This window comes from Wolffia australiana, chromosome 3 (genome assembly GCF_029677425.1).
Source record: "Wolffia australiana isolate 7733 chromosome 3, ASM2967742v1".
Lineage (NCBI taxonomy): Eukaryota > Viridiplantae > Streptophyta > Magnoliopsida > Alismatales > Araceae > Wolffia > Wolffia australiana.
In genome coordinates, this window is record NC_135837.1 from 15696109 (window position 1) to 15768197 (window position 72089).

The 72089-nt window shown below is 44.9% G+C and overlaps 4 protein-coding genes across 4 annotated transcripts in view; 3 read left to right on the forward strand and 1 right to left on the reverse strand.

Annotated features, from left to right (window-relative positions):
* Nucleotides 1-8859: 8859 nt before the first annotated feature.
* LOC144701416 (uncharacterized) lies at nucleotides 8860-9558 on the reverse strand. The gene has a single exon (XM_078573234.1). It carries the CDS (start codon nucleotides 9556-9558, stop codon nucleotides 8860-8862), a length of 699 nt encoding a protein of 232 aa, XP_078429360.1.
* A 36706-nt stretch (nucleotides 9559-46264) lies between these two features.
* LOC144701048 (Protein kinase superfamily protein) lies at nucleotides 46265-47848 on the forward strand. The gene has a single exon (XM_078572730.1). The coding sequence runs from the start codon at nucleotides 46353-46355 to the stop codon at nucleotides 47661-47663; it is 1311 nt and encodes a 436-aa protein (XP_078428856.1). The 5' UTR covers nucleotides 46265-46352; the 3' UTR covers nucleotides 47664-47848.
* Nucleotides 47849-63833: 15985 nt separating this feature from the next.
* Nucleotides 63834-72089, forward strand: part of LOC144701049 (uncharacterized) — an 8874-nt gene continuing 618 nt past the window's right edge. Inside the window, exons 1-10 of the mRNA XM_078572731.1 lie at nucleotides 63834-64308; nucleotides 64509-64742; nucleotides 64818-64914; nucleotides 65380-65444; nucleotides 65524-71145; nucleotides 71224-71292; nucleotides 71375-71436; nucleotides 71592-71653; nucleotides 71727-71854; nucleotides 71998-72089. The exon at nucleotides 71998-72089 is cut by the window's right edge and continues 4 nt beyond it. Coding sequence (XP_078428857.1) covers nucleotides 68072-69100 — 1029 coding nt within the window. The 5' untranslated portion in view covers nucleotides 63834-64308; nucleotides 64509-64742; nucleotides 64818-64914; nucleotides 65380-65444; nucleotides 65524-68071 and the 3' untranslated portion in view covers nucleotides 69101-71145; nucleotides 71224-71292; nucleotides 71375-71436; ... (1 more) ...; nucleotides 71727-71854; nucleotides 71998-72089. The remainder of the gene's footprint in view (nucleotides 64309-64508; nucleotides 64743-64817; nucleotides 64915-65379; nucleotides 65445-65523; nucleotides 71146-71223; nucleotides 71293-71374; nucleotides 71437-71591; nucleotides 71654-71726; nucleotides 71855-71997) is intronic.
* Nucleotides 69775-72089, forward strand: part of LOC144701417 (uncharacterized) — a 4040-nt gene continuing 1725 nt past the window's right edge. The window contains exons 1-4 of the mRNA XM_078573235.1: nucleotides 69775-70240; nucleotides 70301-70509; nucleotides 71224-71292; nucleotides 71375-71436. Coding sequence (XP_078429361.1) covers nucleotides 69775-70240; nucleotides 70301-70509; nucleotides 71224-71292; nucleotides 71375-71436 — 806 coding nt within the window. The remainder of the gene's footprint in view (nucleotides 70241-70300; nucleotides 70510-71223; nucleotides 71293-71374; nucleotides 71437-72089) is intronic.

Sequence of the window (72089 nt, forward strand, 5' to 3'; positions counted from 1 at the left end):
GACAGTGAAGATTGAGGACCCTAGCCATAGGCTATTGGGACACTTTGCACCCACGACAACAACAGAACTCGGTATGGTCCGCTGGAACGTTTGGTTGAATGACGAACGTGCTTGCCTTCGGTCATACTAGGTGATGGGTGAAACCAACGGGGTGTATCGTGCGAAGGATAACAACAGGCGAAGTCTCGAACGGGGTCTGGGGCGCACATCGAACCCTAGTCGAGGGGGAGTAAACTGTCGCAAATTATAATGTTTAATTGATGAATATTACATTATATTTATGTGTTTTAATGACCATATTTGCATGTTATCATATATAAATGAAGATAAATGACTTACACTTTGATTTTATTATTGTTTCTAATTTTTTTATTATTTTTTACATGGTATTTAACCTCATTTCATTGAAGAAACATTTCGTTGAAGAAATATTTAACCTTAAATACTTGGCTAAAGTTTGGTAAAGGATTTCCTAATTTTTGTGGAATTTGTCCATATTTGTTTATAATTTTCTGACCATTATTTAGTCAAGAAATGAATTTAGAATTAAAAGAATTGATATTTATTAATTTATTTAATATTTAAATACGATTTTGTATTAAATAGGTGGCATCCACGTCATTCCCCCAAAAATTTGGGCGAATGATTGGAAGCGCCAAGATTAGTCAATGATAGGCTCATTATGGCATCGCGCATCGCAGTGAGCGAGAAAAAAAAAGGTATGCTTTTTATTATTATTTTGATTCTTTTCCTGCAATAAATGTATGTGGAGAATTGTTCTTTGTGTGCATTTGTTGAAGTAGAATCCTAGTAGAGTCTATTAGCCGTGTGCACTGATTGCACGCGGCTACCGACAAATGTGCAGTTAATAAAGCCCTTTGTGCATAATCAATGAATGGGAATTGATAGGCGCGTGCATTAATTGCACGCGGAATCGATTTCACATTTTAAAAGTTATTAGATTCCTCAAACGTAGAATCGAGTAGCAATCAATTCCATGTGCATTTAGTAGAACGGTAAGCTTAGTTTTTTTATTTTTTTATTTTAAAGGGACGATGACGAGGGTGACGTGGCTTATTTTTATCCATTCAAAGGGAGCATCAATTATCCAATGATTGCGCGCTGCAGACGAGGACAACGACATGTTAGCACGTGACCAGAGAAGGGGGAAAATGAGAAAAAATGCGCCAACCAATCAGAAAATGCCATTTCCTAACTTCTTGGAGGAAAGATAAATTAATCGAACGGCTAGGATTAATCCTTAGTAAAACGATGATATCTTGAGATCTAGCCGTCCTATTGGGCTAAAAATCTAAGGGCATGTTTGTCTTTTCCCCCTCTACAATCTGAACGGTTGGTTTTCTAAATGGAGGTTTCGAAAAAGGCAAAATTCACTTTTTCAAGCACTACCCAAGGATTTGGCCAGGAAGGACACATGGGTTGCTTTGGAAGTTGACAGATCTTGATTTTGCATTCATAGTTGTAAGTTTCTGATCTGTATTTTGAACTTCTTCTTGAGAGATTCTAAAATGCCTTGGCATGGGCGAAATGTACATGCCCTAGAAATTGTTTTGAATGAAATTAACTTTGCAATTTGAGTCTGATTTGAGATGTGATTTTTAATTTTTAGTTTTAAATATATTTGGAACAATTCCGCATTTTAAGAATTTTAATTTAGGGTTGAATTTCACTATTTTCCCAAATTCTTTTTTTTCTCTCTCTAGGTTAATTCGTCTATTTTCTCTCTCTAAATTTCAAATTTGATTTTTTTGAAATTTAATTTAATATATAAAAAACCTAAATATAACATTTCATCAAAAAATTCATTCATCTTGAAGTCCAATTTCAAAACCCCTTTCTTGATTATTAAATTCCCAATTTTAATTCATAAAAATTGTCTTAAAATTTTATAATAATTGGGAAATTAATAATTCATATTAATCTGATCTTATAATTAAAATCATCTTATCTTGAGCCTTTTGACCAAAAATATTTAAAATTAAAATTAAGTTTTTACTTAATTTTGATTATTTTAAAACATCATTAGGTATAATCAAGGTTTATTAATTGGAAAATTAATTCATTCTTGAATTAATTCATTAGAAATTGGATAAATATTCTTGCTTGCTGCCTCCCTATGGTTCGACCCCTTGCTTGCTCTAACATTGTATTTAGTGATTAAGGGTATTTATAAATTTTGTTTTATGAGTCTAAGCGCCCAATCAACGATGTATTTACACATCATTTTTAGGCTTACCAGCCCGTCGTGTAGTAGAATTCTGTTCGTCTGGGATGAGGCCCACTCAGAATAACGCTGGCGTTGACCGATCGGCGGGTTAAGAACTGCTGCGGCGTTGATAACCGTCATCTCAGATTTGGTAGATGGTTTCCTTGTGCAGGTGCGACAAGGGGAGGGGAAGAAGAATGGCTAGTGGGGTTGTCGTTTACAGTCGCTGTTCAAGAAATCTCCATGCTGTTGGCCCTGTCGGAGTTGTTGGGCATGCCTATGTGTAGTGGGAACAACCGGCCTTCCCGATGGGTGCAGTTGCACACCCTGTCCGTCACGCGTCGGGTAGTCATCTGCCTTCTCCTAGGGCACCACTCTTCCCTTATAAGGGGGAATTAATGGGACCTAGGAGGATGAATAGGAGGGGGGCGATAGTCCACTAGTGGGGGGGGGGGGCTTATATAATGGGTCCCTATTACAACCAAATGAAAAGACACAAAAAAATATAAAAGGGGTAGCGGAGGAGCCCAAAATGACTAGGATGCCTTACAAGACAGAATTAAAAATGTGCACATAAACGACGGACACGATACGAGGAAGGCGACTAAACGGGACCGAGAAAACCAAAATGTGACTAGACGAAGAGGGTGAAAGAAATCAAAACATGATAAATATAAGAGAGATGTTTGCACCCGAGATGCTCGATGCCGGGTGTTTTTGTTGGCGCCTTGGCATGCCGGTCGGGCGGAACACTAACCAGTGTTGTCGATGATGAGAAGGATGGCACTGAAGTCATCTCCGAGGGAGCAAGATGGCTTGCTCCATCACTCATGATGAGTCAGACGCCAGTCCTCTGCTTGCCCAACTTCGAGAATGTCTTTGAGGTTACTTGTAACATTTCTAGTGTCGAGATAGGGGGTGTGCTTAGCCAGGAAGGGCATCGCGTAGAGTTCTTTAGCGAAAAGCCAAACAACACAAGACTTTGGTACTTGACCTACGACAACGAGTTCCACAATGTCGTTCAGGCGTTGATGCACTGGTGGCACTATGTCCTTTTGAAGGAGTTTGTGCCTTTTTCAGATCACGAGGCACTCAAGCACATACACTGCCAGCAGAAATTGAGTGATCACCATGCAAGATGGATCAAGTACCCATAGGACTTCACTTTTGTCATCAAGCAAAAGAAGTACAAGGACAACGTTGTCGTTGATGCGCTCAGTTGACAAGCACACATGCTTAATATGACGAAGGTGAAGACTAACAGTTAGACGGAGGTAGTCAATCGAAGTGTAGGTAGCCTACTACGGTCCCTAGTAGGCGAGCACATCACGACATGTCGACATGGGATTTGATCATTCCCTGACGTAGGACAACTACGGGGTGTACGACTATGGGATAGATGACGAAGGATGGGACGACAGGATAGATGCGCTGACTACGAGAAGGTGGACGCCTAAGGATGGAGCGAATATTTGAGGGATAAAACAGCCACAGAAATCACACAATCGGATTCGGACTTTAAAACCGATGAAAATCTGGCGGTGCAGCTCCGACCTTTATCGAGGGCGGGAGTACTATCATCCCCAACCGCGACGATGCCAAGCACCGAAATCAATATGATGAATTCACGTCGCAAAGAAACACTCGAGAAGAAGAGAGAAGAGGTAGAAAAGCCAAACCAAATCTAAGTCTGACGACGGTGGAAACTTCTCGAGAAAATATTAAACGGGGAACACTTCGACACCTGAGAGTTTAGGCGTACCTCGGCACCGTAGTGGGTGACGAGGATGCAGGAAATTCTGATCATGACGCGGCTGGATGAATCCGGGCATTGTGAGGCCCACTGGACGATGTGATCTGGACGTTCCGGGCGTTGAATGGCCCTGGTTGAGAGTCGGCCTGGTTGCTCAAAGGCCGGAGTGCTTGGGCTTGGGCGTCGTTGGCGGGACCACTGCCGTGCGCTATGACAGGGTGTCGCAGATCCAACTGCACGGTCGGTTGGGGGGGGGGTCAAGGGGGGGAGTAGCCCCCTTGCGGGGTTCGGGGCAGCGCCCCAAAACCTAAATGGTATGCCCCGCTGTATAAAGCTTTGAGGGCGTTCGAAGCGTGGATGACAAGCACGCAGCGTCCGGGGCATGCGGCCAGGGGCGGCCCTGGCGGCCTTGGGCGGCCTTGGCTGGGGTGGCCTGGGCGGCCCTAGTAGGGCTGCCTGGGCGACCTTGGCTGGGGCGGACTGGGCGGCCCTGGCGGGGCTGCTTGGGCGGCCTTGGGCGAGAGAGAGGGTGAGAGGGAGAGATAGAAAGAGAGAGAGAGTAAGAGAGAGAGAGGATGGCGAGAGAGGAAGGAGAGAAGATGGAAGGCTGACGTCACGAGGCGACAGCGGCAGCGGTGGCAGCAGCGGCGACGGCAGCGACGGCGGCGACGGCTAGGGTTAAGAGGGATAGGGGAGGCTGGGCAGTCCTCCAAGAAGAGTTAAACAAAACTCAATTCTTGAAATTATGACTGCCTACTGTTTCTTGAAAACAATGGCCAATATATAGGCCTTGGAGGAAAGAGAAATTGACGAGAAAGTAAAGACGTGTGACGTGTCACGCCAAAGGGCAATTGTGCATCTGCCTTTGGCGTCGTGTCATGACGCGCGTAGGGACGTGCGCAGTTGGAGAGGTGCTAGTTGAAGGTTGCGGTATGTTGACTTTGGTGTTGACTCTGGTTGACCATGGCGGGTTGACTTCAGTTGACTTCATCGTCGGGTCCATAGTAGGCGTGTTGAGTCCGGTTGCTCGTGGTGACGCGTTCGACAGCGATGTGTTGGCGTCCTCGCCATCAATTCCCCTAGGGTGCGGAGAACTCGACTCCGTTGAGAAAGCGTTTGAAAGCTCCAACGGGATCATCAAGTCGGGACGTAGGCGAGCCAGGTCTTCCCCCCTAATCCACGTGTCGTCCGTCGATGCTTTCCCCTTCCAACGAACAAGAAACTTCCGCACCGTTCCACCTTTGGTGAAGGTGATTACTTCGTCCAGTATCTCCTCGATGATTTCATGCCAGTCAAAGGGTAGTGATGGGGGAGTTGGACAAGTCAAACTCGCTCACCGGAAAGTCCGAGGGTAGAACATGGCCATTAGATGAAGGAGGTGGGGCTTTAAACGCGACTAAATCCGAGATATTGAAAGTAGTGCTTATTCCCCACGAAGAGGGTATGTCGACGGCATAGGCATTTTTCCCAACTCGTTTGAGGATCGAAAACGTCCCGGCACTACGAGCATGAAGCTTAGTAGCTCGTTTGGAGGAAAATCTTTTCGGCCTAATCCTCACCATCACCATTTCACCTTCTTTAAATTCGCGAAAACGACGGTGCAAATCTGCGGATTGTTTATATGAGGCGTTACTATTTATGATACGTGTACGGATTACCTCATGCAGACTTCTAATATGATGAGCAAACTCATGACCGTCATCTAAGACTCTAGCATGCGGTAACATAGGTATGAGGTCGGTAGGGGTACGAGGAAGATGACCATGCACAATTTCAAATACACTCATACCGGTAGTGCAGTTGACTGACGCGTTGTAAGAAAATTTGGCACGCGGAATGATAGAATCCCAAGACTTGAGGTTGTCTCCCACCAGTGATCGTAATAGGTTGCCGAGGCTCCTATTAACGACCTCGGTTTGTCCATCAGTGTGGGGGTAAAAAGCCGTGGAAAATTTGAACTTTGTTCCCAACAGATGCCAAAGAGTCTTCCAAAAGTAGCTAGTGAATCGGACATCTCTGTCCGACACTATGCTTTTCGGAAGTCCATGGAGACGTACTACTTCATTGAAAAATAATTGAGCGACATGAGAAGCATCAAAAGTTTTAAAGCAGGGAATGAAATGAGCCATCTTTGAGAAACGATCCACAACCACCATGATGGAATCATGGCGTTTGTTCATCCTCGGAAGCCCTAGCACAAAGTCGATGCTCACATCGTCCCGAGGTTTTTCAGGGACTAGGAGAGGGGTGTATAGGCCGGTGTTTTGTTTAACCTGCTTGGCAAGGGAACATACACGGCATTGGGAGACTATATTAGCTACGTCTCGCTTAAGAGATGGCCAGTAGAACCTGTGCTCGACCATAGCAATTTTTTTATCTCTCCCAAAATGACCACTAAGGCCTCCGGCATGTGTTTCCCATATAAGAAAATCCCTAAGAGATGACCGTGGGATGCATAGGCGACGATCATAAAATAAGAATCCATTCTCTAAGATATAATCTTGGTTATCAAGGTTCGGGTATTTGCCTAAGATCTGTAGAATGGGAGCAAAATCCGGGCAATCAGGATATAGGTCTTTCATCTGATCAAACCCAATAACCTTGACTTTCATAATATTCAACAAATGGACTCTTCTACTCAAAGCATCGGCGACTCGGTTCTCGACTTCCCTCTTATGTTTAAGGACAAAGGTATAAGACTGGATGAATTCGACCCACTTAATGTGCCTAGAGTTTAATTTTTGCAGGGAATGGAGATACTTTAAGGCTTCATGGTCAGAGTAGAGGACGAATTCCTTAGAGAGTAGATGATGGCGAGGACGCCAACACTTCAGCATCGAACGCGTCACCAAGGTCAATCGGAGTCAACACGCCCGCTATGGACCACGGTCAACCGAAGTCAACCGAAGTCAACATGCCACAATCGTCAACAAGCACGTCTCCACCCACGGACGTCCCTATGCGCGTCATGACATGACGCTAGAGGCAGATCCACAACTGCCATTTGGCGTGACACGGCGCACGTCTTCATTTTCTCGTCTTTATTTTCTCGTCATTTTATCTTTCCTCCGAGGCCTATATATAGGCCATTGTTTTCAAGAATCATTAGGCAATCATAATTCAAGAATTGAGTTTTTGTTTAACTCTTCTTGTAGGATTGCCCAGCCTCCCCTATCTTCCACCTTCCAAACCCTAGTCGCTGTCGCCGCCGCCGCTGCCGCCACTACCGCGGCCTTGCGACGTCGGCCTGCCCTCTCCTCTCGCTTTATCTTCTCTCTCTTTCTCTCCATTCTCTCCTCTCTCTTTCTCTCCAAGGGGGCCACCCAGACTGCCTGCGCGCCGCCCGCGCGCCGCCCTCGCCTGCCCCGACAGCCTTCGCCAAGGCCGCCCGAGACCGCACTCCGGTTGCCTCTGTCTGGACGCCGTTGGCGCTTCGCGTGCGCGGGTGTTCGCCCATGCTTGACGTTGCGCCCACGACAACCGCACTTAACCAGGGCCGTTCAACGCCTGGAACGTCCAGCCTCGTCCTCGTCCAGTGGGCTGCTCAACGCCCGGATTCGCCCAGCCTCGTCACCTTCAGAATTGCCCGCAACCTCTTCACGCACTACGCTGCTGAGGTACGCTTGAACTCTTTGGTGTCGACGTGTTCTCCGTCCAGTGTTTTCTTGGGAAGTTTCCACCGCCGTTGGAATATGAATTGGTTTCGATTCTCTGCTTCTTGAACCTACCTCTCGAGTGTTTCCTCGCGACGCGAATTTGACGTATTGATTTCGGTGCTTCGGCATCGTCGCCGTGGGGGAAGACAGTACTCCCGCCCTCAATAAGGGTCGGAGCTGCACCACCAGATTTTCATCGGTTTTAAAGTCCGGATCCGACCGTGAATTTCTGTGGATTGTTTTATCCCTCACGCCTATCCTACCCCTAGTCCTGTTGTCTCGCCCTTCCTCGCCTACCCCGTAGTCGTCCTACGTCAGTAGATAATGACTCCAATGACGTAAGGATTGGACAATAGCATAAAATTCTTTGTCGTAGGTAGAATACTTAAGCTTAGCGTCATTCAACTTTTCACTAAAGAAGGCAATGGGATGATTTTCTTGACTCAGAACTCCTCCTATGACTAACCCTGAAGCATCACAGGCGACCTCGAATAGTTTATCAAAATCAGGTAAACGGAGAATAGGGGCCTGAGTCATTCTAAGTTTGATCTCCTCAAAGGATTTTTGCGCATCTACCGTTCATTCAAAATGATTTCCCTTAAGGCATTCAGTCAAGGGTGCCATGACGGTACTAAAGTTGGATATGAATCGCCGGTAGAAAGTTGCAAGACTGTGAAAACTACGAACATCATGGGTATTTCGAGGCGTTGGCCACTGGGTTATGGCGTCAATTTGGCCGGATCAATGGATACGCCTTGGCTAGATAGGATAAAAACTAAGAACGAAACATGACTGACTAGGAAGGAACATTTTTTTGGGTGAGCATACAACTACTGGGTTTTCAATACTTCGCAAACTAAACGCAAGTGATGGAGGTGATCGGGTGTGGATTTGCTATAGATAAGGATATCATCAAAATATACGACGACGAAATTTCGTATGAACGATCTAAGTATGTGGTTCATCAATCGCTCAAAGGTTCTAGGTGCGTTCGATAAGCCAAAGGGCATAACCTTCCATTCATATAGTCCGTCTTTGATCTTTAAGGCGGTTTTCCATTCGTCTCCTAGTCGGATACAAACTTGGTGATAACTGCTTTTAAGATCAATCTTGGAGAAAATTGTCGAACCTGCCATCATATCAAACATATCGTCGATGCGGGGAATAGGAAACCTATACTTGACCGTAATCTTATTTATAGCTCTACTGTCAATGAACCTGCGTCAACTCCCATCCTTTTTGGGAGCCAGCAGTGCAGGAACGACACACGGGCTAAGGCTCTCTAGGATGAACCCCTTGTCCAAGAGTTCTTGGACTTGGCACTGTAATTCCTTGTACTGCGTAGGATCCATCCGATAATGAGGGAGGTTGGGTAACGACGACCCCAGAATGAGATCGATGGCGTGCTGAATGTCACGCATCAGAGGTAGGTCATCTGGTAAATCATCGGGGAATACGCTTGCAAATTCCTCGAGTAGCTGAGAAACCTCCGGGGGTGGGCCGGTGGCATCCTCAGAGGAGTGATCAGGGAGCATAGCTAAACACATTATCATTTCACTATCTAACTCCTTCTGAAATTGTTGACCGCTAAGGATACAAAAGCCTAAGGATGGAGATTTCGGTGAGGCTCTCTGCGGACTATAAGTGTACGGATGCCATGTGATCTTCTTGCCATGATGGATGAAAGAACAGGTATTGCTCCGACCATAAAGGTGTACATCATTATCATACAACCAAGGGCGGCCGAGGATAATGCTGCCCACCTTCATGGGTAAGACATCACACAGTATCTCCTCTTCGTAGGATTGAACCTTCAAAGCGAGATGGCATTGGTTCTTTACAGGGACTGAGGTTGCATCGATCCAAGACACAAAATAGGGGTGAGGATGTTCAACCAAAGGTAATCCCAAACGTGACGTCATAACATCGAGACGAAATTAATACAACTTCCACTGTCTACGATCGTCTTACACATCTTATCACCAATTTTAAAATATGTGTAAAATATGGATGTCCTCAATGTGGAATTATCAGTGGAAGGCTGAGTAAGGTTGTAGCGGACAATTCCCCTAAAGGACATAGATGGGTCGTGACGAGGAAGAGACATTGGGCATTCCGTGATGCCAATGAAACTCACTAATCCGTCATCATGCACAAATTCATCGATAACATAACTCTCAACTCTATACTCCTCATCAATAGGTTACTCATCTATGGTAGGGCCGCTATCGAGGGGCTCCTGTCCTATGTGTAAGGCTCGTGAAGGACATTGGGAAGCTCTATGACCTCAACCTTGGCATTTAAAACAAGTCAAGCCAGAAGGACTCAGTTGTGTGGAATTGGGTTGAGGAGGGGCTCTAGCGGTGGACTCGAGAGAAGGTGATGTACGAGGATTTGGTGTAGCAGACGACTGAGTCGGAGGGGGTGGACGATGTTCGGTAGGAGTACGAGTGGCGGTAGGAATTGTTGGTGGTGGTGCCGGAAGGGCTAAGGAAGGATTACGCTTGATCGCATGGTTGGAATAAGAAGGATTAGAAAAGTGCGACCGATCGGTGAGAGCAGGGCGATTGTACAGGGGAGTATGATATAAATTCTGATAGAGCTCTAGGTCTTCTACAATCTGATGGAGGACCATCGTGCCGACGACGACCTGATGACGATGACGACATCAGCCGGACGACCGACGACGACTCGCCAGCAGCCACGTCGGACAGCTCGTGCTGACGTCCGCAACCCGGGGTTTAAGTACTCCGGGTAGGTTCGAACAATTTATGTTTTTTCTATGTGTATTTTCTTTGCATTTAGAATTATGGATTGGGCCAGTCTCGTAGGGCACATCCTCGTCTTTATTTTCATTTTAAGATTGTATTTTGATTTTGTAAGGAGAGGTCGAACCACGTCTCATGACGGTTCAACCTCTCCCCACGTCTCCTTGGCACCCCTCCTCCCTATATAAGGGGAGGGCATGCCCAAGGGACTACTTGGAAGTTTTTGCATTGAAATTGTTTCAAGAATCTTCCCCCTATCGTAGTCGTAGCGTAGGGGGTTTGGCTAGCCCCACCTCTTCGTCGAGACCACTCCGAGGAGTAGAGCCCACGTCCTGTCCGTCGAGATCACTCCGGGCGTGACGTGTTCAACCGTACCGTTGAGATCACTCCGGTACGTTGAAGATTTTCAAGAAGCTGTTGAAATCAAGAATCGAGAGAGCACCCATCGAGATCACTCTGGGCGTCCTCGAAGGTTCGCGACGACTACGGCGCCGCGCTGCATTCGGGAAATCATCTCCAACGAGGAGAACCACCCGCGACCCACCAAGAACTCACCACGCCAGGTTCTTGGCTCTACCCATCCACCCCCCCCCTTCTCCTTCATCCAGCCCATCTCGCCCACATTTCCTTGGACGCCACCCCTTCACCCTCGCTTCTTGATCATCTAACCCCATTTCTTGATCTTTCCCGCCGATTCTTGAACGCCACCCATTCTCATCCCCCATTTTCTTGAAATTCTTGATCGCCCAACCGCTTCCCCTACCCTTTCTTGATCGCCTTTCCCTTCCCTGCCCTTCTTGATCGCCCAACCACCTCTTCTTGCCTTTCTTGATTGCCCTCCCCCTACCCTGCCTTTCTTGATCGCCCACCCTCCTTTCCCCTTCGTTTCTTGATTCCCAACCGCCTCCTCTTGCCTCTCTTGATCGCCCACCCTCTTTTCCCCATCGTTTCTTGATTCCCAACCGCCTCCTCTTGCCTTTCTTGATCGCCCACCCTCCTTTCCCCATCGTTTCTTGAATCTTCCTCTTCACCCTCATCGTTCTTGACCATTCCCCACCATCTTCCATCGTTCTTGACCATAACCACCCCATTCTTGCATCACCCTTTGGCTTCCCCCCCCCTTTTCTTGATTCGACCACCACTTCTCCCATTGCCGCCCCGCCCCGAACCCCGATTCCCGACCACCCCGCATCATCGCCCGCGTCGGGGACCCGCTCTATGCCGCGACCCCACGCCGCGCCGTGGACCCATTCCGCGCCGCGACTCCCGCGCCGCACCGCGGCTTCGCCAGCGCCGCGGACTCACGCCCAGCCGTGATCCGACCGTGCGCCGCGAGTTCGCGCCCCGCCGCGGGTCCGCCAATCGCCACGGTTCTGCCGCACTCTGTGGCTCCACGCCGCGCCGAGGCTTCACCCCGCGTCATCAACCCCCCTGCGCCGCCGTTCTGCCCTGTACCGTGGCTCTGCGCCACCGCCACTGCCAGTTGCGACCGGTGCCGCCCCGTCACTTGCGCCAAGCCACGTTGATCCTCCCGCATTCCGCCTACGACAAGACGAATCCGTCCCCGGAACGCTATCTCTACGCCCGTCTTCGATACGCCGTGGACTACATATTTTAAGGTCAGCTCGTCTCCTCTCCCTCCTTAACCAGTATTATTACCTGTTCCAGTGCCGTGCTCCGCTATCGCATCCTTTGCCGCCACTCATCACTCGACGACGGATTAGGAACAAGCCACTGTTGTGGGAGCAGGACTTTCTTGAGGTAAACGGTCTGTCACTTGATCTTTAAATTCCGAACTTATCAGGGCCGTTAGACGCCCCTCTCGTCTAGACGTCTAGTGGTCTTGAGGGTCATTGGGAGTCTGACTTTCGGATCAATCTATTTGGTGATCGTCACCGTCCATCATGTTATCTCCTTGTGTCTTAACTGCTCGATCATAAAATCTCATTGTGTTTGCATCATATCATCATTATTCCTGTGACGCGAAACGCGCCGCTCGATCCCGGCCGTCGGCGTTTCGCATCATATTGGTATTAGAGCCGGTCGTGTTAGCTCTTGCTTAACACGGTCGGTTGGATATCCTTTTAAATTGATATTGCGCGCATCATATTTTAAAAATTCATTCGCATATAATACGTCATCACATTTCATCCATCACGTGCATTCCCTTAGATTATCTTTAGGACGTGAATGGTCGACCATAGAATGGTTCGTACGCGAGCTCAGTGTCGGGACACTGACTATCTTGATAGAGACGAGGATCGTGAATACGATCCCGTCATGGGGGATCCTCGCCACGAGAATCCCTTTAGCGAACAGCCACCAGATGAGCCATTGGATCCGGAGGAGGCATTTGTTCCTCCTCCCCTATCTCGAGGTCCCGCCCCTCGGGACTCGATCGACGGAGCTGAACCGGCACCCGCGGCGCACCGATCTTCCGAAGACCGGCATTCCTCCGCCGCTGTCCCTACCCGTAGGGTCACGGCGACTGAGCATTATGACGAGCCCATGGCTCGTGAGGTGATCCAACGACCGGGTAAAGCTCCCATGAGGGACCCTCCCGTCCAGCAGCAGCCGCCGCGTTATCCCGAGGCGCCACCGACTGCCTACGCCTACCCGGATGGACGAAGGGATCGCCGACGGTCCCCACCTAGGGATCACTACCATGGAGACCGCCGGAGAAGCCCAATCCGGAATTATGATGATCACCACAGCGACCGACGCCGCTCCCCGCTACCGGATGAGAGGCGAAACACCGGACATCATGATGATTACCCCTACCCTCAGGATAGGCGCACTTATCCCGTAGGAGGCCATGGCAGGCAGCAGCACGACCCTCGTGTCGTTGGGGCCGACAACCCCAACCGCATCCCGGTGCGTAATGCACCTCATTACTCATCCCGCCCGGGTAGTCCGCAGGACCCGCCACCCGTCCGACGCCCGGACGCCGTCACTTACGGTGGTAGCTCCGCCTACCCACCGCACCATAGTGCCGCACCCGTCCATGTGCCGGATCGTTACCGGGATATCCCAGCTCCTCCCCGAGCCCTATCGAGGCACGCTTCCGAGTACGACCCACTACCTCGCCGGGACCCGTATCCGGATGATGATCACCGATATCCCCGGTATCCTGATCGCCCGCATCGTCAGGATGAGGGATACCATCCACGATATGCGTCTCCTCCGAGACACCACCACCGTGACGAGTACCCCGATGGGAGGCAGCACCGACAGGTCCCACCCCGACGTGACGACTACCGTTATGAGGAGCACCATGACTATGATCATCCCCGAGGCGCACCACGCCATCCTCCTGCCCGTCGTTACGACGATGAGCACGAACGACGACGTGAGGCGCACCGGGCGATGATACAGAAGAGCGTCCGCTTGGAAGTCCCTATTTTCGACGGTTCCCGGAACCCGAAGGATTACACGGATTGGGAATCCGACATGGAGAGCTATTTCCAGTGGTATAAGATGGACGACGATCTTTGCGTTGAGTACGCCGAGGCACGGCTTGGAGGGCAAGCCAAGATATTCTGGAAAAATGAGAAGGAAGCCGCACGTCAGCGACATGATCCACCTTTCACGTGGGCCGAGATGTCACGTAAGCTTACGGACAAGTACGTCCCTAAGCTGTACATGACACATCTGATGCTATGCTGGATGAACTTGCGTCAAGGAAAACTCAAGGTCTCCGAATACATTGTAGAGTTCGAGGAGTACAGAATGCGATGCAAAGTTGTGGATAGTCCACAAATCCAGATCGCCTTCTTTATTCACAGGTTACGACAGGACTTAGGCACCGAGTCTTGGAGCAAAACCGGCCACGGCCGACTTAGCGTATAGCCTCGTTGAAAGCAACGAAGTTCAGCACGGAGAGCCTCGCCGCCTCCGCCCCTACCTGCTCCTCGACCGCGCCATCCACGATATCAGCAGCCCCGCCACGCACTACTTGGACCCGAGCTCGGGATCTGCGCCCAGGACGACCAGTACCACCCGACCGACCACACCGCCGCGCCAACTACCGCCCCAGTACCGACACGCTACCTCGTCGGCTCTATCGACGGCTCGAGCCCAACGCCTCCAGAGAGCCCATGCAGTGTTTCAAGTGCAAGGGGTTCGACACCGACGCAGTGATTGCCCGTCACTAATGATCATGGACATTCACGGGCAACCCGCCAAGACCAACAGGACGCACGACCTTGAGGTCGACGAGTATCCGGCGAGGAACCCGATAGTGATGAGCTGGATGATCCCCAGGATACATCCAGATCACGCCGATCGCTTCCTACCACTACCTATCCCGCCACCACCGTGGACACCGAGTGGTTGGGGAATCCACTAGCACACCGCGAGTGGGTTCCACTTCCCGCTACCACCGTGGCTACCCGACCAGTCGACGTTGCGCAGCTAACGCCGATCTTTCACACGTATGTCAGGATTGGAGGACGACTACAAGCTGATGGTCGGCAGTGGAGTTGCATCAATGGCATATCGGAGGATACGCGACTGATTAGGGCTACCGCTGATACCTCATCCGACGCCGTACCAGGTCTCATGGATCGACGATCGACCATTCCGCCAAGATGCAGTGCTATGTGCCGTTGAAGATGAGTACCTACGACGAGAAGGTCCTATCGACGTCCTACCAATGAAAATTGGTAGCATCATCTTAGGCAGACCGTGGTTATTTGACCACGACGTGCAGCTATCTGGACGAGCCAACACTTGCTTGTTCATCTACGGTGGACGCCGACTCGTTTGGTACCCCTCGGTGCGGATACCCTCGTTGTCCACGCGATCAGCGCCGGCGGCCCCGCGCCCCACGCCTACAGCCATTGTCACCAATGGCTTGATCTTCCGACGGGAGCTGGAGGACGGCGACGACCCGCCCCCGGTCTGTTATGCAGTCACTTTAGCAGACGGACCCACCATGGCAGCCCAGGACGTTCCGCCCTCGAAAGTCGTCCAACTCCTTGAGGAGTATGATGATGTGTTTCCGGCCGAGCTCCCTAGCGAGCTCCCGCCTCTTCGGCATATCCAGCACGCGATTGCCTTAGTTCCCGGAGCTACCCTCCCAAACCTGCCACACTACCGGATGGACCCGGTTAAGTACGAGGAGTTATATTCGCAGGTGAAGGAGCTCCTAGCGAAGGGCCTGATCAGGGAAAGCCTCAGCCCTTACACCGTTCCGGCACTGCTTGCCCCCAAGAAGGACGGCACTTGGAGGATGTGTTGTGACTCAAGGGCCATCAACAAAATCACGGTAAAGTACCATTTTCCGACGAGATGGTCGGCGCGTCTATCTTCTCTAAGATAGACTTACGCAGCGGCTACCACCAAGTCCGTATTAGACCGGGAGACGAGTGGAAGACGGCCTTCAAGATCAAGGATGGACTATTTGAGTGGAACGTAATGCCCTTTGGATTGTCCAATGCACCGAGCACCTTCCAGAGATTGATGAATGAGGTGCTTAGGCCATTCATCGGACGATTTGTCGTCGTCTATTTTGACGACATCCTAGTCTATAGTAAGACTAGGACGGAGCACGCACAGCACCTACGGCGCGTCTGCGACTCACTGCTACGGGAGAAGCTCTACGCGCATCCGAAGAAATGTTCCTTCTTCACAGCCGAGGTCTCTTTTCTAGGTTTTATCTTATCAGCACGCGGAGTGGCCGTCGATCCATCTAAGGTCGAGGCTATAGTGTCCTGGCCAAAGCTGAAGAGTATACACGATGTACGGAGCTTCATCGGATTGGCGACCTTTTATCGACGTTTCATACCGGGCTTTAGTGGCATCACCGCCCCTATTATGGACATCCTCAAGAGCGACAAATTCGAGTGGACCGGTCCGGCTGACCAAGCCTTTGAGCTTCTCAAGAAGCTCATGACCGAGGCCCGGTCCTGAAGTTACCAGATTTTAGTGACGCTTTCGAGGTCGCCCGCGACGCATCCGAGTCGGCATTGGCGCGATTTAGCCAGCGAGGACACCCGACGAGTTCTTCAGCGAGAAGCTGAACGACACTCGCAAGCGTACGACAACCATGATCGAGAGTTTTACGCCTCGCCCAGTCCTCCGCCACTGGCGACACTATCTGCTACCGAAAGAGTTCGCCCTCTTCTCGGATCACGGAGCCCTCCGTCATTTGCACGAATTAAAGAAGGTCAGCGATCGCCACGCGAGGTGGATCGCTTATCTAAAAGACTTCACATTCGCCATCCGCCACAAGAAGGGCAAGGACAACGAGTTGCTGATGCCCTTAGTAGGCGCCCTACCGCCTCAGCATCATGACCACCCAAGTCTTGGGTTTCAAAAGATAAAGGAAAACTATACAGATTGCCCAGATTTCTCCGACGCCTATGCATCACTCACGAGCTCATCCCGACTCGGTCCAGGGATTACTTATTGGACGCACGGATATCTGTTTTACGAGCGACGACTGTGCATACCAAGAACGCCCATCCGGGACTTCTTGATCCATGAAGTCCACGCGCGACTAAGTGGTCACTTTGGAGTTGCGAAGACCATCCAAGCCCTTGAAGAAAACTTCTACTGGCCATCTCTCGCCGAGACGCCGAGATTCGTATCACGGTGCCTTACCTGTTCTCGTGCCAAACTCACGAAGCAGAATACTGGGTTATACACCCTCCCGGTTCCCGATCAACCTTGGGACGATGTCGCTTAGATTTCGCCTTAGGGGTACCTAAGACAATCCGCGCCACGACTCCATCATGGTCGTGGTCGATCGCTTTTCAAGATGGCCCATTTCATTCCGTGCTCGAAAACCTTCGATGCATCGAGGATCGCCCGACTCTTCTTCGACCACGCCGTCAAGCTACATGGCGCACCAAAGACTATCGCCTCTGACCGAGACGTTAAATTCACTAGTTACTTTTGGAAGACGCTAGGGTCCTCATGGGAACACAACTGAAATTTTCATCAGCTTATCATCCCCAGACGGATGGTCAGACCGAGGTTGTGAACCGCAGCCTCGGTAACTTATTGAGATCCATTGTGGCGACCATGTTGTTGCATGGGATCAGGTTCTGCCTCGCGCAGAATTTGCTTACAATTACTCGGTGAACCGCACCACGGGCAAGGCGCCATTCGAGATCATCTATGGTCAACTCATCACAGAGGCCCTTGACCTCATACCATTGCATGACAAACATAGAATTTCAGATAATGCATTAGAATTTGCCGAGTACATTAAGAACATGCATCATGACATTCATTCACGCATTTCATCTATGAACGAGCAGTATAAGGCTAAGGCAGATAAGAGTCGTAGGTCTGTGATGTTCTCTGAGGGAGAACTGGTCCTGGTCAGATTGAGGCCTGAGAGATACTCTCCTGGGGTCGCTACGAAACTCCACGCAGAGCGCCGGCCTTTCCCGATAGCCCAACGGATCAACGACAACGCCTATGTCGTGAGCATCCCGCCGACTTGGGGGATTAGTTCGACGTTTAACGTCAGTGACTTATCCCGCTACCAACCCTCGCCACCTATCATCGAGCCTCACAGCCAGTCGATCCTTAGTAGCAAAGAGAGTGAGAGCTCACCCACCACCTCCCCGTTTCCAACCCTTGTACGGCACGACGCGATAGAAACGGTACTGCAGGAGGTAATTAACGCTGAGGGGGAGCGAGTTGGCCGCACTTTTCTAGTCCATTGGCAGGGGCGCCGTTCTTCCCACGACACGTGGATCTCCGAGGAGGACTTGCGACGACTTCGGCCGGACCTGATGCTGCCACTAGGGGACCTTGCGAAGCTTCGCTCGTCGGAGTCGAGCTCCTCCCACCCCGGGAGGATGATGGAGGACCATCGTGCCGACGACGACCTGATGACGATGACGACATCAGCCGGAGGACCGACAACGACTCGCCAGCAGCCACGTCGGACAGCTCGTGCCGACGTCCGCAACCCGGGGTTTAAGTACTCCGGGTAGGTTCGAACAATTTATGTTTTTTCTATGTGTATTTTCTTTGCATTTCGAATTATGGATTGGGCCAGTATCGTAGGGCCCATCCTCGTCTTTATTTTCATTTTAAGATTGTATTTTGATTTTGTAAGGAGAGGTCGAACCACGCCTCATGACGGTTCAACCTCTCCCCACGCCTCCTTGGCACCCTCCTCCCTAAGTAAGGGGAGGGCATGCCCAAGGGACTACTTGGAAGTTTTTGAATTGAAATTGTTTCAAGAATCTTCCCCCTATCGTAGTCGTAGCGTAGGGGGTTTGGCTAGCCCCACCTCTTCGTCGAGACCACTCCGAGGAGTAGAGCCCACGTCCTGTCCGTCGAGATCACTCCGGCGTGACGTGTTCAACCGCACTGCTGAGATCACTCCGGTACGTTGAAGATTTTCAAGAAGCTGTTGAAATCAAGAATCGAGAGCACCCATCGAGATCACTCGGGGCGTCCTCGAAGGTTCGCGACGACTACGGCGCCGCGCTGCATTCGGGAAATCATCTCCAACGAGGAGAACCACCCGCGACCCACCAAGAACTCACCACGCCAGGTTCTTGGCTCTACCCATCCCCCCCCCCCCCCTTCTCCTTCATCCAGCCCATCTCGCCCACATTTCCTTGGACGCCACCCCTTCACCCTCGCTTCTTGATCATCTAACCCCATTTCTTGATCTTTCCCGCCGATTCTTGAACGCCACCCATTCTCATCCCCCATTTTCTTGAAATTCTTGATCGCCCAACCGCTTCCCCTACCCTTTCTTGATCGCCCTTTCCCCTTCCCCTGCCCTTCTTGATCGCCCAACCACCTCTTCTTGCCTTTCTTGATTGCCCTCCCCCTACCCTGCCTTTCTTGATCGCCCACCCTCCTTTCCCCTTCGTTTCTTGATTCCTAACCGCCTCATCTTGCCTCTCTTGATCGCCCACCCTCTTTTCCTCATCGTTTCTTGATTCCCAACCGCCTCCTCTTGCCTTTCTTGATCGCCCACCCTCCTTTCCCCATCGCTTGAATCTTCCTCTTCACCCTCATCGTTCTTGACCATTCCCCACCATCTTCCATCGTTTCTTGACCATAACCACCCCATTCTTGCATCACCCTTTGGCTTCCCTTTTCTTGATTCGACCACCACTTCTCCCATTGCCGCCCGCCCAACCCCGATTCCCGACCACCCGCATCATCGCCGCCGCTGGGACCCGCTCTATGCCGCGACCCCACGCCGCGTGTGGACCCATTCCGCCGCGACTCCCGCGCAAGGCCGCGCCGCCAGCGCCAGCGGACTCGCGCCAGCCGTGATCCGACCGCGCGCCGCGAGTTCGCGCCCCGCCGCGGGTCCGCCAATCGCCACGGTTCTGCCGCACTCTGTGGCTCCACGCCGCGCCGAGGCCGCCGCGCCATCAACCCCCTGCGCCGCCGTTCTGCCCTGTACCGTGGCTCGCGCCACCGCCACTGCCAGTTGCGACCAGTGCCGCCCGTCACTTGCGCCAAGCCACGCGATCCCTCCCGCATTCCGCCTCGACAAGACGAATCCGTCCCGAACGCTATCTCTACGCCCGTCTTCGATACGCCGTGGACTACATATTTTAAGGTCAGCTCGCTCTCTCCTCCTTAACCAGTATTATTACCTGGTCCAGTGCCGTCCGCTATCGCATCCTTTGCCGCCACTCATCACTCGACGACGGATTAGGAACAAGCCACTATTGTGGGAGCAGGACTTTCTTGAGGTAAACGGTCTGTCACTTGATCTTTAAATTCCGAACTTATCAGGGCCGTTAGACGCCCCTCTCCTCTAGACGTCTAGTGGTCTTGAGGGTCATTGGGAGTCTGACTTTCGGATCAATCTATTTGGTGATCGTCACCGTCCATCGCGTTATCTCCTTGTGTCTTAACTGCTCGATCATAAAATCTCATTGTGTTTGCATCATATCATCATTATTCCTGTGACGCGAAACGCGCCGCTCGATCCCGGCCGTCGGCGTTTCGCATCACAATTTGATAGTCCTGCTCTAGGGTGGCGGCTTTGCGAAGTAGCAGTTCCGTCTCAAGATAAGGGTTAAGACCGGTCCTAAATCGAGAAATAACGACTTGGGAACTCTCCTCGACGCGACACCTCATGTAAAATTCCTCGAATTGGGTAATGTACTCGGAAACCAAACGTCTACCTTGTTGCAGTTTATGCCATTGATCTAGGAGATTATCTAAGTAAGCTAGTGGAACATATTTCTCACGCAGTTTGTCCTTCATTTGGGGCCAAGTATCGATGGGTGTCTCACGATGGTTATAAATTGAAAATTCAAGGTTTTCCCAAAAGATCTTGGCTTGTCCTCCTAATCTCATCTCGGTGTACTGGACTGTCTGCCACTCTAACATATTGTACCACTTAAAATAATTGTTTAATTTAGATTCCCAATCAAGATACTCCTTAGGGTCCCTAGATCCCTTGCAGTATGGAACATCGACTTTGACGCTACGCTGAATTTGCTGCCATTGGTTGTCATGATCCGCACGGCGGTGATCGCGAGGGGGAACCACATCCTCGGGTTGAAAAGGATCGTTCCTGTCCGGACGATTCCCGGTCCATTCGCGATATCTATCATCAGGTGGATAAGGATCATTCCGAGGGGGATGATTCCTATCGCGCTCTGGAATCCTCTCCTCCGGTGGATGGTAATCGTCCCGTAGTGGGCGATTTCCCTCAAGTCCCGGGGCTCTATCCATCGGTGGATAGGGATCGTTCCGTGGGGGACGATTCCTATCCTGGCCCGGGGTCCTAGGCTCAAGCGGATAGTAATCGTCTCGACTATTTCTATCATGAACCGGAGTGCGAGTATCCGGAGGAATCGGATCTTCTCGCTCGGGATGATTCTGATTTCGGCTTCCGGATCTATCCTCGGGTCGTATAGGCTCATCAATGTCGCGATGATTCCTATCACGATCTCGGGATCTAGGATCTGGGGGATAGTGGTTCTCGCGATCACCGCGATGTCGATCCAGACCTCTATTTTTGAGATGGTAAGTCTGTTCGCTCACCGCATCTATCGAACAAGTTAGACAGTTGTCCATATTAGTAATTCATGTATTGACATCATGAAAACCATTCTAGACAGCGTCTAATACACGATCGATGTCCCCTCGAGAGGAGGTCGGTAGGGCGGACAAAGACAACTCATTGACAGGGATGGACACCTCACGACCGTCTTGGGGTTGGTCTGTCATCGGAGCGGAGACTCGTTTGCCTGAACGCAAATGGATGCAATGGTCAGTGGGCGTGTGCTTGGGCGTGGGCGTCGTTGGCGGGACCACTGCCGTGCGCTACGTCAGGGTGTCGCGGATCCAACTGCACGGTCAGTTAGCGGGAGGTCAAGGGGGGGAGTCGCCCCCTTACGGGGTTCGGGGCAGCGACCCGAAACCAAAACGGTATGCCCCGCTGTATGAAGCTTCGAGGGTGTCCAAAGCGTGGATGACAGGCACACAGCGTTCGGGGCAGGCGGCCATGTGCGGCTCTGGTCGGCCTTGGATGGGTGGCTTGGGCGGCCCTAGTAGACTTGGGCGGCCTTGGCTAGGGCGGCCTGGGCGGCCGTGGGGGCGCTGCCTGGGCAGCCTTGGGCGACCTTGGCTGGGGTGGCTTGGGCGGCCCTGGTAGGGCTGCCTGGGCGGCCTTGGGCGGCCTTGGCTGGGGCGGCCTAGGTGGCCCTAGCAGGGCTGCCTGGGCGACCTTGGCTGGGGCGGCCTGGGCGGCCCTGGAGGGCTGCCTGGGCTGCCTTGGGTGAGAGAGAGGGTGAGAGGGAGAGATAGAAAGAGAGAGAGTAAGAGAGAGAGAGGATGGCGAGAGAGGAAGGAGAGAAGATGGAAGGCCGACGTCGCGAATCGGCAGCGGCAGCGACGGCGACGGCTGCGACGGCTAGGGTTAAGAGGGATAGGGGAGGCTGGGCAGTTCTCCAAGAAGAGTTAAACAAAACTCAATTCTTGAAATTATGACTGCCTACTGTTTCTTGAAAACAATGGCCAATATATATAGGCCTTGGAGGAAAGAGAAATTGACGAGAAAGTAAAGACGTGTGTCGTGTCACGCCAAAGGGCAGTTGTGGATCTGCCTTTGGCATCGTGTCATGACGCGCGTAGGGACGTGCGCGGGTGGAGATGTGCTAGTCGACGGTTGCACTGTGTTGACTTTGGTGGTGACTCCAGTTGACCATGGCGGGTTGACTTCAGTTGACTATGTCGTCGGGTCCATAGTAGGCGTGTTGACTCCGGTTGCTCGTGGTGACGCGTTCTACGGCGATGTGTTGGCGTCCTCGCCATCATTCCCCCTAGCGAGTTTTCATAGAACTCCTCGATGAACTACACTAGCAGGTTGAGTCCCTTTGAGATCACATATGGCCAGACTCCTCATCGTCCCCTCAACTAAGCACCCATTGGCCCTCATGTTCGAATCTTAGAGGATGGTATTGCATTTGCCCATCATGTTTCTTTTCTACATCAACATATTCATGATAGAATCACAAGTCAAAGTGCATTGTACAAGCAGGCTGCCGACTTGCATCACCAACCCCAAGTTTTTGAAGGGGGAGATCATGTGATGGTGAAACTTTGACCAGAGAGATATTCTCCCAAGATGACTACGAAGCTGCATGCTTATAGCGTGGGCCCGTTCTCGATCCTCCAAAGAGTGGGTGACGAGGCCTACATCATCAAAATCCCTCCTTTGTGGGGGATCAGCTCCACATTAAACGTGATGGACCTGTCTCTGTATCGACGACTTGTCCCTCCCCGACCCGGCCCTTCTAGACCCCTTTAGTGTGAATGAGTTTGCGGCGACCACTACCACATTACTTTCACCCGATTGGCACGAGTCACTCGAAAGTATACTATAGGAGATAATTAATTATGCAGGGGATTAGGTATCATGAAGGTTCTTGGTGCGTTGGCAAGGACGTACATGTGTAGAGGATACATGGATCTCGGAGGATGATTTAAGATGCTTGCAGCCGTATCTCCTTCAGTCACTACCGTTTGCTACCCCCAACTCATCGGAACCAAGTTTTTACGACTTGGGGATGATTGATGGAGAAAGCAAGCCTAGTCGATCCGAGACATCTTTGGAACAATCATCATCATCTTTGATGGCCCTGCCATTTCGTGTCCAACTCAATCGAGAAGCCAAGGCAAAGGTGAAGACATCTGGGTTCAAATACCCTGGGTAAACCACATCCATGTATTCAACTATTTTGATTTTCCTCGACATGGGCTTGTTATGTTCGTCGCATTTACCGGGTTGGTCGTGTTCCTATTTGTGTGTCAGTCATGGGTCGTGTCCTTTTCTTGTCATTTTTGTGTGTTGTTTTGTTCTAAAGGGGGGTCCCTATGTATAGCCCCCCCCCCACCACATTGGTCCCTTTGTAAGGTCTATTGGACCCTTTGTAAGGGCCCATCATGACCCCTATATAAAGGCATGATGAGCATCCTAACTAGTTAGAGACGGTTTTGTTTTGAAAGAGAATTAGGTCAAAACATGCTTATCATGAGAAAGATGGAGAGGAAGAAGAAGAAGAGGGAAGCCAACCCCGACACCGCCACGCCGCCGCTGAGCGATCTCGCCTCTCACGCTTGCTCGTTCGAACGTGCACTTTCCAAGTTGCCGATCCGCGCTGCCTGGCCACCACTAAGCCAGCCCCACTCACACCCGTTAGTTTCACATGTGTACTTCCCAGGCCGCCGATCTGCGCGGCTTGGTCACTGTTGAGCCGTCTTGCCACTCTCGCCCACTTGTTCAGATGTGCAACATTCTGAACTGTCCACTCGCGTTTGTTGGCCGCCGTTGAGCCAACTGCTGCTCCTCGGTAGCCGCTGAGCTTCCCTACTACGCATACCCACTTGTTCGCACGTGGAACATCCCAAACCGCCTACCCACTCCGTTTGGACACCGCTGATAGAGTTCGCTAGCTTGCTCCATTGGAGATGTCAACGGAGCTACCATCACTATCATCGACTGCCTGCTAGTTCGCATCGAGCCGACTGACACGCCAAGGCGTCAATGAAGACACCTGAATTTGAGTACTCTGGGTAAAATCATGTCTGTATCTTTATTGCATTTTTTATTTCTTTTTGCCGTCTTCGTTTAGTCGTGTTTGTGTTTTCGTTCTCATCTAGTGGGTATTTGTCTTGTCCCGTATGTGTTCGTATCATCACTTATTGTGCCATTCTGTGCCCTCAATGTAAGCGCCAAACACATTTCATTTTATTTTGCTAAAAGGGGGTCCTATGTATAAGAACCCCCCTCCTTAGTAAGGGCACTTGTACCCTTACTAGGGGCATCCCTGCCCTTAGAAAGGACCATTGTGCCCCTATAAAAGGGGGCACGATGGCGCCCTAAAATTTCAGACCAGATTTATTTTTTGGAAGGATTTATTGCTCAGTTTGGTGTCACGAAGGAGAAGAAAGCAAGGAGGAGACAAGAGTGAGGACATAGAAGGATCCTGCCTACTGACAGATCCCTACCACCGACGGACAACCAAGCACCGTCTAACATGATTGCCTGTGCGACTGGTGAATGCCGGTGATGAGTGCCATCATCAACTAACGATTCTGGCCTCATTAACCATGTGTGCAACACACCGTGATCTTGCCAATCTGAGTGAGAAACTGACGTTACTGCTCTCACAACGCGATTACAACCTGATTGTTGACTGGACATGGCGTGCGAGTTGGGACTATTGCAACCAGAGCATGATCGCTACATTGGACCACTACCTAGGACACTCCAGCCTGTGACAAATAATGCCTACTTTGGTCGATCTACGATCTCGCTGGTAGGCCGATCGAAGATTCATGCTTTGCTCCTTGGGCTAATAATTGGGTCCAATCCCTTTGATCATAGTCGCTGAAGCGCCGTCCCCATCGTTTAGGTTGCTTACTTCCCCAGATGAGGCTTGGTGTCGTTGCCCCTTGGGTGTAACAGGACCATGGGTCACTTTCGATGCCATTGGTACCGCGCGCTACCCGACGTCGCAGATTTGTTCCATCCTTTCCAGCCATTCCGCTACATGTGCGTTGATGACTCTCAATAAGTCATCAAATATTTAGACTTTTAAGCATTAAAGCATCAAGAATATCTAGGTAATTCATGTGAGTTGTCATGCATATGCATTATTTCATAAAATTACTAACCCCACTTGATTCTTCGAATCAAGTGGATTATATTTGACATTTTTTGGTTAGTAAGTTCAGAAACAGGTTAAGACAACCAAGGAGGACGTCAAGGATCAACAGGAGCTGGCGAAATCTCAAAGAAGAAGAAAATTCCGAAAATGCCCCTGGGCATGTGTTAAGAGAAACCTATAAATACTCTCTTGAGAGTTCACTTTGGGTTGTCCAGAATTTTCTCTAAGGAAGCTAGGGCTTGGAGAAGAAAGTTTTCTGCAGACCCTCCAAGGCTGATGAGCATTGGAGCTGGGAGAGAGCAAACTGAGGCATACCTGCTCAAGAAGATCGTCGACTCACCAGACACGGGGTGACACGAAGTCGGTGTGATTGCGTTGGTTCAGTTTGTACTCTTCTCCCTCTTAGACAATCTCAGTTGGGGCTGAAGAATCCTGCAAGGTTCTTCAGCATTTCCCAATCAGAGTTGTTTGGTTTTTAATTCGAAGATTTTCTTGTCGTTTAGAGTTCATTTTCTTTTCCCTCTTAGGTGTTTGATTTCATCCTCATTTCAACCCACAATGCTCAATCGATTCTCTACATAGAATTCTCTTGAGTTTCGTTCAGGCAGGAAGAGCATAGCGGGGGCGGCCAAGGTTTCTGTGCGCAGGATCGACCTGCACATAGCCGCCCGTGCGTGAGAACCCTGCGCGCGAGCAGCACCGTGTGCAGGGATCCCGCGCACAAGCTACGCCCGCGCGCAGGCTGCGCCGGTGCGCAGCAATAGCCGTGGGACAAGCCCGCGCGCAGTCACAGCCGCGCGCAGGCCAATCCCGCGCGCAGCTGCTGCCGCGAGCGAGCACACCCCTGCACACATGGCACCGCCTGTGCGCAGGGTGCTTGTTCTTTTGCCCCAAAGAACAAAAGCAGTACCATCAACAAGAAAATTCTTGCTGACGGTTCTGCCCATTCCAGTCTTTAAGAATGCTATTTATAAACCTAACTAGAAACAATCTAACCAAAGAATTAGTTGAATCAATATTTGGAAAGTATCTCTGTAATTTGACTGAAGAATTCTTTACAGAGATTAATGCTCAGAGTTAGAAAATTAAATAGACTGATTTGGTGGAAAGAAATTCTCTGCTTCCTTTACCGTCTCCCTGTGGATCGACCCTCGCTCGCCCTAAGCTGTGAGGTTATAAATTTGTTGTATAAGCTCAATCCTCACACACGTCAACTGATAAATAACCAGTAAAATCACCTAAAAATCGAGTTTATCATGCGTCTACACCTGCGGTCAACCAACGAGATGCTGAGTTGTTGAGTGCCCACGTACCTCGATCTTCCAATGGGCTGTGCGTCCTGTCTCTCACAGTGACAACGCACGAACGTCACCCCTTGCATGATGCCAGGGCATTGTGCTCTCAGTCCACACCTTATGTCAGCGAACGGTCCGCTCGTGAACTTGTCGTGCCCAGGACCGGCCAAGGCAATTGTGAAGCCCGCCAAGTGTTTGGACGTGCGCTATTGCTAACGCGTCTACTGTGCTGCCTACCGCGCTACCAGTGCCTCCCATGCTGCACTCATTCAGAGCCGCCACTGCCATCGTCAGGTACGTGGCCACACCGTGTGTCCCGAATATCACCTCGTCACGCTTCGACATGCCAACTCACCCCAACGAGTCGTGCAGACCAAGCCCAGGTGAATTGTTTATGCTACCGTGCCGCCACTCCTCTCTACTCTTCACCTCCACTCCGACTACCGCTTATGTGCCACGTCGCGCCGCTAGTCGAGCCAAGGCAGACCTGCTAATGGCACGCCTCGCCTACCTACTCACATTGGCTGTGCCCCGACGAAAACACCAACGACGGATGTTGCCACCGACGAGGTATGTCGTTCCCGCTCATGAGTTAATTTACTTCTTTAGTATATTTTCAGTTGCACTCCATGGCACTCTGGTTAGAAATATGTGACAGATTATCGAGAAAACTATGCATCGAGTGCTTTCCCAGGTATGGGTCAAGCCTGTCCGTTACATGCGAGCACCAACAGAAATACTCCATTCAGCATCATACTCGCCGTTATCACTCCGACGAGGATCAAAAGGTCACCGTCAACAGATGCCCACTTCAGTGCTCAGATTTTGGTGAATCCCGACAAGTCGAGGCCTCCATGTATGGGCGCCTAGGTCACACGACATCACGTAGTTACATTCCCCGTAAGGAATGTATCTTTCGGACGATGTCGTTTACGACGTGCGACTACTTTTAGGTATTCTACCCTTATCTCAGTACCGATTGGGCGACATCCTTGACGACGTCTGACATCTAATTGGTATCAAAGCATCACCTCGATATCTGATCGGATGACGCCTTGATCATGTCTGGCATCATTTTGGTGTCAGAGAAGGCTGTGGTCGGTCACATCTACGTACCCACATCGTCATCATCTGCATTCCATCATTTTTGAAAACCTGCCTAGGAACCCCGAGGAACTAGCCATGGCCATTGAGGTGAGATTGAGCAGAAGGACACAACAGGGAGGTTTGACCTCCCCGTGACAAGTCGATTCATCACCTATCGAGAGAGGCAGCCCTATGCGCCTATCGGAGCACCGTCCTCCGACGTTTGAAGGTGGTGCATCACCACCTCCTTCGGAGCTCGGACAGACTACACCAGCTGATAGGGGTGCCGCTGGATTGTCTGGTCCATGCCAACGCACCTGCGCCCGCCGTGGACGCGCACGATCCTGCCACAGCTCCTCAGAGTCACTAGGTGCCTCATCTCCTATTGAAGACAAGGAGATAGTGACGATGAATTGTCGCCCACACGGGATGAATCTCGTGCATGAGCCCGCACCCCGGGTTCACTTCACACATGGCTGAGGAGCAGGACGGATCTGAGGGAGACCGCACCAGCAGCACTGACCCCGTGAGGACTCACCCAAACAATTAGGCGTGTATCTCCAAACCCTGACCGCATCGCCAAATGTGTGGAGCAGTTACTCACATGCCCCGTAGTACCTCCGGTACCCGACGCCGCTCCTGAACCCGTGGCTTTAGAGCGAGCACATGACCCGCCTCAGACCGTGTGGCACATAGAGCGTCTGAGGAGCCCATACGATGCATATGAGTACTTAGAGGACGACAAATGGCAAGATGAGGAGCGTAGAGAACCACGCCCCAATAGATATCATGTTGTGACTTACAGAACATCCGTATTTGGGACAGGTGATACCCAAGAGTCGATTATGACCGTGGGTACGAGGCCGACTTACTGGCCTGCCAAGACGACTACGTCTGGCCCTATGACCGCTTGTATAATGAACATGGCGAAGTTCCTAGATACCAGCTGTGTGTGATATCTTATATCCATCCCCGTACGATGGTTAACCCCGACGATGGGTTGATCACGAATTCTATCTGACCCCCACTTTGATGATATGCCAGACCACGATATGGAGAATACCCAGTGTCTAAATGGGGCCTAGACGACTACAGGTGTCGATGAGAGGATCATCATGTCTGGATCTAGAAGAGCGTACAAGCTGACATGGGCATCTTTGAAGGGTCAAGGAAGCCGAAGGAGTTCATCAATTGGGAGTTGAACATGAACTCCACTTTCGATGGTATCGCATGGACGATGACTTGTGCATTGAATATGTAGAGATGAAACTTTGTGGACAGGCCAAGATATTCTGGGAGAATGAGCAAGTTGTAGTAGAGCGACGAGGATGGCCCATCACATCTTGGACTGATATGGCATAGAAGTTGAGGAGCAAGTATATGCCACATCAATGCCACATGATGTTATTCCTCACATGGCTCGACCTTCGACAAGGTTGACAGTCCGTAATGGAATACATCAAGGTCTTCAAGGAGTGCCAGATGGGGTGTCGGTTCGCGGAGGACTAGTGGATTGTCATCGGCCTGTTTCCCTACTGCATTTGGCCAACCTTGCGCAGCGAGGTGCTTAAGTACAACCCAACCAAGGTTGACGAAGCCTACAACATAGTGGAGCATATGGAGCATAAGAGCGAGGAGGACATCGCTCACACTATCTCAGCCATCCCTTCAGCTACACACGCTCGAACTAACCCGTCCGTAAATGCATGGACCTCACAAACTGCCCAAGCATAAGGGAACGCAGATGAGCATGAATTTTTCGTTGCATACATGAGTTAAAATGATATTCTTAGATGATAAATTATCACTAAAACATGCATTTATGCGAACCTTAACATCAAGACTGCATTTCTGTGAATGAAGTATTTTAATCCCTGCATGCATCATTTTGTGCATGTTTATGTGTTTATTTTTACAAACTAAATCCGTACATGTGATCCGACGGTCCACCTATAGGCCCGTGTCCCATTCTCGGTGGATCGTTAGATCTAACTATCAACAGTTGACACTAACCCTAAGGAGCAGCTTAAGTATCGATCCTCGTTTTGCTATTGGTGTCTTTTGTTCCATTTGCGGCAGCAAGCAACTAGAAAGTGAAGCAAACAACACATAAATATGCATTGATCGATGTTGGAGAGTGTTGTGGAAGTAGAAACAGCTGAAGGATTCTGATCGTGGCAAACTAAGCATCGCCCTGCCTAGGACTGGCTTCAATCGGGATTTGTGTGAAGGTTTGGATTTGGGTTCTCTTTGTAAACTCTTCCATGGATAATGTAAGTTCTGTTTTACAGTTCAATTAAGTAGGTTGTGTTTCTTTAATGTTTTGCAATTCAATCTCAACGTTATTTAACCCCAATTGTTTTTCTTCTACTTCTTGACCAAATCTCATCCAATTTTAATTTCATATTTACGCTAATAGTTGCCTTTAAAAAATTATTATGCCTTACTATCACCTCTTTCACAAGTTCACCAATTCTCCTCTTCGAACTTAACACCCCTTATTTTATAACCATTAGAATTCAGCTCATTTCCATTTCTTTTTCCCTTAATCATCTCTGCCCAAAACTCCTTGGGGTGGCACTTGATATATCTAGTAACGTATGAAACTTATCTCACAGTCTCCACCCTCTTCTAAATTTCCATAATTCTTCATCTCTCTTACAAAATCACATTCTAATTATTATAATTATGTCTCTCTAGTCGGAATAGCAATCGACTAATCTCACTACCCAAGCTCCAAGTGGATAGATCCTTGCTTATTTACTATACTAACTGAGGTTATAAATTAATTGCTTGACACTCAAATCACATCAACGACATAATTAAATCCATATAATTTCATTGTGAGGATGCAGCCGTCGGATCTACGACGCGCTGGTGCTGCCATGAGGACGCGGCCACCACTAGCAGGCCATAAGCGTTGTAGATCTGTCATTGCCGGACCTCTGAGGGGACATCCATCATGCCCCGTGCCTGAACTGTATGCCACCGCATGTGCGGCCATCGCCCGAGCTGCCGCACTGCGCTGTCGTCGCTGCCGTATCACCTATGCCACTGCTGTGCCGTCTGTGTGATTCCTGTTCATGCTCCACGACACCCACGGTCCGCGCCTCACCTCACACGGCTCATCATGTGCCGAGCGCCGCTGCTGTTCACCATGACAGCCCCGCACGATGGCCATGGTCCATGCCACGTTGCCTTGTTCCTCCTTCCAACTTTGCTCTAGCATCACTGTTCTTGAGCTGCACCACGCCGCCAATCGAGCAACGTCATGCCGCCACTGGCACAGCTCCACCAACCCCGCCAGGTGGTAACTCTGCATCGACAGGCGTACAACTCCGGGATGACCTCCCCAAGATGGACATTGCTCCTCTAGCCCGCCCGTCAGTTATCTTTCCTCGTATGCCCTTTGATTGCACTCCACTGCACTCAAGATAGAGTAGGTGAGAGTATCAATGGACACGAGAGATTGCCTATCAAGCGCCTATCCTAGGTACGGGCCGAGCTCGTCAGTTACGTGAGAGCACCAATAGACTCAATCCGTTCGGCACCATAGACTCCTTTGTCTCTCAAGCGAGGTGTAGGTGGTCACTATCACCCCCATCGGTCACCCCCCCAGGATTATTAGTCTGGAAAACCCCACGAGTCGGGGCCTGCACATACCGTCACCTAGGCTTGCATTACATCATGTAGACGCCTCTCAGTAGGTCCACATTAACGGATGACATCATCGATGATGTTCGTGAGATCCCCTAGTATCCGAGTATCACTTTGGTACTGCTCGGGACGACATAAGCGACGTCGTCCTGCATCAACTTGTTATCAGAGCATCATCTCGATACCCAAACAAACGACGTCATTGATGACGTCATGTATCAATGTCTCTTTGGTCCACCCAGAGGTCAGGGTGGTTATGACCAAAGTGTTTGCAGGAGTGGCCGGCGATAAGGTCGCAAGGGCCGATGATGTGGGCGTGTCCTCGAAAGAGAAGTCAATGCTCTCAACTAGGCTGTAGGCCTGGTCCATTGGCGAAGGATTCTGCTATGATATTCTTGCACCCAAGTCCGATGGAAGGCCGTGCACGAAAAGTGCTTCTTGGATCTACGGGCTGTCGAATAAGCGACAACGCATGAGGAGCTCCTTGAATTCCTCAATATAGTCTCCCACCTTGCGTTTGCCTTGTTTGAGGTCCACCCATTTTAAGAGCCGTCATGTCATGTAAAGTTCCGGGATGTAATTCTCCTTTAGTTCCAATGACATGGCTTCCCAGGTGATGGGTGGATCTCCCCTTCGTCAGGCTGTTTCTTGCTCATTCTTCCATAATAGTTTGGCCTGACAGCCAAGTCGGGCATCGGCATAGGCGACAAATGAGTCGTCGTTCATGCCATACCATTAGAATTAGCTCTACAAGTCAGTCTCTCAGTCCGTATAATGTTTTGGGTTACGTGAACCCTCATTGACGGAAACCTCAATCGGAACGCTCCTCTTTATCATAGCGTAGTGAGCTTCCCTTTGACGATCTCGCTTGTCATCTTCATAGTGACATTGGACGAGTTGGTGCCTACAGGCACCCTGGGCCCATAGTGGTCACGTGGCCTGCATCGCGGGCGATCGATGAAATGGGACATCCTTCGAAGTAGTCTTGGCGGGCGTACTGTCGGCGCGTGCGCTCGTGGGTTGTTGCGCATATGGCGTGGAATGATCATGCAATCGTGCATATGGCACTGGTGGCGCGATCGGCATAGGCCCCGAGAGATAATCATGTTGGGACGCATCCCGAGTGGTGTAATGTTCACGTGGCGCCAGGGCATACTTCGGGTGGCGGCCGGGGGGAGGGTAAGGCTCTCCATAAGAGTAGTGGTCCAGTTGGTCCGGCGGTTTATATGGCGGCCCACATTGTGATGCTTAAACGGCCCTCGCCATGTAGGTCGAATGAGCAAGCTCGTAAGGGCGACCTGGCTCGTTGTATGGATCATCGTCTAGGTAATAACCCGAGGAAACCTCACCACAAGGTAATAACTCATATGGGTGACCCGCCCAACGCCTCACTACGAGGTGGATATCTCGCCTTTGGGCACCGAGGAAGCCTCTCTCCTAAGGATAGCTCGGCTCCTCGTAGTGCCGATAAGGCCGGTTCTTAGTTGGCAGTGGCGCTCACCATTTCGCTTGTCCCTTGGGATGATGTCACTTCTGGGGGTGTCGTATCTGGGCATAGTAATGTTGAGGCTGGGGCAATGGCGATTGCGCTCCCCAAGATTGGACTGGTGAAGCATCATCTTGCATCGAGGCCTTACCTGGTCGGTGAGGCACGTCTTCGTCCATGACAGATGTAGGTCGGTCGGCGGGCACCGGCCTAGGGGACAGTGTCTGCGTAGTCTGTCTTTGATCACCCGATCGGGGTGGGGGAAGTTTGACTTTGGGTGATCTGCGAGGTGGGATGGGATTCTGAGGTGGGTAGCGCCTACCGGACCTAGTAGATGACTTAAATAGTGCTAGTGGACCCTATTGGCGGTTCCAGAGGGGACCCAATTAGCGGGTCCTCCAGTGGTGGATTGAGACCCTCAGGGTCATACGTGGGATCCACGTCATCATAATCGTCACCCATGGCGGTGGATAGTTGACTAGGAGGTCCTATGGCCAGGTAGGTCGTACGTAGAATTTTTCTAACTAGGAGAAAAATTGAAAAAAGATACGATGCCGGTATGATGTATGATCCAAATGAGTTTCAAAGTATGATGCGTACGTTTAAAACCCAGTAGCAGAAATGAGAACTTTACAGATGGTGCCAAGCGCAGAGGTTAGCATGATTGGTTCGAATACCAATATGATATAACACGACCAATCGATCGACGGTCGGATTACACCACTGTGGGGAAGTGGTCAATAAACAATCACAATTGGAGAAACGGGGAGATAATGGACAAAAAAAAGAACCTACTTCACGACAATACCTTGCTGCTGCCGACTAACCCGTAAATATCAAGAGGGACATGGAGGGGGTCTAGGGGCTGGCCAATCGAAAAGGGTCGTACCTGGTATTGGTGTCTTGACTATGAGCCGGGCGAGAGAATGATCAAGGATGATGTCCTGGGTGTAGAGGCAATTACCTGCTCAACACACAGGATTTCAAGGAAAGGGTGGAGTGGGATGAGCGTCGTAGCACCACGATTGATGCCAAACCACGAATGGGCCCAGGAGAGGCGACAAGGCCAGTCGTTAATAGCTGAACGTACCATCAGAGATTGCTGGTTGTGGATCTCCCACGGTCATCGGAAGGAGGTCTAGGGCCGAATTGTCCAATTGGGAGGGGTACCATAATGGAGGTGTCGGATCATAGGGCGAGCAGCATGGACCCGACCAGTCAGTAGAAGATCAAAAAGGTAACACATGAGTGTTAGCGGCAAATGCTAGGTGGGTTCCACCAATGGCAGCGGATTGTGAGGGTCTTGTGGGGAGGGCGCTCGATTGGGTGAACGCGGCGAGCTTCTCTCAACCAGTGCCTAGGTGACAAGGCGACGGCGAATGTTGAGATCGCGGTAGGCATCTGGGCAAGGGGGAGTCGTGGCAAGCAGCGGTGGTGATGTGTCCTCCCGGTGGTGATATCGGATGCACGTCGGAGGAGGGGCGGTGGCAGCGGCATTGAGCAGCGATCTCCCAGAGGCAACGATGGCAGAGGTCGATGCAGATAACCGGTGATCTATTGAAGAGGGCAAAGTTGCTGTGACCGGCGGCAGTGGCTTGGAGCAGTGATCTCCTGGCTACAAGGAAACAAGAACGGGTCGAACACCTCCATGAAGGACAGAAGGATCTGAATGGAGATGGGGGAAGAATCCAGCGATGAACTCTAAAAGAAATTATAATCAAAGAAAATACCCCATCAAATGTGATAGGGCATGCCATCCCTTATATAGGTAAGGGTAGGTGCCCTAACAGGCAACTTAGGGAAAACACTCATGGTGAGACATTCCCCTAAAGGGCAGGATACCTGAAATGAAAGACTTATGAAAAATTAAACACGATCCTAAAACACGCCGGCCCTCGTAAAAGTCCAATAAAAATAAACCATATGGTGACCGTCGAGGATGATCATCAAACCGGGTACATAAAGCTCATGTCTTTGGCGTTGGCTTGGGCTTGGGGTCGTGCGGTGTGCGGTGGCCACGCAGGCAGGCATGACGCGCAGCAGCTGCGCGAACAGGCGCGGTGCGCGGTGGCCGCGCGAATGGGCTCAGAGTGCGGTGGCTGCGCCGACGGCTACGCTGCACGGTGGCCACACGGACACACACAATGCTTGGTGGCCACATAGGCAGGCGCTGCCTACGGTGGTTGCCACGGTGGGTGACAAATGCACTGGCCATGGGTATGGGCAGAAGTCCACCTCCAAGGCCATTGTAAAGGCCTTGGAGGAAAGAGAAATTTTAAAATAGCCGTGAAATTCAACTCTAATTTAAACAATGCTCGGATCCCCGGTTTGAAGTTGGTGCTAGCAACAAGTCATGACGCGGGATGTCTTTTGCATAGTGTCAAGTCTGGTGATGGTGCATGGTCGTGTGCATCGTCATCATACCCTTCACAAACGGCCTCTATGCCCTGGCCACCACGAACAGGAGACCCAGCAGCATGGCGAGGAGAAGAAGCATTGTCTGTGTACAACTCTCTCTCTATATATATATCTATTTCTCTCTCTCTCTCACTTGCTCAATCACTCTTTCGCTCTCTCTTTCTCTTGCTATCTCTCTATCTCACTTGTTCTATCGGTCTCTCACTCTCTCCCCCTCTTTCTTGTGTTATTTTCTGTCTTTTAGGGATAAACTTGAGAACTCTTTCGACAAACATTAGGAAAGCCCAGGCAATGTCATTCACTAATATCTTGGATGGCTTAATGGCACGAAAAATGGCAGAACAAGTTTAGATGTCGATGTATTGATTTTAGTACAATATTATTAGCTTGCAAAGCACCGTGGATGGGTCATATTCAGTTGTCCTTCGGGAAGTACAGAAGTACATGTGTGTTTTTCTTTAGGTTTCTCTGCCTTGATGGGTGGCTGAAACCTTTATATTAAATTGAATTATGGCACAATTACACAATACACCCTTATAGTCTAATACATCTTGCATCGAATCGACTTGTTCAGTCACACCAAAAGTCTGTTTTATATATTTTCAATTCATTCTTCAGCTCTCTTCAAGGAAGGTAATGCAGTGCTACCTTATTTTCCTCCCTCTCTCTCTCGTCCTCAGTTTTCTGTCTTTACGATTGTTTCTAGGGTCCTCATGGAAGCGCCAGGTGGTGGAAATTTTTTATCTCACTATCTCTTTCTCGCCCTATTTCCTAACATTTTCTGTAGAACAGGAAACTTCTGAAGGAAAAGCGTATCAAAGCCATGACTCTTTTTTTTATTATCTCTCACCCTACTTCACATCTATTTGTATTGTTCTTCATGATAACAGACTTCAAAATACACACATGTTCAGATATTTTATAGATGTCAGGGCAAATGATCAAAATATCATCGACACATTAAAATAAAATTTTGGTTCATTTGCAATTTAAAGAATAACAATGTGGCAGTCATGGAAGCGAAAAACCCAAGTGCTGAAAGACATTCAGACAGTTTGGTAAACCATGCTCTAGGAGATTGCTTAAGTCCATGTAATGATTCATGAAGATGCCACGGAGGATTCTAGATGAAGTTTACTCTTGAATTTAAGAGGCTGTTCCATGTAAATTGTTTTATACAGATCACCATGTATAAAAGTGTTAGAAATATCTAATAGGTGGATATTCCCCCGATTACTTATAGGTATTGTTACTAGTAAATGAATAGTGGTGTGTTTAACTAGTGGACTAAAAGTTTCATGAAAATCAAATCCCTCTTGTTTGGTGTATCCATTTGCAACCAATTTGGCACTATACCTACTGATTTCCCCAGAAGTTTATATTTTAACTTTTTTGCCCACATACGTGCAATGACATGGAAATTGGTATTTTGAGGAACCAATGGACAAGTTTTGTTAGCTAGCAAAGCCTGGTATTCTATATTCATGGCTTCCATCCAATTCACGTTCTTTGATGCAGTTGTGAATGAAGTGGGATCATTAATTTCAGCAATATTAGAAAAAATGCATTTTTGAAGAGGACATCTGTTTGAGTAAACAATCAGAGATTGAGGATTCTGGATAGGAAAATTATCTGACTCAGATATTATGAAGTGCCTTAGTATTCATAACAACTCCAGGTTTAGGCTTTTGGTCCGCGGTAGTGATTTTTCAAGGTATGTTTCTAACAACTTATGAGACTTTTTTCAATTAGTTGATGGAGAAGAAAGTGATGTGTGGCTTATGAAATCATCTAAGACATCTGAAGATTTTTAGCTTCGGACTCATCGCCTGTAGATTAATATCCAGAAAAGATTTCATGAGTTTGGGGTTTGAGTCTAGGGGTTACACAGTGATCAGTAATTTGATACGCTCCAAGTATTCCTTGTTTATTATTTTCTAAACTATACCAGGATAGAAATTGATCTACATAAAATATCACATGTCTAGAAATAAAAAACTTACAAGGCTCTAGAGAGAAGTATCTATATCCGACATGCAGGTAGTTGTAGCCCATAAAAATGTATTTCTCTGACTTGGAAGCAAGCTTATTAATGGAATATGGTCGTAAGTAGGGGTAACACAAACATCCTAAAGTCCTCAAGAAATTAATGGAAATAGAATTTCATAAGGAGATTTTTCTGAAGTGTGGGTGTGCTCGTTCTGTTTACAAGAAACCTACTGTAAATACAGCTTCATCCCACAACTTAGAAGGCATATGGGCATTCTGGAGTAAAGAAAAGTGATAACATGACAAATGTAGTATATTTCCATACATTTTTTATGTTTTTGGTATTATTAATTTGGAATCTATCTTGTTATCACTTGAATTACCTAAATATTTATGCACTAACTATAAATTCTAATTCCTGCACATTATGTTTTTTTTTACAAAACTCCTTGACTTATTTGAAGACAAGCAATTGTTGTTTTGATGAGTATTCCAAAGTTTCACATGAGCAGAAATTTACAAAAATGAGAAGATGGCAATTCTTAAAAATTGGAGAATGTTTTGGAGTAAAGTCATTCTCAAAAAGGGATGGAAAGTAGCAAAAGGTGTTGTGGGCCTTCAAAAGACAAGGCATATTTCAGAATCCAAGGTGTTCAACCTGCTGAATGTAAGTTCATGGAAGTTTTCTCTCAATCAGATGTGTGGTTTGCATTGCAAAATGTCTGATCTTGGCAAACTATACGGATCCAGACTTGAGAAGAAGCATTGAGGGCTCAGTAAACTTCAGTTGACGCTTAAGGAACCTAGATTTACATTTTTCCCACCATTATCCATCAATTTACCCATAAAATCCATCATTTTTCTCAGTCTAAACATTCATTTTCCCTAATTTCTCTCTCTATAATCAGTTCATTCTGTCTCTTGATCTTCATCGATATCCATCATTAATCCCCTAAAAAATTCATTAAAAAACTTATTCATTTGCCAATTCAAATGCTATCTCAAAGCCCGTTTTGAGAATCATTTAACACCCAAAAATTCTCCAACCCTTTAAGAATCACCATCTTCTCATTTCTCTAAATTTATGTGCACGTGAAACTTTTGAATACTCATCACTACTACAATTGCTTGAATTCAAAGAAGTCAAGGAGTTTAGTAAAAAATAACCACTGTGAAAAAATTAGAATTTATAGCTAGTGCATAAATATTTAGTTAGTTCAAGTGAGAACATCAAAAATTCTAAATTTATAATGCATTAAAAATATAAAATGTGTGGAAATATAAAATATTTATGATGTTAGCAAGCTGTCTCCTCTTATTCCGAGAGGCTACGATCCCATCTTGACCACTCAATCTTCTTCATACACTTTTCAAGGCATCCGAACTAAGAAGGTTTAGAATCCTACAATTAGGGACTCGTAAGTCATAGTCAAACTACAATTCTCCATCCATAAGACATCTTTCGTGTCTCAGGTCTAAGGACAACTTACACAACTATGCTGTAAATCAACCTGATTGAAAATTTGGAATAATATCATCCAGGCATTTGTATAGACCAATTAAGTGAACTATTTCCACTAAAGAGAACTCACTTTCCATCCTTAGTGTCTTCACACTAATTGCTACAGGATCAGCTATACTCATCATATCAGTGAGGCTAGATAGTGTTATTCTATCTTGATACTTTGATGTCCTTCTCGAGTATCATTTGAATATGAATATTTAGAACACATGCTTGAAGACATAGGATCTTCATAATATGATCTCATCATAATTTACTAAGTCTGATCATGCATTCGTAGACTTCAGTATAAACATCACACATGCGCTATGAAAAATTATATTTTATCAATGAACATGGAACAGAATAAGAAATGTGTGATTGGCTTGTTGGACACATACCATTGTTACTTTCCCATAGTTTTGTACTTCTGTGAAAAGAAAAATGATTAAGCTTGAAATCTTATATATGACCTCATCATGAAACCTCATACACTAACATATCCATCCCAAAAAAATTTGGTTGTACATTTCCACTAACTTAAATATAGAACCAGTTATTTCAGTTTAAATTATCGGAAATGCAAATATTATTTGATGGGTGACCATCCAGCTTCGAAGAGCTTCTCACACCAGTTCATTGAGTGAGGGCTCACGTGCGAGACCTAGCCTTGAGGGTACCTAGCCTAGTCAATGGGCCACAAAGGTTTGACATTTTCTTGTCTTTTAATTTCCTTGTTTCGTAGGCCTTGTACGTCGGCAGCGTATGTGTTTGTTTTTTGTTTGTTCGCACGTGTTTGGGCCACTATACGGACCTACACGTTTGTGTGTGCGTGAGCCCATGTGTGGGCGTGTTAGTGGGCCTCTCTCTCCTATTACGGGGCCTAGGACACTTTACGTGAGTCTTCTCCCCTTAATTCCTAATGGGGAAGGCCTATATTTACCCTTGTACGATGGGGGCATGCGTAGAAAAGAGGAGAAGAAGAACTTTATAAACAAAATGTGATTTTTGGGCTATTGTTTAGTTTTTTTAGGTTTTCCACTTATTTAAAAAATTTCCCCTGCAAAATTTGAGAGTGAAAAAAAAGTCTCAAAACCCTAAGACGGTGCCGCCCGCATCGTCAGTTGGCCGCTGGTCGCAGCTTTCAGCCTACACGTCAAGACTGCTATCCTGCTCATCGCGGTTTCAACCATTGGCATTGGGTGCGCCCGCTAGCAGGGGCCATAGCCGCGGGGTTAGCCACAACCAGCCGCGGGATTAGGCGCGGCCAGCCGCAGCCACCGCCATAGCCCCAGCAGCCCGATGCAGCCTTAGCAATCGTCACAACTGCCACAGGCGTAGCAATCCTAGCACTCGCCGCAGCCCTAGCGGCGACCGCATCCCACATGGCCGCAGCAGCCCTAAAAATCACTATAGCCTACCACGACGGCAACAGGCCTAGAGGGTGCTATAGTTGGCAGCCACCGCAACAACCCTAGTGGCCGTCGCAGCTCATCACGGTCGCAACAACCCTAGCAGCCGTCGTAGCTTGCTATCGGTGCAGCAGCTCTAGAGGCCGGTGCAACCCGCCGCAGCTGCAGCAACCCTGGCAGCCACCGTAGCTTCTAGCCGGGGCCACCGCAACTACTTGCCGCGGCCAATGGCGGTGGCCGCCATTCGGGCCACAGCTTGCCCACCCATCTGGCTCTACACTAATTGTGTACACTATCATCGAACTCCTCACCGCCGCACTTGTCCCCTTTGCGTGTGCCATCGTCGCGGTTGTTCTTGTCACAGCTGTTCCCTCAAAGCCACCGCGTTCATTGCTAGCGTGCCTTGCCACCTTGCCGTGCCACCGCACCACGCTGCCTCACCCACCAACCCTTGTGTCACCACAACCTGCTACTAATGCGCCCTTGCCACATCCATAGCTGCGTCCGTTATCACACCCACCGCCGCATCTACTTGAGTCGACGTGCCTACTCACACCATTGTGTTTATCTACATCATCATTGCACCTACGTGCGACGGCCCACCGTCCACTACTATCAAATCAGACATCGATCCACCTGCTGCTAGTGGTATGCCCATAACTCCCTCTCAGCGTTATACTATTTCTTCTAATGCCTTGGAACATTTTCTCTACCACCCAGGTTAGATTACTAATAGATAGGATTCACGTTCCAAGGATTAGAATTTCAATTGGTACATCCTTGTTTGGGACCGATGAGGGCGTACGCACTTGCACCAGTAACCGTACTCACATCGTCAGCCTTCAACACCGACGTCCGGATCATCACAAGCCTAGTGACATACCCAAGTCTTGCTTAGGGTGACTTAGTGTTCGTCGGTGTCCATCGATGTGGGCTGACGTACTTATTATTGATTTTACTCTCACACTATCACAAACATCACATGAACATTATTCGTCTCCACTGCATGACATGACTGTCCCATCCGTTGATCCCAGCATCCGTCGCGTTACATCAACTATCACGTAGAGGAATAACTCCGAAGGAAATTTTACAAGTAAAAAAGATAAATGAGATGAGAAAAAAATTTCATTTATCATGTATGGGATTCAAGGATTTTTGTATACCATGCCTTTATCATGAATTTAATAAGTTCAAATTTAATGTTAATTTTAAAATGGATAACAAAAATAAATTGTGAATATTTCTTATGGTGGTTGATAAATAAAAAATAGGGGTAAATTATGCAATTTTATAATCCCTTGTGGTTGTTAATTTTAGCTTATACAGTAAAATTTATAAAACCTTAACATAAGATGTATAATGATAAGTAGAGGTATCGTTCAGGGGAAGCTAGTTAGGTAATTTAATTGTGATATGTGTAAAGAATTTGACCATAAATAGGGTTAATTTGATCTTCAATGAAGATCAAACTATCCTAATTAGATGTTGAATTTATAAAGGAGGGTAGAAGAGATGAGAAGCATAGAAGGAGGAGCTGTAGATTGAATTCTTTGATCCAATTAAAGGGATCAAAGGGGTCAATTAGAGAGGATAAGAAGAAAATATGATTTGGATTTAGTTTTTTTTGGAGGATTTGGGTATCAAAATTTATTAACTACTAGATCATAAAGGCAATATAATATCTCCAAGAATTTAAACTTTTTTATAATTTTTTCTTAATGTGCAAATGGAATAGCTAGATTAATTTCATAATTTCTTCTCTCAATCCTAGTGTGGGCTTGTGCATTCTGATGAAGCCAAGCGATTTAGAAATGCAGACCAAGATCAACTTCCGCTGCAGGAAGAGCAATCACAAAATTTACTAACACATAATCTAAATCACACTAAAATTCAAAAACAGTGAAATAGAAAGCACCTAATAAGGTTGATCCAGGATGAAGCTCATCTCTGTCTTGAAGCTATGAAATAACAACCTCTAGAATGACCTCCTCTCAAAATTTTTCTATTTACTTATGTTAAATGGTAAAAATTACTATTTTACCCCAATTAGTCATAAATTTTTATCCATCAATGTAGGATATGAATGATCCAACGGTACAGATAGAAAGAGGACGTCCAGACGAGCAAATTCATAACAAAATCACCTCAATCGGACTTGAGGATCAAAAGTTATTAATAAATTAATTTTGGCCAATCATAGCCATTAAAGCAGTATTCATTTTTTTAATTACTTTTTTCCATACACACAATGACGTGTCAATGGCTGATTGGATGGGGCATTTTGAATTTCAAATGGCAGGTTGATTCTCCGCGCTACGTACCGCTGTCTACCCGGAGAGGGAATTCCCCCGAACTTTGAAGAAAAGTCCCTGATCAAGTGTGCACGTGCAAACAGACACCGCCCAGGAAATATTTCTGTTTATACCCCTCTCGATTTCTCTCTCCTCCATTTTAATCTAAGAACCATTGAAAAATCCATGTTAATTGCAATACATTTTCATAGTATCTGTACGCCTGCACACACGAGTGAGAGCTGTTTTAAGGGCATAATTGCACAAAAAATTTAAGAAAAACCCGATGACTTTAGAAATTCCTTTAAAACTCATATTTTCTTATAAATATGCTTTTCCCATTTAAAATTTGTTTCTTCCTAGAATTGTTCCCAAAAAAATAACTAAAATCCTGGAATATTCTATTAAATTCAGCAATTCATTCCCATATTCATTAAGATTAAAATTAAACTTCAAACCTGCCGTTTTTCATTTAAAAAGAATTATTCCAAGCTTAAGTAAATTCAATAAAAATTTTACATTAACAGAAAATTAGGGAAAAAACAGAATTCACTTGGAAATATAAATTATCATCTAATGTATGATAACAACCTTATTTTAAACTCTTTAAGTGCAAAAAATTGTGCTAGTTGTGTAAAATAAATACCAAATTTGGGTTGTTATCCGTGATTATTTTGTATCTATCACGATTAACAAGCTCTTGATGGTTTTGTGACAATGAAAAATTTTTTAGATCATACACAGGATTAAAACAATGAGAATGTGCTAAATAAGTTGATATTAATTTACATATTCGTCTGACAAATAAGATTTTCTGAATAATAAAATTGAGAAAATATGATACCATCAAGAACTCTCAAGCAACACAATCCAAAGCAAGTTTCTACAAGTCATTGAATGAACATATACAATTTTCATAGGATTAAGAGACATAACCTATTTCTTGGAACTGGTGGATTTATCCCCTGCATTTTCAATGGATAAATTAGAATCCAACTGGTCCTTTGGTCCCAAGAGTGTCAAATTTTCTGCTTAGCTATAAAAACGTTTTACATGAAGAAAAATAAATGGATGAAAATTTAATATATAAATTATCACTTACCTGTTCACTATATCTCTCACTCTTTCCCCTCCATCTAAACTACATTGTAATATGGATGACAACTTAAATTTTATTTATATAGTTAGGATCATTTTTTATTTAATTATCCTGATGTGGATAAAAGTATATCTGCATAATAACCTAAGTTGGATAATAAAAGTGAGAATAACTACCCATCTTCAAAGTAACATCTTAAGAAGAAAAAGAGTTCCTAGAAGTGAATTTGTTTAAACCTTACTAGGTATCAAGTTTGCATTTACTCATCTTGTTTAATTCAAACTTAAAGGTAAAATTTTCACTCATGAGAATTTTGTTCCAACTAAAGAAATACAATATTCTGTAACTTTTATATTAACTGAAAGAGATAATAACCTATCAAAAAAATACATGAGACCTTGATAAAAAATCTAAGTCATTTGTGTGTTTTCTTGTAGTTACAGTAAAAATTATAAATCACAATTTGTTTTTTTATCTACGGATAGAATTATGAAAAAAAATATTTTAGATAAAGTTGAAAGATTGCCCATGTTGACTGCATCCCTTTTCACAAATTTATGTTTTCATAAGTCAACATCCAGATCTTCCCATTAGACTTAGTTAATTACTCGGATAAAAAATTGTACAATTATTTGGATGAAATATTTTTTGCTCAAAAGTATTTAAATTCAGTTTTCTAACTTCTCTATTGATTTGAAAAAAGGAAGCCACAAACTATCCATGACAAGGAACCATAGGGTGATATCGTGGATATGATATTGCTTACAGTCCTCAATATTTAATTAAGTGTAAAAGACTAAAATATTACAATATTAGAATAAAGCGTATGAATAGTTTCAAATTTTCACATTTAAAAATATTTCTATTAAAAACTTAATTTCATTTTTTTTATACCTATCAACCCACCAAATGAGCCAATCTACGCATAAATATAATATGCATCCTCTCATCCATACATATGTCTATATACTAATTAATTTATTAATGCATTTTTACATTTATAGACTTGAATTTGTGTATATATCTTACTCCTATATGAATACATCTGACTATCATTTAATCAATATATCAATGCATTTGACTAATATCTATTGTTTGTAGTGAATATATTTGTGTAGTAATCTTTCTATATCATGTACATATTTATCCATTTACCAAACTGCTAATGGAGATTTAGGTCCACATAACCTACCAACATATGCAAAATTGTCTAGATATTTATGAACCTACTTTACAATCTTTCTTTTGCTTTAATACCGTTATGTAAGTAAAAAACTATGATATACTTATATTTTTTCACATATTTTTGTTTTCTCCTTTATATGTATATGCAAGTCTATCTTTCTACCTATGTGTTTTATTTCTATCTATCAATCTAAATATTGTTACATGGTATATATGTATTTTCTCTCTTTTTGTTCATCAATCTAGGGAGATAATTATGTAAATCCTAGCTATCCATGTATTTTATTTATTTCTATCCAATAATATCTTTAGTTATATTCAATATCTATTTTTAATTAAATTGTCTATGTCCTCCCTGTATTTATGTCCACACATTTATTTGTTTATTTACTTTTGTATATTTTTTCGACACCTAACATCTGTATTAGAAATCAAATTTTGTGTGTTGACATTATAGATTTGGATATATATATTTATCGTCTGAATGTTCCTCCACCTAACAATTAGCTTGGCCATACCGATGTTTTCTATCCATTTAGTTATTTATCTTTTCACATTTGCTTGATTAATTTCTAGAGATTTATAAGCATAAGATATTCAACGGCCCAATATACCTTAAAATGTGATAGCAAAAAATGGCCCAATATACCTAATTTCCAGAGATTCAATGGCCCAATATACCTAAGAATGTAAATAAATACACGCAAAACTGTTATTCGTAAGCGCCTTTTTTTATATACTATAGATTTCAGTGCCCATCATGCTTAACTTGTCAAAATTCAAAGAAATTTTATTGTGTTTAAATGTTTAACGAATCTTGGAGTTATATATTTTTATGAATATACTATTTTATCCAGATTAAGGTCTTATTTCTTCATCCCCGCAGCTAATTATATTTCCCATTTATCTAGTTAGGAATGCTTTTATTTTTATACCAATGGATAGTTTTTACCTGGGGCCAGCCTAGCTCCAATTCCAAAGTAGGTTAATTTATTTACTAACTTTTTTTTAACAAGGATCTCTAAGATCATGGCCAAGTGAGCAAGATAAACATAAAATTCTTACAAAACACAGAAATAAAGGTGTCCAGGAAAAGTCGCATGGGTTCTTTTTCCCCATCAAAAGAGCCGGTCGCCGCTGAAATCCCCCCCAAAGGCGCGGGCCGCGCTTCTCTTCTGACCACGCTATCTCTGCACAGAAAGCAGTCCCTTTCACTGATGACTAACTGGATCCTCATCCACCGTGTTGACCATGGAGAGGAGGATTATTCTGATCCATCAGTCGCCTTTCACAATAACAAGGGATCTAAACACAATCTCCGAAAAGGCCATAGCGAGGAGGAAGACAGCGAGATCAGGCAAAGAAGATGCACCCGCAGAAGGTGAATTGCGAAGAAAGATGAAGGCGGAGTCAGCGAGAGCGCTAGCGGCAGCGGTGACGGGCTCGCTTCTCTTGCTTCTAGTCGTTCTCTGGGTCTGCTTCGGCTTCTCCAGGACCTTCTTCATCTTCCTGGGGATCGACTCAGCGGCGATATTGGGCATCGCCGTCTGGGCCGCGATCAACTACTCGTCATTGGACCGGCGGCTCTCGCTGGCGCGTCGGCGCGCCGTGGACGGCGAGGAGCTCCGCGCCCAGTACAGCCTCCTCCGCAAGGAGGCCGGCCTGCCCACCCCTTTTCCCTACGACCAGCTCGAAGCCGCAACCGACAACTTCCGCACCGTCCTCGGCTCCGGCGCCTCCGCCGCCGTCTTCAAAGGCGTCCTCCCTGACGGCACCGCCGTCGCCGTGAAGCGCCTCCCCGGCGACGCGCGCGGCGACGCCGAGTTCCGCGCCGAGGTCGCCGCCCTCGCGGCGGTGCAACACGTCAACCTGGTCCGCCTCCTCGGCTACTGCCTCATCCCGCGCGGCCCGCGCTTCCTCGTCTACGAGTTCATGGAGAACGGCTCCCTCAGCGCGTGGATCTTCCCCGGCGGCGCGGCGCGGCCGCTTCCCTGGCGTTGCCGCCACGACGTGGCGGTGGAGGTGGCCCGGGCGCTGGCCTATCTCCACCACGACTGCCGGTCCCGCGTGTTGCACCTCGACGTGAAGCCGGAGAACATACTGCTGGACGGGGGGTTCCGGGCCCGGCTCGCCGACCTGGGCCTGTCCCAGCTTCTCCGCGGGAACGCGGCTCGAGTCGTGACCGACACGCGCGGCACGCCGGGATACTTGGCCCCGGAGTGGCTCTCCGGAGCAGGGGTTTCGGACAAGTCGGACGTGTACAGCTTCGGTTTGGTTCTGCTGGAGCTGGTGGCGGGCCGGCGGAACATCAGGAAGGACGGTGCGCGTGGGACCGAGCCTGGAACGACCCGGGATTGGTCTTTCTTTCCCCGAACCGCGGCTGAGATGGTGCGGGAGGGGAGAGAGATGGAGGCTTTGGATGCGCGGTTGAGAGGCGAGGAGATGGACGAGAGACAGGTGAAGGGGATGGTGAGAGCGGCGCTGTGGTGCGTGCAGGACGATCCTGCGCGGCGTCCATGCATGGCGCGCGTCGTGGAGATGCTCTGCGGGGACGAGCCGGTTGAGACGCCGCCGGAGACGGACATGGTCGTGGTCCGTCTCCTCGGCTTGGATGAAGGCGACGAGGCGGCCCCACCGCGGCCGGTCGGAGAGAGAGACCCGTCGGCGTCGGTCTATTTCGCCTCCGTCTCGACCGTGTCCCCGCGATAGACGGTAAGGGAGAAAGTTCGGCTATTCGTTGGATTATTTGCTGTCATGTGTGAAACGGGCGAAAACGACCGGATAGCGGGAGAGAAATCAACCCCCGTTCGTCCTCTTCTCCCCCAGTCGCATCTCTTTTGCTCTTCTTCTTTCATTCATTTGTTTAAAGAAGTGTCGAGACTGTTCAGATGGTAGGGGTATGGATAGTTGCCTTTTTTTTTTTAAGTTCTGGGAAAATTGGCTAGTTAGTAATTCGTCTTGGTCCATACTTAAGAATTTGGATCTTTAGGGTGTTTCTTTCAAGCTCCCTGTTCGTCGGAATGTCAGCATCACCAAACCCCTAGGCGATATCTGGTGCGAATTTGTAAGAAACTTTGCACCACACGTTGCACAACTTTCGCATGAATTATTGCACATTTGTACGGTGTAAATATAATAATATACATTTAGGTTATAGAAAAATATTTAAATGACGTAAAAATGAAATCATTTTTTTGCATCATCAGATATCCCCTCAACATTTTCTTCCGGAATAAATTATTTTCAAGTTTGAAATTAACTTTAAAATTTTTGTCGTCCACCATTATGTAGATACTAATAAATGTTTTATGCAAACTTAACAATATTCAGCTTAATATTTTTTGATGTTGATAGATCTTCCTGGGTCTGAAAACGTTTTAAGAACTCTTTTTAAAATAGGCAGTCCTTAAGCAAGAATAGGATAACTATAAAAGGCTACGAGTAAGAAAATGATGTTGACAAATAGAAAAATAAATCATGAAAAATTAGTAGAGTTTGCGTCAAAACATTTTTAACATATAAAATCACTTAAACGCTGAGGTCTTCTATCAAATGAGGAAAATAACCTTTTTTAAATTGAGAATTTTATTTCAGGGTTTAAGTAGATAGAGAACTTCATGTTGTCTCTTAGGAAAATTAAATTTCATATATCTTTAGTTCAGAGGATAGGGCAGCATAAGAGCTAGACAGAAAGAGAGAGGGATAGATTGAGAGAGAGAGAGAGAGAACGAGAAACTGATAGATAAAGAGAAACAGACAGAGAGATAAACAACAATGGAGAGGAAGAGAGTAAGAGAGAGAAGTTGAGCGACCGAGAGATGTAAGAAAAAAATGCAATGAAAGTGAGAACATAACAAAATGGCATACAAATATTCAATGCCAAAACCAGTATCAAATACACAAAACAATGTCTCAATCGTTCAGCAATTTGAAGAAATAAAAAATTCAACCTAATTGGGCCTTCATCACTATCTGGGTCCTTCAGCTAGGTGTCATTATCGACATTGTCCTTCACCCGCCACCAAGACTTGAGTGTCATGAGTAACTTGATGCTCTCTGTTCTTGAATTTGATGACGGCATGAGTGACAGAGAAGAATATCTCTGAGGGCGCACCAGTTGCCTAGTCCAACAATAAATATTTTGCAACTATCCCTAACCCCAGATACAAGTGTTCATGTGCTAGCTTTCACCAATGCAATGGTTAGTCCCCTTGAGAGGAGGTGAGCTAATGGACACATTTAGCTTGTGTCTGGGACTAATGGTTGGTGTATGCTCACTTTATGTCAGCAACTCATCTAGTGCTGCATTTGAGAAAAATGTAGATGTTCAAAGTGGTCAAAAACATCCAAAAGAAATTGTAGAAACTATGCTCCCATCATTGGTGACTGTGGGAGCATGTAATAAAGTTTGCGCATACGATGATATAGCTTCATCCCATTGGCCACTCTCAACTAACTATAGCTTCATGGATGGATCAATGAGTGCATTAATGCTGAAGGCCTGGTTGCGAGCGAGGATCGATGCATATTTAATTATTTTGGTCTTAGTCGTCGATGTTGACAGAAAACATGGTCCCATCTCTGGTACCATACATGACACTATCCAGATGCTTCATTATTTTTTGCTGTTACTAATGACTTCATTTGCTCTTGGTGTCTTTGACTAGCAAATAAAAGCTGTAGCCATCTTGAATACTTTCAATATACCTCCAAAACCCTTAACCATACCCTATTTCTCATTAACACTAGTTTCTTTAACACAACCAAGGTAGTGATGTCTAGAATATTCCACATCTTGGCATTGGCTATCAGTATAGCATACATGGAATTACACTTTGTTGTCCAGTTCAAGGGAACCTTTATCTAGTTTGGTAGGTCAAACTATTTGCGTAATACTTTATAGCTCTGTTCACATTTTCTTCAACCATGTATTGTAGCAATTATCTCCTAGAGCCGAAGTACGATGTTGCCTAATGCATATGTATCAAAGTCATAAAATGGGTTGTGTTGTTCTCTATCATTCACCCCAATCATATCATCATCATTTAAATTATTTAAATTTTAAGAATTTTGCAGTACGCCAAATGAATTATTTCAATTTCAACCTAGGACAAGGATGAAAAAAATTTGTGATGAAGTTGACGTTGAACCTTTCTTATGCAAAATTCTTTTTACAGATTGGCATGATCCTTTATTTGAATTGAAATGGCAATCTTCTAGTAAGGTTTTCTTTGCATTTGATCTCTTAAATGTTTTACATTTGTGGACCAAAATTACAAGGAAACCTATTCTTAAATATAGGTATGTACACATGGGAATTGAGTTTCTCATACAAAGTCCTTTGAGTTTAGCTTTATGATTGAGACAATCTTTAGTTTGATTTATTCTGCTTTTTCTAATGTGAACTGGGATCCTTTTCCAGTTCTCCTTTATGTTTTTTTCCTATTTCTTTAGCTGCACCAAGTAGGTGGAACCCATAGGAAGGAGGAATCGAGGGATGCAACTTTACCATAAGGGGGAGCAGTTTTGAAGATTTGTCCACAACCTGATCTTTTAGGACCCAAGTCCTCAACTTGATTTTCTCTCTTCAATTTTTATATTTAAAGACTTCAATTTTTTTTTTTTCATGCGCAACCTCTATCAGTTGTGTTGTTGTGTTTTTTATCAGGATGTTGACCAAGTTGGAGCAATCATGATGTACGACGTAGCACAACTTATTCTGGATTTTATATCTATCATCTCAATGGCGAGCCACACGTCCATCCCCACTGTTTGCCATTCTCTCCCTCAATTTTTAGCTTCATTATTTATGCATTGAGGACCATGCATGTTTTAGTAGGGGGGGAGCTAGTTCATTTAAACTGGTCAACTATGACTTATGCATTTGTTTTGAGGAATATTATATGAATTGAACCTGCCTATAACAATAATTAACATGCCTCTACATGAATCAGAAATTTTCATCCAATGGTTTGGGAGCATGTGTAGAGAAGTTAAGCTCCTAGAGCGGATCATGAGCATGTTAGAGGTGGAACACATGTGATTTTTGAGCAATGTGGGTTCAATTTCAAATTGGGGAGAGTGTCTAGTTGGTGATTAGATGATGGAAAGTCAAAGGGTTGAAGCTCTATGCTCCAAAGGTTGAGGGATGAGTGAATTGAGGTCCCGCATTCCATTAGCTCGAAGTAACCAATCCCACGTATGTATTGTGTCTCACCACTAGCCTACTCTTATTTCATAATAGGAGTGAGTCATTCTCCAAGTCCTATGAACAGGATACATCGTCTTCACCTACCTCATTGTTCCGCACATTTCACGTCCTATCCATCACAACTTGATTCCACCACCTCATTTTTCCCGAACATTTCGCACACTACCGATCATCACCTCGATTCCACTACTGAGGATATACCTATCTCCCAAGTATTTCTATCTTCCTTTCCACGGTACCAATCTGATATTGCCTCTTTGCCTCTTTTTCTGTCCATAATTCACTCTGCATTATCTAAATCTTATTCTTCTGACCCTTCTCTCTGGACCAATGTGATTGTTATGACACTCGTGCTAGTGGTGATAAGATGTTTGGAAACCATTTAGATGATGGAAAGTGTTTAATTTTGTCATGCCCCTCTTCGATTAAAAAAAAAGAGAAAGAAAAAATAAGAAGAAGAAGAAGCAGAAACAAAAAAATGTACAAGTGAGCAAAAAAAAAAGAATTTCAGGAAAAAAAAGAAAAAGAAGAAGAAGAAGAAGAAGAGAAAAGGGGGGTTTTGACTTGTGCAAATTTCTTATGTTAATATTCCATTCATGGTCATATTGTTCTCTACCTTTGTATCATCATATTGGTCCCAACTTTTCTATCTCCCCCATTTCTTCTAAAAATCTTGGGAGTAGGTTATCTTAGGTAGCAGCACACCCATTGGACCATAAATCTATCTCATTGTTAACGCTTACCCTAACCCCTTCACAAGGTTTCCATCTTCCCTATCACAATCCTTACAAGTCCGCCATATATTCTTCTTGTTATCTTCCATACTCTGTGCTCAACAAGAGGAAGAAATGGCTTCTTCTATTCTTGGGTAGGAGAAAAGCTAATGGAGAGACAAGTACTAGGTGGCCGCCACCTCGGGAGAGAGTGATCTTGCTTCCGAGAGATGTGAGGCCAGTATCAAATGAGTAAAGGGAGATTACCTTAGGAGTATAGTGTCATACCTAGCGACAAGTACACTCCCTTTTCATCTACGTAGTCATACAAACCAATGAGAGAGGAACCCCACATTCTTGAAAAGGTCTAAGCTCAAAATGACATTTATTGTTTTATCTCAGCTTGTGATTGATTCATTTACCTCTTCCAACATGTGTTTCTTTGAGAAACATGATGAAAAAAATCTAATTTGGCAAAATACCTGGATGTTGCTAAGGGACTAACAACGTCTAAGTAGGGGGGTATATGATAACACCCTAAATTTGGTTTTTATTTCATGCTATTAGCACAATTTTATGCATTTAAAGAGCTTAAAATGGGGTTGTTATCATATATTTAAATAAATTTAATGTTTCCAAGTGATTTCTGATTTTTTGGTAATTTTCTGTCAATTTTATGAATTTCTAAGATTTATTTGAGCTTGAAATAATTATTTTTAAATGAAAAAGGCAGGTTTAAAATTTAATTTCGAGCTTAATTATTATGGGGATGAAATACTGAATTTTCTAGAATTTTATGTAATTTTCTAGATTTTATTTAGGATTTAATTTGATTTTTTGAGATTTATTTAAGTGAGAAATGAATTTTTTAAGAGGAAAAGGATATATTTATAATGAGAAAATGAGTTTTAAAGCAATTTCTACTCTTCTAAGGGCTTTTCGTAAATTTTAGTTGCAATGATGCCCTCAAAAACAGCTCTCGGTCATGGTTGCAGGTGTAAAGATGTTATTTAAACTGTTCCAGGGTTTTATTGTAATTATTTAATATTTATTTTAATGTTTTTAGGAGAAACCAGAGGAGAGAGAGTGTGCAAGGGGCGTATACACAATTACTTTTGGGCAGCGTCCAGCAGCGATTCCGGCCTTTTTAAAAGACTTTTATACAAAAAAGAGAATTCAAAATGCACCTGCCAATGAGAGAGCGACACGTCATGGCGTGTTAAAAAAAGAAATGAATAAATAAATGAATTTAAATCCAATGGATTAAATTGGTTTAAAATTCATTTATTGATAACTTTTGATCCTGAAGTCCGATTGAGATGATTTTTTTATGGATTTGCTCGTATTGATTCCCTCTTTCTATTTGTATTGTTCGATCATTCTGATCTAGCCTGCATTGATAGATAAAAATTAATTACTAAATGGGGGTAAAATGGTAATTTTTACCATGTAACCTAAGTATAAAAGCTAAATTTTGAGAGGGGGAGCTCACTCTTGATGGTGCTCTATCAAAGTTTCAAGACAGAGAGGAGCTCTAGCTTGTATCAACCTATCCGGTACCTTTTTCTTGTTTGTATTTGAACTTTTAGTGTATTTTGGATGATGTTTTAGTGAAATTTATTCTTCATTCTTCTTGGTCTTGGTTTGAACTTCTAAATCGCTAGGCTTGAGCGGAAGGTACAAGCCCTTACTGAGTTTGAGAGGAGAGAATGAGAGATTTACCTAGCTATTCCAAGTGCACATTAAAAAACTATAAAAAAGTTCAATTTCTAGGAGAGTAAATTTCCCTTTGTATTATCTAATTGTGTAGTTATTTCTGAATTATAAGACCTACAAAACCAACCAACTCAAATCAAAATTTCCCTCTAATTTACCCCTTGGACCCTTTTCTTTGGATCAAAGAAGCCAATTTAGAGCTCCCTATTTCTTCTATACATCCCATCTCTTCTACCCCCCTTTCTAAATTTCTCATCTAATTAGGGTGATTTGATCTTCATTTAATATCAAACTAACTCTAATTAGGGTTGAATTACCAACAAAACCTTCAAATTGAATTCCTTACTAGCTTCCCTTGGACGACACTTGTACTTATCATTACACATCTTAAGTAGAGGTTTTATAAATTTTATTGTATAAGCTAAAATTGACAACGACATGGGTTAAAATTTGCATAAAATTTACCCCTTTTTTTGGCTTATCAGAAGGATACGCGAGAAGGACATCAAAGTATCCATATAGAATAGCCCTATCTAGCCTCACACATATGATGAGTATGGCTGGTCCTATAGCCATTAATGTGAAGACACGAAGGATAGATAGTTGGTGCTCTTTAGTGGAAAGAGTTCACTGAATTGATCCATACGAATCCCAGAATGGTATTATACTAAACTTCCAATCAGGTCAATTCATGTCTCGGTTGTGTAAGTGGTCCTTAGACCTGAGACACAAAAGATGTGTTCTGGACGGACGGTTGTACTTTGACTATTGCCAACGAGTCTCTAATCATGGGGTTCTAAACGATCTTAGTTCGAGAACATGAAGAAGTTCATGAAGATGATTGAGCTATCAAGATGGAATCATACACCATCGGTATAAGAGATGACAGCTCAAGGAAGACAATGCGATGAAGTCCTTAGCCAAGACAGTGAAATATCGGAGAAGAGTTCTCCGATGATTTTGGAATGCATCAGTATTAACTTGAATGATCGATTAGGGTTTGACAATTTGCCATACCCTAAGTCATCCAAAGAGCGTCTAGTAGATAAGGGATTATACATACACGATAACCGATGAACAGGTTCCATGTGTGAGTCGATACATACTCCTTTGTATCATCTAGAGCATGAAGTGTAGCTTGGCAACCCACATGTTGGAGACTCGACCTATCGAGTGGGTTAAATCAATCTGACATTAATTATTCTATATATTGATCTAGTTAATTAACTTGGAAGGCAAATAAGGGTTATTGGGCTACTAGAGTCGTTAGGTAGACTGATACATGGTGTAGAGGGTCACACACAAATGATCTTTTACACGCCCGAAGATATACTTTAGTTTTGGGGTTTTTTATAAAAGATACCCACTTTGTATAAATAGGGGAAGGCCCTAAATGAAATTCACACAGGCCAGAGTTATTCAAGGGATTTCCCTTCTTCTCCCCTCTCCCAGCACTCCTCTCCATGCCCGATGCAAACACAATGGCGTAACGACAACGATGGATGTAGAATGGGGCTCATCAACAAGAAAGAGGAGATTCAACATACCGAGGATCGTGTGGATATCTCCACAGGCTTCACATTTGAGTAGCTCGACTCTGCTCGCTCCAAGATCCAAGAAATCACGGATGTGATCTGTGTACATGTACTTCATTACATGGTTTTAATGATGTCGTCAATTTTGCAAAAGTCTTTCGCTATGGAATGTTCTGATTTATGCATCCATGCCAAGGCATCTAGAACCCAACAGGAAACAGTAGTACTGGGGAAGAAAGAGACTAATAGAATTCAAGATTGGTGAATGGAATAGATGGAGTCAGAGAGAGTACGATTTTTAGAACCAAAATAGAGTAAATAATTGAAGATATGATTGGAAGAGATAAAAAAGAGAGAGAATTGAAGAATAACCCTTATAGTTGAAATATATATCAAGTGAAAATAAGAATGTGATAAAGAACAGGGATTTATAGTAAGATTAGGAGAAACAGATTGAGGGAGTAAGAAAAGGTAGATAAGGAAGACAGTAATTGGAAAACTAATAAAAAAATGCCTCATACAGGAAGTAGACTATAAATTTATAGTACTGAGTAAAATAATGCATGATTCAGAGAAATAAATGGGGAGAGTAGTATTGGGTAAGATTGGGAGCAAGAAAGAAATAAGGTAAGTGAGGATAAAAATTGAAATAAGTAGTTTTACATGTGGATTTGATTGTTTGGAACTGATGCTGAAGGGTTCAAGAGAGTGGCAAATGATGGTACCACATATGAAAATGATATCCCTACGAAATATGCATGTATTCATATCAGATTGCTATATCCAGATGTTGGATTCCAATATATGCATCTCATTGTTTTGCTAAATGAACTTTGTCCCACATGGAAAAGGTAAAAAATCCAACTATGAAATTATTTTTTTTAAGAAACCAATAGTGAGTCAAACACTACTGTAGAGAGACCGTCCACTATAGTATTTGTTGATTCAATTTTTCTCTTTAAATGAAATGGATGCTCCAATGATAGCTCCTGACTCAATTATGACAATTGATAAGATTTATCTATAAATAGACTTCCGTGCCTAATTGAGATTGGGATAAGAACCTAACTGGTTTAAGAGGAGGAAACATACAGGGATGGAGGTATGTGCATGCCCCATTTGAAATTCATGTGATAACACATCACTCTACCAACAAGAGGGGTCTATTGTCAAGAAAAGAGATAACACTTCTTACCACAATAAGTCAGACCTTGCTGGTATTGGGAAATATTGTATCCTAGTGAGGAGGTAGATTCAATTGGAAGCTTTTAATGACAACACCAATTCAACCACTTATTTGAACGTGTGTAGTAATAAATAACATTCTAATTTACATGTTCATGTTTATATACATTAATATCCTCCTTCACCCTTGTGAACTCTGTTCATCCTTTGTCTTCATTGCTACACCATCTCGATCCCATCGGGAATAGAGAGGAGGTGTGAGGAGAAGAATTAAGAAGGAGAAGGCCCCTGAATAATTCTGGCCTAGGTGAAATTAGTTTAGGGCCTTCGCCTATTTATACTAAGTGGGTATTTTTCATTAATATCACCAAAGTTTAAGTATATCTTTCGACATCCATAATACCATATGCGTGTGACTCTCGAGGCCCATGTATCACCTCGGCAAAGATCACATCTGTTTCATTCTATCCTCAAATGAGTCACGTGGAGCTGCTCATATGTGCAGCCTCTAGAAGTATCCATGTTGTCTTGGGCACATCAATCCTCTTCCTTCACATCAATTCTCATCTAGATCGTATTGGGAATGGAGAGGAACCATCGAACAATTATGGCTTGGATGAATTGTGCTCAGGGACTTCCCCTATTTATACTAAGTGGACATTTTTTTCATAAAACCACCAAAACATTAAGTTATCTTTTGACATCCAAAAGACATTCGCATGTGACCTTATAGGTTCATGTATTAGTCTAGCTAATTACTCTAGTTTCTCTATAACCTTTATTGGCCTTCCAAATGAATAAACTATATCCTCATATAGATTAATTGAAGTTGCATCGATTTAACCCAATCAATAGGTTTAATCTCCAACACGTGGGGTGCCAAGCTACACCTCACGCTCTACAAGATACAACGGAGTGTGTATCAACTCACTCATGGAATCTGTTCGTCATCAATACCGTATTTGTATAATCCCTCATCCACTTGATGCTCCTAGGATGATTTAACGTATGGTCAACTATCAAATTATATCACTCATCCACATGATTGACAGTTCAGTATAATACCATTCAGGGATTTGTATAAATAAATTGAGTGAACTCTTTTCACTAAAGGACACCAAGTATCTATCCTCAGTGTCGCCGCACCCATGGCTATGGGAACGACCATACGTATCATATGAGCGAGGCTAGATTGTTCTATCCTATCAAGATACTTTGATGTCCTTCTCGAGTATCCTTTGAATAGTAATATCTAGAACACATGCTTAAATACTAGTGATCTCCCTATTATGATCTCGAGATAATTCACTAAGTCCAGTGATGTATTCATGACCTTCAATATAAGCATCACATATGCAATATAATTAATATCGCTTATTCAATAACATGGAACCAGATGTGGAATGGCTGATTGGCTTGACACACATATATTTCCATCTGTTAGATTTCTTGACAATGCCAATAGTATGGTTCCCTTATACTTCAGGTAAATTTAGTGTTGAAATATACAATTCTAGATATTGTGCTGATGATGAGTTAGTCAAGAAACTAACCCAATTGTGAATTTTTAAAACATTTAGCGTAATAAACAAGCATATGAAATAGAAATGATGGCATTTCTATGGGCACTACTCACATGGAAGAATTAATTTTATATTCAACAAACTTTTAGTTTTTATTGACAAGTTTAGTGTGAAGTTCATAAATCATAAAAATGAACTTCCACTTCAATGTTGACAAATAGATTTTCAAATTATTGAGTTTTTATTTTGATATCAATAAAAATGAATAAGAGATAAATAGTGTGGGAGACTTATTATATGGAAGAATAAATCAATGTTGGCCCATATTTTCAAACTACAGACAAGTTAATCACTCATGGTACACAATCAGATTCATTTTAGTCCATGGATCAAGAATTGATATTATAAAAAATCTTAACATTCCAAATAATTGAATTTCTATTCCATTAATAGTATATGAATTTAAGGTTGCAAGGCAGGTTTTCAGGTAGTTTCCATAAAACATGTAAAAGCATATCTCAACAACTCTTGTTATAAGGTATAAAACTTTAGTTCAATTTTTTTTTGTATCTAAGTGAACCTTTTTCAAAAAACATAATGTTTTGATCTCACCCAATCAGGTCTTCAAAAGTCCCTCTCCATTCCAAACAAGAATGGGAAGATGTATTCATGGACCGTTGAACACTACAATGGTGGTAGTAAGCTGAGTAAACAAGTACATGCGGGTTATTTTTCTCAAACACCCACTTTTCACACATGAAATTTTGATAATAATTTTTTTGGAAACTTTGAGGCTTCATAGTATATACGTGGACAATATCTCAAATGGTGGCATTTTTCAATGTTGATTCTATCAGGGGTAGCCCAAAATATAAGGAACACATTCAATAATGACCAATGGTCGTCTTTCCCTCAAGATGCAGCATGTAAAGGTTCAAACAACTTTGTTGGTCAGAGTAAAACAATATTATTTTTCATACCACTTCTCCCTCAAGATGATGCAGATTAATATCCATATGCTATGAGTGATCACTTTCTCCTACTAATTCATTGGACCATCCGAACACAAAAGGATATCATTATGTAGAATCTCAAGTTGCATTTATAAAATTCTTGAAATATGCTGAAGTAGATGGCAGAATTTTATAGAAAGGATAATAATTAAAAATAGGCACACATAATGCAGATAGGCCGACCACATGAAATACTTAGCCTGTAAACCATCTAAAAAGTTATGACCCAGATATTTTGGTCCTTGTGATTTCCGTATAAAACTGGGACTCATATTTCATAATCTCTTCCCTAATACAACCTGTTTTCCATATCTCAAAACTCCATAAGGCTGTAGGAGAAAGCCAAAGCTATTTTTTTGGAACCTGACTTGCCTCATGATTTAAAACTGAATGTATACCTATAATGTATCTGACTTATGAACTTACGATGGAATAATTTTTAAATCAAGTGAAAGAGCTTGCATAACTACAAGGCACTAAAGAAAAGAAAAATCTGTGGAAAGACGCTAACCCTCCTTCCCTGCTGGGGGTAATTTAGTTGTTCCATGTGGCTGTGATGATAGAAACCTACCCAAGACATATCAGACAAGGACCCATGCAAAAAGGGAGACTCACACAGGACCCCATTAAAAATCACATGGGAACTCGTGGCCTATAAATAAGAGGAATCACATTTTAAGGAGAAGGTGGAATTTCCTACAAGAACCAATAGGATCAGGGCTGAAGTTTATATATACTCCAAATTCGATGGGGACATTGATACAAAACATTTGATATGAATTGTCATTCTGGTTCTTTTAGTTATATCCTTATTTGAGCTTGTGGAACATCTCCCGTGATCCTGATTCTCCGATTGGAAAAATGACTTTTATTTGAAAAATTAGTGTTTTTTGACAATTTCAATTCAGGAAATCTTAATTTGATCGCGCATTTCAATGATCTTCATTATATTGGATTCATGGAACCTCTAAGGATATGTTTAAGGTACAAATAAGTCCTTTATAGATAAATAAAAAGTTGTTGTATGATAGAGCTTGACATTGTAATAATATATGGAATGGTTAATTGAAACAAAAGAAACTACGTTTCTAAAAACTTGCTCGATTTATAAGAAATATGGTCTGATGTAGCAAATATGTAGTCACACGAAAAAAATGCATTCTCCCAAAATTGAGCACTGATTTTGAGCCTGTGATGCGACTCTTATAAGGCAAACTAGAATGTTGGATGGTACAAGGGTCATGGGATGATTTCATTTCTACTCCCATTTAAGCCTCCATGTTCAGAAATGTCATGAACGTGACTGTTTTAGTTCCAATGACTTTTCTACAAAGATTATTTGTGAGTAAGAAAATTTGAAGATAATTATTTTCATGACATAATTTTCTACTTAATGATATGTTTTTATGTTCACATGAAATTTTTTAGGTCTCACCGGTATCTCTCATGTGATTTCTTTAGTGATCAAGCCATTCAACCATATCATTAATCATCTATTGGTCCTATATCCATAAAAAAAGTCAAGAGTTTTTTTGTCTAGGCATGAAATGTTACCTGGAGTCTCTTAAGTTTTCTGACATCTTTAGATGTATCCAGGAAGTAATTACCCAAAGGGAGTTTTCTTAGCAAAGCTGATAATAATAATTGTATGTTAACCTTTAAAAGCATTTTATTAAAGTGCCTAACTATGTGTTTTGATGAATGTTCAAAGTAATGCATGCCTTAATAGGGGTTGTGATCAAACAACGTAGGTCATCCTTTAATAGGTTGACTGGCTGGATGTGAAGACCAAGTAGGTTCTTTACTTATATTGAGAGGCTACTTAGTTTAACCATATGCGGAATGAGTCAAATCATAGATTTAAGACTTGAACTGTATATCGTAAAAGGTAAAACGTATTCTCTCAGACTGCTGAAATATCTGAGTGGATTTGACCTCATTTTATTGATTTGACAAATTTGTCAAATTCTTGATAACTACATTTGGGTATTTGAACCTGAATTTATTTATGATGTATAGAAGATTAAATAGAGAAAAATATTACTGCCCAATGGTGTAAGGCCCAAAGTATGTGGCATTCATGCACAGAGGCCTGCGTGCTAACTGTGAGGACATGTCCGCGTTCTGGACTCACAATTTGGAGATTGAGTCCTTCAATGTGATGCGACAACACACAATACAGATAGCAACGTCTGACCCTGATCTTTTAGCCCATCGCCCTTATGATGTGCATGCCCATCGGCATTCAAACACACCAGATCAGGGAAGGCCCGTGCGTGTTGGGTGCACGGGCTGCCAAGTGTGCGCGGGGGCGCCAAACACCATGTGCATGTGTGGGACGTGCAAGCACCATGTGCATATATTTACATAAATCAAAATATATTTATTCATGTTTAAAACAAGCTAATCTTGAAAACAATAGACCGTTACATTCTTCATGTCCATTAAGTCAATCTTCTATTTCATCCACTTCTTCTGAATAGATTATTCTACTTATAGAAGTTTAGTCGTCAGTTTTCAATGCATCAAGTTAACTCGTCTTGATATAGCCTTTGCTGTTAACAAAGCATGTCAGAAAATGCATAAACCAACTACTGATGACCGGAGAACTCTAAAACATTCACTTCGTTATCTTAAAGGAAGTGTTACACATGGTCTTATGTTTTATTCCAATTTTGCTTTATCTTTAAATGCATATAGTGTTGCAGATTGGGCAGGAAATCAAATTGATAGACGATCTACTTGTGGTAACTTGGTATTTTTGGGCAAAAATTTAATTTCTTCGAGTTCATAGAAACAATCTATCGTGGCTGGATTAAGTACCGAAGCTAAATATAAAGCCTTGGCAAATGCCGCATCTGAAGTTATCTGGATTAATTCTCTTCTCACAGAACTTCAAATCACAACATCATCTATTCCAACAATATGGTGTGATCATGTTGGGGCTACATATCTAGCCGAAAATGCTGTTTTTCATGCACGAATGTAGCACATTGCAATAGATTTTCATTTTGTGAATGAACAAGTTGCAGGCAATCTTCTCGACATCTATAAATACCAACCAATCCGCGCAAGGAAGATCAACTATCTTAATCTCTACACCTGTTCTTGTCTCTCCTTCTCATCCATCTTCATTCTCGTTCTTATTCTTCTACGTCTTCTTTTACTTCTTCTGAGAGAGTTTTACAGACCTCTCTAGCTCTCTCTCTCTTGCTTGCTCTCACTCTCTCTCTTTCTCTCTCGCTCCATCTCTATCTTCATCTATGTAGCTCTCTTCTTCTTGTATTCTTCTTCTTTCCTCCCTTAACGTTCTTTTTGAATTCTATCAGAAAAACCTTGTTGTAGCGTTAAATTCTGCTGGTGGGTGTTGCTCGTTAGGATTTAACAAGTTGAAAACAAGCATTCCAAAGAACAAGAATAATGGGGCCAAACGGTCCATTCTGGAGGAAAACAACAGAAGATCATGGCGGGAGAATATCATAGAGGGGAAGCGATTTTGATTTCCACTGTGCATACTATAAAGGAGACAACGTACATCCTGGTGAAGAGACGATGTGAAGTCCCGGCAACGATCTGTTGGGAGTTAGGAACAACTCGCACTTCTCACTTGGCTATGCAATACGCCATAAACACAGAAAATGAAATGGGAAAACCTTGTTTTTTTTCAAACTAGGTGCATTTATATTGGGACTTATGTTCCAACCGACATAGTAAACGACATATGGTTGTTGAGAATTGTCAACATTACTAACATGGTCACCTTGAAATGGTTGCATTTGGAAATGGCAATGAAATGATCCGCTGCTATAACTGAATCACAACGATCCGCAGTGAAACGGTCTCATTGTGAGACTAGAAAAAATCCTGTAGTGTTCTTGTTCAGTGAGGCTTTTCTTACTAAAATATGTCTCCCAGGGCGGCGGTTCCACCCATCACCCTGTCCATCCTCTAATCTCTGTCTCTATCTTCTGTTCGCTAATGTTTCCAGCTGAATGGCATTTGATTGGAGATTGTGAGATGCCCCTTCCTCTTCTTCTCTACTTTTCTTGATCTCATGTTGGCATCTTGCGTTTCTTAACCGGAGCCGCGATATAGAAGTAATCTACGCCGAGCGGATAATGAAAAATTGCAACCAACATCTCCTGCGAGTGATGTTCTGCACATACGGCAGTCAAGCTCACGTGAATGGACTAATATATCTGTCAATATCGTCGTAGGCTTAAACTAGGAGCGCGACAGTCCGTATTTAGAATCAAGCAGACTGTCGCCAACACGTGCTCGATAACTCCTCACGGCACCACCACCGAAAGCTATCACGCTCTGCTAAGTTGAACCGGGAGGATGTCATAGTCGCCGGTATTGCCCATTCTAGAAAGAGAGATAAATACGGCCTAAGTTGGATGGGAAGCGGAATCTGTGTTCACTCTATGTGCATTTTGGTTTCCTGTCCCCCTGCAGTTTCGCCCTAGAACTTCTCTCAGTCCACTAACGTAAACTTACAAAGTTGAGGTCTCGAGTTCTTAGCTTCCATATCCTGTTGTCAAGTGTGTGTGTAAGAAATTACGGGTTTGATTTGAAATTTTTTCCAGTTTTGATCTGTTTAAGGGCGATGCGGGAGACTTCATCATCAATCTAATTTATTGCTATAATTCGCCGTTGTTACTATACCATGAAGGCATTTCAATGACGGAGTCCCATTGGATATTCTCGAGGCACTTCAATGGTGGCATTTCATCTCGTCGCTATCAAGGCCCAACCTTCTAGCGTCCATTCTTGGCAGCTCCTGGGCGAAAAATATCTCTCTCCCCCTCTCATCCCCCCTACTCTCTCTAATCGCTCTCTCTCTCTCTCTATTATTCTCTATCTATCTCTATCTATCTATCTATCTATCTGTTCGTCTGTCTCTCTAACTCTCTCTATCTATCTAACTATTTCTCTCTCTTTCTCTCTTCCTCTCCATCTATCTATCGATGAGAAGGGGACTGAGGTTCGGTAATCGCCTTGGGCTAGATTCTATCCACATTTGCAAGGTCCTTCCAATCCACATCCAACGTATTGCTGTTGTGAGAGCTATATCTCTATATCTCTATCTCTATTACTATAAAAGGAAAACGTGTACCCTTCTGGCCTCTGATTGGCCAGGAAGGGTTGGAGGGAGAAGAGAGATAGAGAGACTGAGAGAGAGGAGAGAGACTAGACTGCCCTAAGACTTCGACCCCTTCTCCAGCTCGATTTCTCCACTTCGATTTCGTCACCTCCCAGCCGCGTTTCCTCCAGCTCCCAGCACCGTTCTCCAGCTCTCAGACCCGTTCTCCAGCTCCCAGCCCCGTTCTCCAGCTCTCAGACCCATTCTCCAGCTCCCAGCCCCGTTCTCCAGCTCTCAGACCCCTTCTCCAGCTCCCAGCCGCGCTCTCAGCCCCGTTTTCCAGCTCCCAGGCGCGTTCCTAAAACGTGAAAGGTATTTTATGATTTCATGGGTTTATCGCATCTCTCTCACTCTTCATCCTTATTGGATTTGATGGCATACTTTCTCTACTTACATTGGATTTTTTATCCGAATGTATTCATGATTTCATGGGTTTATCAAATCTCTCTCTTTCCCTATTTGTTTATCGATATCTTCATTTATTTAAAGTTTGTCCCGATCTCTTTGAACAGGAAGTGTCGACAAATATTGCTCGAAGTTCTCTTGATGAACTCCCGATTATACCTTAAAAATATAAAGTTTGGATCGAAAATGTAATTTATAAAATAATTTTCCTCTCCAATAGGCCGAAATATTTTATTAGATGGACGCGGCGGGGTTAACTTAAGAATCATTCCTTCCACCATAAACTTTTGGTGGAACTGTATTTCGCTTCGCAGGTTAACCAGATATGCCGCCTCCTCGCGGTACCATTTTTGCGATTCTTTCAATTCTTACTTTCTTTCGATTCTTAAAATCCTTACGTTCTTTCGAATATTTAGAACGTGAATTCTCCAGCTCTCAGCCCCGTTCTCCAGCTCCCACCAGCTCTCTCAGCCCCTTTCTCCAGCACCCAGCCACGTTCCTAAAACGTGAAAGGTATTTTATATCTTGGATATTGTTTGCCTTACTGCCTTATTTGCCTTATCACCTTATATATCTTTGATATTGTTTGCCTTACTGCCTTATTTGCCTTATCACCTTATTTGCCTTATTGCCTTATTTGCCTTATTGCCTTATCGCCTTATTTCGATCTTTCGCTTTCCGTCATTCCTTCCGCCATAACTTTTTGGTGGAAATGTATTTCTCTTCGCCGATTAAGCAGCTTCGCCGATTAAATTTTTGGTGAATTTTTATAACGCGAATTGATTTTTGGAACGCAAGTTTTTCATATCTTTCGATTTTTCCGCACGCCAGATTTCCGGAACGTTCGATCCTCGCTAGCGCAAGGTTTCTTATGTTTTGCGATTCACCTGGAGTGTCTCTTTCTTTCTATGCGATTCTTATGTTTTCGCGGCTCTTATTTCTCTTTCTTTTTCTCCCTCTTATTCATGATGTTTTTAGAACGCGGGGCGAATTTTACAATGCGGGTATCAACATCACCACTAGGTAATCCGCCAGCGGCGAAGGTTCGATCGCCTTCTTCCGAACTCTTTTAATCCGAATTACTATTTTCCACAACTGTGATTAGAAATCACTCATTTGCAGGGACGAACACCTGGGATTAGTTCGACCTCCGGGTTCATACGCGCGTGATCGATCTGGATAGCTCGCCGGAGATTGTCAAACCGATAACGTTAATCGCGATCGAGCCTGACGTGGAAGTCGAGGTGACCATCGCTGAAAACTTCCCTTCCATTATCTGCTTATTAATCGAGAATCGCTATAGTTATTCTTTCGTTATTAGAGTTGTATTTCGAAGAAGAAGATCGATTGTAGGTGAAGATTACGTCGATCGAAGCTCGCCGCGGTTTGGAAACAGCCGGAGATCTGACCAGAGAGGAATGTTCTACGTAGATTACAACAGATGGTCGGCGGGAATATTGGTAGCCTAGGCGCGTGTAGACCACGGGCCAGCTGCCAACGACTCACGACGTTGGGTTTTTCTCCGAGGAGAACAAACGATCAATTTATCTTTCCTTCATAGTAATAGAGATAGATATATTGATCCACTGTTGAATAGATGTATGGATAATTGAATGGACAGAGAGATAGCGAGATAAACAGATCGAAGCTCGATGCGGTTTGCGCATGGCCGGAGATCTGACAAGAGAGGAATTGTCTACATAGACTGGAAACGACGGTGGGCGGGAATAGAGGTAGACTTGGCGCGTGGAGACCACGGGCGACCTGGCAACGAGTGACGGCGTTCACTTCATTTGAAATGAAGTCACACTTCGTACGGATAAATGAATGGACGGAGGGATTGACCGCGTTGGATTTTTCTCCGAGGAGAACAATCGATCAATTTATCTTTCTTTTATAGAGAGGTAGAACACGTGTACGTTGTACACTGGATTACTGTCCCGACCAATTACAGTGTCCGACACCCGGAAAATTCGGTGACATTATTCGGTGATATTATTCGGTGAAGAACCCACCAATTCTTCAATAAACCAATATACACATGTACGTTGTATACTGGACTGTTGACTCACAGTCAGGGCCGGTAGCACGTTACCTTTCTCAGTGAGCCACCGATCATAAAGACTTCAGTTTAATTTTCGGTTATTGGAGAAATAAGTTTCTCCTTGACTTAACTCCCTCACAAACCAAACTAATTCCACCTTGCCGTCTAACAATTTCTCCTCCTCTTTTGGTGGACGTAGCAGTGTAACTAAGTACCACTCTTCGTGCCGTCCATACAACTTTCTTTACACTGATCATGTTTTATTCACATAGATCCTTTTTAGAAGACACTTATTTTTTGATCTTCAAAACTATTAATAGGTACCTCTTTGAAAAATCTTCCAATAATCAGCAATTCCATTCAGTACTCTATCCTCCGTTCTGATCTTCAATGCTATTAGTAGGTTCTCCTTCCAAAAACAATAATATGAACACCCCCGTTATGAGGAGCAACCGTCGGGCTGAAAGACTTGCATATCGTCAATCCACGGGATCGACAACTGTGCCCACACTCCTCTCAGCTACGCGCGATGTGAAAAATGTTCAAGCCAATTTTCTCGGTACCATGAATGCATCATGTGCTTCATGCCAGTCAAAGTTTTGGATAGATGAACGCAAACCCAGTTCCAGTCAGCAAAACCCCGTCTTCTACTTATGTTGCAGGGATGGTAAAATCAACTTGCCAACATTCCCCAACCCGCCTCCATTGCTACTTGAGCTGCTTGAGGGCACGACCGATGAGTCCAAGCACTTCCGCAATTTTATTCGAGCTTACAATTCAGCATTCAGTTTCACATCAAGCAGTGCAAATTTTGATCGTAACCTGGCCGACAATTCCGCCGGTGTGTACACTTTTCGAATCCAAGGTGCTGTTTATCATCAGATCTCAAAAGCTTTGCTGCCCCTCCCCGGTCATTCTCCTTCTTTTGCTCAAATCTACATCTACGACACAGACTATCAGATAGAGCGATGAAACTCAATCTTCCCTGACTTACATCGCACCATCTTAGAAAAGATCCACTACTGCCTGAATGTGTCCAACCCATTTGTTCATCAATTCCAAGCTAACAATGAAGAAACACTACTCATCGCATCCACGCAAGAGTTCGAGTTACGGGTTGGAGAGCCTTCCATTGCTGACAGACGTTATGCTCAACCCACAGGCTTCGAGATCAATGTTCTTATGACTGGGGATGGAAATGAAGGAGATAGTAGGCGTAGCATTGTTCTTCGCAAGCGTGGTGGAGGACTGCAATTTGTTAATCAGCTACACGGATATTACGACCCACTCCACTTTGTGCTGCTATTTCCTTATGGTAGTCCGGGATGGAGCACCCAGCTGAAGGAAAACTTCCAAGTAACAATGAAACAATTTTACGCCTACCACTTCATGGTTCGTGACACATCAAGAGTGCTTCATCTCTCCGGCAGGCTTTTCCAGGAATATGTCGTGGATGCTTACGCTAAAGTTGAAGAATCACGATTACATTGGGTTCGTTGCAACCAGACAACATTGCGTGGATGCCTCTATTGAGGATTAGTTGATCAAGTAGCCTCGGACAATGTTGATATGCCTGCGGGACAGATGATCATACTCCCACCTACATTTACTGGCGGACCACGCTAAATGCAAGGGTTGTACCAGGATGCTATGGCCATCATACGAAAGATGGGAAAGCCTGATTTATTTATCACAATGACTTGCAATCCAAAATGGCCAGAAATCATACAAGCTCTGCTCCCTGGCCAGAAGTCACATGATCGATTTGATATTTGTTGTCGCGTTTTCCGCTTGAAACTAAAGGAGCTTCTCCGTTTGTTAATTGAGAAGGAAGTATTAGGCAAAGTAAACGGACGTGTGTATGTCGTTGACTTCCAAAAACGTGGTCTCCCACACGCTCACATGTTATTGGTACTGGATACTCCCCACAAGCCGAAAACCCCAGAGGACATTGACAAGACAGTGTGCGCTGAAATTCCTGATCCCAGCGACAAAGATTTATTTGACTGTGTCACCACGCACATGATCCATGGCCCCTGCGGTTCTGCAAACCCAAGATCCCCGTGTATGAAGGAAGGTAAGTGCTCTAAGAAGTTCCCAAAAGAGTTCATAGACTCCACGCAAGTCAACAATGATGGGTACCCTCTCTACCGACGTCGCAACAACGGGCAATTCATCCAAAAGGGTTCGCATGTCATTGACAACCGTTGGGTTGTCCCATACAATAAATATTTGTGCAAGGCATTTAACTGTCACATTAACGTGGAAATTTGCTCTTCCGTTCAGTCAGTGAAGTACCTGTACAAGTATGTGTACAAGGGCCACGATCGCATTCAGGCAAGAGTTTCTGCTACAAACCTCAGCACTTGCAGTACCACTCCCTATACTCCGCACGACGAAGCCCAAGAATATCTGGACGCGCGATACGTATCTGCATCAGAGGCATTCTGGCGAATTTGCGAGTTCAGCCTACAAAAAATGTACCCAACAGTTTTCGCCCTACAAGTTCACGATGAGAATATGCAAACCGTTGTATACGCAGAAGGAGAAACAATTGGTGAAGTCATGGGTAGGTCGGATCGCACGCCACTCACAGAGTGGATGCGTTACAACAGGGAGCATCCGGACGATATTCAAGCCAAACATATGTTGTAGTGTGACTTCCCCTCATACTATACGTGGAACGATTCCACCCGACGTTGGACACGACGTCAACGACAACAGTGCATTGGAAGGGTCCACTTTGTCTGTCCTCGCGACACTGCACGATACTACCTCCGATTAATGCTTCATCATGTTCCAGGAGCTACCTGTTTTGACAATCTAAGGACCGTTGCTGGTGTTCTCTATGACACATATCAGGGTGCTCCAGCTGCTCGCGGCCTACTCCACTCTGATGCTGAGTTTGACAATGATCTCGCAATGGCATTAGGTGTCGCTTCTCCCTGTCAAGTTCGCGAGCTCTATGCGATGATGTTGCTCTACTGTGAAATCTCCAACCCTCTTATGCTTCTCCAGAAACACCTTGATGCTATGTCGGATGACCTACGTTTAACCAGCCAATCACAAGACCCACATCATCTACAAAAACAAGTACTGATCCTAATCGATTCAATCCTCTATCACAATGGATCTTCGCTCGCGTCATTCCCAGGATTAACCCGAATAGTCGAAGACCAGTCAGTAGATACATAGATACATAGATACATAGATACAACATCGAGAATGCAATCCTCACCGCAGAACACCTACAAAGCATGCTGAATGAAGAGCAGAGACAACTTTACGATGTTGTATTTGAAGCAATCGAATTTCCAAAACATGCTACTATGGGTAATGTCTTCTTCGTCGATGGGCCTGGTGGATCTGGTAAGACGTTCCTCTACTCGGCAATTCTTGCAAAGATAAAGGCCTCTCGCCTGTTGGCATTGTCAACTGCAACAAGTGGTATTGCCGCGCTCCTCCTCGAAAGCGGGCAAACCTTACACTCCACATTCAAGATTCCTATTCCTGTAACTCACGTCTCAACATGTGGATTTTCACCTGATTCGATGATCGGCCTCCAGATTCAAGCGGTAAGTATTATAATTGTTGACGAAGCACCAATGATGCACCGCCATGTCTTTGAGACTCTCGATCGAAGTATTCGCGATGTGATGAAGACTACCAACCGATATTTGGAAAATGTTCCTTTCGGCGGCAAAGTTGTTGTGATGGGAGGTGACTTCAGACAGATGCTTCCAGTAATACAGAAAGGCTCCCGCGCAATGATCATCAATTCAGCCCTTAACCGAAGTGAGATATGGCGACATTGCTCTGTTTTTCGTCTCAAAACAAATGTCCGTGTTTTGCTAGACCAACGAGCATGGAGCGAGTTCTTACTTGCTGTTGCAGAAGGACGGGCTGGCACAGATGTCTGTCTTCCAAATGAGATACGCCGCGTATCCTCCCTAACAGATCTCATTTCCCAAGTTTATGGTTCCTTCGATGATGATGAAACTCAGCTGTTGACGAAAACGATCTTAACCCCGCTGAACGATGATGTCGTTGAGCTCAACAACATGGTACTAGACGTCTTCCCCGGTGAGAGAATGGAATACTTAAGCTCCGATGCAATCCCCCCGGCGAAGTCCACAACGAATCCCTGTACCCGATTGAGTTTCTGAACACAATTGATGATGCAACTATGCCGCTGCACAGGCTCCGTCTTAAGATTGGGTGCATAATAATCCTCATCCGAAACTTGAACACATTATAAGGCCTTCGCAACGGGACTAGGCTAAGAGTTGTTAGCTTCTTTCCAACAATGGTGCAAGTCAGTATCATCAGTCAAGGAAATTTCTATGGTCAAGTCCACCTCCTACCACGAATGTCGCTCTACCCATCTCAATCAAGGCTTCCCTTTCGATTCAAGCGCCTTCAATTCCCAATTCGGCTGGCCTTCACAATGACGATTAATAAATCCCAAGGCCAAACTCTTGACACTGTTGGGATATATCTACCAAACCCGCTTTTCACTCATGGCCAGCTCTACGTCGCCCTCTCAAGGACAAGACTCGGTCCAACAGGAATCGTGTTCTGGGATGGTGGGAAAAATCGATCGCACGTGACTAATGTTGTTTACACGGAGATTTTCCAAAAGTCGACGTTGCGAACACGACCGAGGCAATGAGCATCTCCATACTCCGTTACACTCTCCGGTACACTCTCGAACTTGCCCTCCACAACATATTTGCATTGCTATCACAATCTCAACGCCCCATAAATGGATCCTTCAGGTGACACGGGGCTACGACATGATTCCCTCCTCCCTAACCTGCAACCAAAGCAACAAGCAGACCCAAGAGGTGATAAATAAATCTTAATTTGCTCACACTACAATACATAGCATTTTACTACTTCTCACCGTGAATTGTTTTTCTTATGAAGCAATCGGATAATTATCGAGAAGCCCATCGGTGTGGAATATCGTACGCTACGACAATGGCCAGGTAAGGTCGACCCATTCATCTAATGTCACCTAACTATTACTAACTCTAACTAGCTACAAGCAGACCCAATAGATGATAGATAAGATGTAAATTACTGACATTACGGTACATAATATTTTACTACTTATCGCCGTGATATTTTTCACTTTTGATAGCAATCGGGTAATTATGGAGAAGGCCATCAGTGCAAAATATCGAAGGCTACTGCAATAGCCAGGTAAGTTCGGTCCATTCAACTAATGTCGCCTAACTTTGATTATCACTGAGTTTCTACAATTACTCTCTCGCAGTGTCTGCAACTTTCCCATACGTATTGCACGATCAATAAGCCACAACAACTTATCAGAACTACACATTTAATCCACTCCGCACGACGTAAGGCTAGCTCAGACGTGGCATGTTTTCTCCCATTCGAATGGTAATTTCATTCCACGGGGTTCCGTTTATTATTGAAGTTTATATCACATTGAGCATTTTATGTCCTACGATTGTTGATTTTTTGCAACACACGATTTAATATTCCACTGAAATTCTGATGTCAATTTCAAATGTGAATTATAGCTGTGGAGTGCACCAATTTTTGTTGCGGCTGTGTTATTTATCCACTGTATGGTCATACCCCATGCGAGCTTTGCAAGCGGGCACCACTAGGA

What these genes read in the sequence shown, in the direction of transcription:
- LOC144701416 (XM_078573234.1), bottom strand. Translation starts at nt 9,558, where the DNA reads ATGACGTCACGTTTGGGATTACCTTTGGTTGAACATCCTCACCCCTAT.
- LOC144701048 (XM_078572730.1), top strand. Translation starts at nt 46,353, where the DNA reads ATGAAGGCGGAGTCAGCGAGAGCGCTAGCGGCAGCGGTGACGGGCTCG.